Source organism: Dryobates pubescens, chromosome Z, assembly GCF_014839835.1.
Source record: "Dryobates pubescens isolate bDryPub1 chromosome Z, bDryPub1.pri, whole genome shotgun sequence".
NCBI classification, from domain to species: domain Eukaryota; kingdom Metazoa; phylum Chordata; class Aves; order Piciformes; family Picidae; genus Dryobates; species Dryobates pubescens.
Window position 1 is genome coordinate 43,935,987 of NC_071657.1, and position 72,089 is coordinate 44,008,075.

Here is a 72,089-nt window from a genome sequence, read left to right on the forward strand (position 1 = left end):
ATTTTATGTATACTTATCACTACAAAGCCAAACGCAGGCTCTTTGCAAACTGTTAAGTGTCCTCTGTGTTAATATTTTTCCATTTGTAGTTTTGTCAAAGAATTAGTGACTTAAGTCTCCATAAAGCAAATACAGTATACTTCTGATGACCTAAACACAGCATTAAGACAGTACTGTCTCTCTAAAAATCTGAACTCTGTGCTACATAATGCCGAGTGGTAAACCAATATAAGAGAAAAGACAAATGAAATGAGAAATACTAGGCATTAAATGTGGATTTGAATATTGTTTAATATTATTTGGGTTACATTTATTTAGTACAATGAACAAATTCAGTAGTCCAAGAAATATACCTAGAAGGAGTCTATTATTTCTGAAAGATACAGAAAGGTATTTATCCCCTAATTACTCATAAGTGCTTCTGTTAAGGCCACAAAGAAAAGAAAATGCAAAGGCAGCTTGCTATGTAGACTTAGAAGGGCACATAAATTCTAACTGTAGCTGCAGAATACATTGCAAAAGTAACATCTTTATATCACTACAGAGACATCACATTGAAAATTAAAAATAGTTCTTTCTGAAGAGGAGTTTCAAAGTTAGTTATGTACTAGACATCAAAGTTTCATTTTCTTAATCACATTAACAGTTTCTACTCTATTCTTTATTTTGTTACTCTAAGCATGTATGTCTTACACATTCAGAAAGCAAAAAGTTTAATGAATAATTCTGGATATAAAGCTTTTCAGAATGCATGTAGCCTTTACAGATTCATTTGAAGATGCTAAATTCTGAGCTTCAAGCAACATTAGGAGTTCTTCTGTGGGATTTTGATTGTGACAGTCTTAACTTCTGTGTATTCATGAAGGCCATATTCTCCCCTAGATAAAAGAGAATGAAGAGCAATATTTATGCTAATGCTTTTTATATGAGTTATGCCCTGGATGGGATTTTTGGTGTTGCAGTGCAATTGACCAGATGTTTAGCAAACATAGTGGACATATTCAGAAGACATCTGTGCAGCTAGGCAGCTGATGGAAGCCTTTAGACAAGTTACCTCTACTGTCTCCTCAGAAAAGTGGGAGAGAGAGCAATTTTATTCTCATGTAAAAGAATGGCATTTAATCAATTTAGTGCTTTTCTAAATTGTGTGTCTGTGCTGCAGATCAGACACGTTAGGCCTTCACAATCATGCTCAAAAAGTAATCAGCAAAGGCTTTCCTCTGATTTAAAGATTTTTCTCCACTGTCAAGGAGAATACATTTCATCTCAAGTAAATTTAGGACATAATCCACTATGAAGTCTGGCAGTCAGGGGAAAACAAATGTCACTAACACATTATTAGCATGACTGCATCCTTACTTCTTACATGATGGGATAAAGCTTGCTTTGCTATCTATTTGTTTGACATCTGGCACAATCAATCTATTTAGACATAATTAGCTGTTTTCTAGATCAAGGTTTTATCATTGCTATGTTACTAAATTCCTACGTGTGCAAAACAGAAATCTATGCCCAGGATACTTATGTTGTGGGAAGATTCTGAATTAGTCTCCAGTTTTAAAGAGCCATTCTGTTACTATGTGACATTCAGCAATTTAATTCATAACAGTACTCTTATTCCAAGAATTATACAGTGAGTTTTATTCTGGGATTCCCAGAAGTCAATGGTTTGTCACACTGATTTACTGATTATTTCTGTGCATTTGTTTCAGATGTATTTCTTCCTCTCCTAAACCTGATTGCTACATGTTTATGAAACCTTTTTCTGGGACAGACATATATCTGATGCTAATTTCTTTCCTGTCCTTTATTGGAAATATTTTTGTTTTATTACTGTTCTTTTGAATCAAACATTAAGAAAATCCTAATTCTCACAAAAACTAAACTCCTTCAAAATGTACCTTCATAGGGAATATTGATCTTTATGATAGCTTGTTACAGAAGTTATATTCAGAAAGTAAGTCCTCAAAATATTTCTGCAAAAGACTTTAACTCAGAATTGTTCTCTCCCAGGTTTTGACACCTCACAAAAGTAAAACAGTCCTTGATAGTAATGGTCTAAATTATTGGGTTGTGTGGTTTGGTTTTTGTGTGTGTATATGTGTGTGTGGTTTGTTTGTTTTGTTTAGTTTGTGTTTTTTTTCCTTCACTTTGGCATCCTTGGAAGATATCAGCATTGACATAACTCTCTTTCCTTTGAATTGTGTGGGAGCCTTGCCATCAGAAGCAGACTGACCCTAGCCTTTTTCTCTTAATAATAAAAAAATATGAAAAAAGAGAAAATGGTGCTCTGAAGTACAGATTTTTAATGCCATCTGATTTTTTTCATTGCTTTAAAACTAGCTTTTTGTTGTTGTTCCAAGATACATGGCATTTTAACAAAGGACTATTTGCAATTTACTTTAAAAAACAACAACAACAACAACAAACAACACAGAAGACATAATTCAGAATAATGTGTTGAATGTTTGTGATATGAAATGTTTTATGATGTAACACATTACACAGTTCTCTTGCTAATATGAAGATCATGAAGAACACAGGTAAGACAAAACATGACTCAAATTTGAGTTAAACTAAACCTTATAAGTTTGAAAGAATTTTATTAGCTTAACATTTCTGTGTACTCCTCTGGTTTGATTCTGGAAAAAGATCAAAAGTCCAAAGGCTGCAAAGGACTACTTGTGTCATAACTTTTGTCCAAGATGGAATGTACAGTAAAAACATTGTTGTCACAAGACTTCTGAACTGGAAACTCATGTTTAAAATAATGATTTTGAAAAGTCCTGTTTTCAAGAACTCATTTTAAAGGGGATTCTATAAACTGCACATTTGTATACCTTAGTGAAAATGACACTTTCTCTACATATGCAAAACCTGTAAACCATAATGATCGAGTTTGAATATCAGTAGACTGCAAACTACTAAACCCATTAAGTCTGAAAAAGTGTGCATTTGAGTAATTTTCTTATTTGTTTTATAGAGGAATTATTTGCTTGGCATTATCTCTGACAACATGAAGACTCTAGGTATCATACAGACTATTTTGACAAAATCTCAAACTAAGCATTCCAGTTATGAATGTTTAATTTGGGCTTCAGATTTTCATTTTACAGTTCCCGTGAATCAACATTTTAAAAATTATTTACTTACATTTCACGCCCATTTCCTGACATCTTAAATCCTCCAAAAGGACACTGTGGAGATACTGCACTGTAACAATTAACCCTGTAAGAAGAGGAAAAGTATTTTAACAATGTGAAACAATATTTTTCACTTCTGAAAAATCAGTCGGTTTGTGTCAACTGTAAAAACCTTGTGGTGGTATTCACAAACTATATCTAAGTAATGTATTTGCAAGCATGCTTGCAGCTCAATGTTCAGAAAAACAAAGCATTAACAGAAACCACACTTATGATCAGGGACAACTTCCAGAGTCTTCAAGCACACTGGGAACCATATCATATGGGAAAATTCCTTTCTAACTAGTGTGTTATCTGTCAAACTAGACTAGGCACATGTAGGTCTTCTGCAGGTACCTTTCAAATAGATAAATTCAGGACAGATTCTGTATATATTTAGGAAGCTTAGTTTCATTCTATGCAATATTGAAACATATTCTGCATTGTGATTGGGAACAAAAATAATCCAGGAAAAATTTTCACAGGTGAATTTGCAGCATGAAGAATTCTGCAGAGCATGCATCTTAAGATGCTCCTAAGGTGAGATATTTTTGTCCTGCAACATTGTGAAATCAGAAAATCCCAGTTTTGATCTTCTAATTTCTTCTGCTGCCAACATAATGGCTTTAACAAAAGAAGTTCTGCATATAGTTAAGAACTTCTAGACATACCAGCAATAATCTAAGAGCAAACCCAAAGGATTCTAACTTTTTTATTTTTAATGGTCTTCCCTTTACTGGATACCAACTCCTAAGTAAAAATTGTTAATTTATTTTTAGAAATCATACCAGTTTAGTTCACAGGACATGGGCAGGGATTTGTGCAAATTCAATTTTCTTTTTCAGACTAAGTTTACAGGAAAATAGTGTGAAGACTTGCGAGAAGTATTTATGTAATAGCACCATAAATATGGAATTGTGAGAGGAAAGACACAGGAAGTTGGCATCTACCTGTCTAAAGGTCACAAGGATTTGAAATATACCATCCGAATAAGTGTTAAAAAGACCTGTAACTTCTTAAGTTCTGTAGGAAAAGCTTCAGAAGCCATTACTTACCAGACTGTTCCAGCCTGAAGTGCAGCTGCAAATGTCAGTGCTTTATCAATGTCTTTGGTAAAAACTCCTGCTGCTAAGCCATAGGTTGTATTATTTGCCCTCTTGATAACTTCATCTATAGTTTTAAACTTCATGATTTGTTGAACAGGCCCAAATATCTGTTTCAGATAAATGTAAAGAAATTAAAAACAAAAATATTTCCATCAGATGGCCTTATTCTTTCATTCATTCAGTCAAGAGGACATTCCTCAGACCAAAGTTCTAAAAAGGATTCTAAATTCACAAAATAGTAAGATTTTTGTAGTATGGAGCAAACCAAAATAGTCTATATTAAAATTATTAATAAATAAATGATGAAACCTAATAAATTAAGATGAAAAACAGTCTACCACAAAGGTAGTTAGAATGGAGTCAGTGTGCTACATATCTGTACTGGTTATCAATGAACTGGTATTTTCTTGGTAAACTCCAGTTTTAGAACTGAAAAGACTATTCAACTTTTCCTAAACATTGTATTAGACTTCTATCTTCACATGTAGCTACACAAATAGGCATATATGTCATGTGGAATTCTGCTTTCTGTAATAGTTGTGCAAGATCACCATTGCTGCCACTCTGGCCAGAGCCCACCATACAGTGCCAAGACTGTGTAGGGCAGAGGGCATTAACAGATCTAATTACTCCCATTTCAATAGATCATAACCTTTCCACTTGATTTCTGTGGAAAGTGTTTAGTGTTTCTAACTAGAATAAGAGGGTTTCATTTATATAGACCAAAAAAAACCACTGAATGCTCCTCTACTGTTCAAGCCATGAGTTTCAGAACTTGTCTGTTCGTTAAATTGTCTTGGCTCTCCGGGCCTTCACTATTTAATGAAGTTGAAATAATGTGAGAATAGAAATTCTTGTGCTGCAGATACAAAGGAAACTAGTAGATCTGGGATGGAACATACCTCCTCACCCTCCCAGTTGCCTTTGCACGCTGGAAGTTGAGGATGAGGCAAATGAGAATGCAGAAAACACACCATACAAGGGGTTGCCTAAAGCAAATCAGTCTCCCCCATGTATTAGGACTTGTACCTTTGAATAAAAGAGGACGGTAACTGTTATTAGTGATTTCCTTCCCAGGGAAACAGAGGGCCCCATATGTCAGTTGGATTCCTCCTGCAGGGAAGTCTGCTCCCTTCCTGTGGCCTGGGTCAGAGATGTTACCAGAAGGCTGCCTAGTCTGGTACAGCCCTCTGATTACTATCCCTGATGGGAAATGAATAGATTGAAACCAGAAGTCCAAAAGCAATCAAAAGAGACTTCAAGGCACTGGGGAGAATGATTGAATGATTGGAGGCTGTGGTAGGTTGAGAGAGGGCCTAGCTCTCCCTCCCCCACAGAGTAAGAAACCACAGCTAAACTCAGTCGGAGAAGCAAAGCTGTATTTACAAGCATATATATGGAATGCAGGTTATAGATATAACACAATTTATACTGTATTTACAAAATATATACAGAAGTATACAGCAAAGAAAAATAACACAACAAAATTCCCTCCTCAGGGAGGGTTTCCCTCCCTTTAACCCCCTCTCTCCCCCCACTACCTCTCTTTTTTCCCAAAAAGGGGTTAGAGAGAGAAAGAAAGGCAGTTATTAAGGAAAGGAGATGTTATTAGGCTTCAAAAGCACATGCATGAATTAGTTTTGCATATCTCAAGGTCAGCTCTGGCTAGTTTGCTGAGAAGCAGACAGGCAGAGAAGCAGAACAGGCAGGAACGGCAGAACAGGCTGAAACTGCAGAACAGACTGAAACTCTGAAAAATTCCAACTGCCCTAAAACTTAAAGTTGCATTCTGCCTATCTACCAATGAAATTCGTTTAGAATATCAGAGTGTTTTCATTCTGGTACCAAAACATTCAGCCAAAGTGTTCCCAACACTGTCTCTCTCTTAAAGGCACAGCCTCAAACAGGTAATTTTTTTGTCAACACCCTGAATGGCAGGAAGAAATACTGACAGGAACAGGAAATTGTGCATGATTAATCACAGTATCACAGTATCACTAAGGTTGGAAGAGACCTCAAAGATCATTGAGTCCAACCTGTCACCACAGACCTCATGACTAGACCATGGCACCAAGTGCCACGTCCACTCCCCTCTTGAACATCTCCAGGGGTGGTGACTCCACCACCTCCCTGGGCAGCCCATTCCAATGACAAACGACTCTCTTGGTGAAGAACTTTCTCCTCACCTCGAGTCTAAACCTCCCCTGGTGCAGCTTGAGACTGTGTCCCCTTGTTCTGGTGCTGGTTGCCTGGGAGAAGAGACCAACCCCTTCCTGGCTACAACCACCTTTCAGGTAGTTGTAGAGGGCAATGACTTCACCCTTGAGCCTCATGTTGGGAAGCTGGAGAAGGGGGCCCAGGGGAGCCTCATGAGGTTTAACAAGAGCAAGTGAACCTGGACTGGAACAATCATCACTATCAATACATACTAGGGAATGAGGTGATGGAAAGCAGCCCCATGGAAAAGGACTTGGAGGTACTGATGGACAAGAAGCTGGACATGAGCAGTTAGTGTGTGCTTGCAGCCCAGAAGGCAAATCACAGCCTGGGCTGCATCAAAAGATGCATTGCCAGCAGATCCAGAGAGGTGATTCTGCCACTTTGCTCTGGTGAGACCTCACATGAAGTTCTGTGCCCAGCTCTGGGGCTCTCAATATAGAAAATAAACAGAGCTGATAGAGGAGGTCCAGAGGAGGGCCACAACACTGATCAAGGGGTGGGAACACCTCTGCTATGAGAACAGGCTGAGGGAGCTGGGGTTGTTCAGCCTGGAGAAGAGGAGGTTCCAGGGAGACCTATTAGCAGCTTTCTAGTACCTGAAAGGGCCCTACAAGGAGGGAAAGAGACTGTCTACAAAGGCCTGCAGTGATACAATGAGGGGCACTGAGCAGATGCAGATTTTGATTGGATGTTAGGAACAATTTCTTTAACATTACTGTAGTGGAACACTGAAACAGGTTGCCCAGGGAGGTGGTTGGGGCCCTATCCGTTGAGATATTCAGTGAGGCTTGACTGGGCTCTGGGCAACCTGATCTACTTGAGGATGCCTCTGCTTACTGCAGAGGCAGTTGGACTAGATGACCTTTGGCTGTCTGTTCCAACCCAGACTATTCTATGACTCTATGAACCTATGATTCTATGAGTCTATATAGAATAGAATAGAATAGAATAGAATAGAATAGAATAGAATAGAATAGAATAGAATAGAATAGAATAGAATAGAATAGAATAGACCTTCAAGATCATCACGTCCAACTTATCATCCAACACCACCTAATCAACTAACCATACAACCAAGCACCTTATTAAGTCTCTTCCTAAACACCTCCAATGATGGTGACTCCACCACCTCCCTGGGCAGCCCATTCCAATGGGCAATCCCTCTCTCTGTGTAGAACTTCTTCCTAACCTCCAGCCTAAACCTCCCCTGGTTGAACTTGAGACTGTGTCCTCTTGTTCTGGTGCTGGTTGCCTGGGAGAAGAGACCAACCTCCACCTGTCTACAACCTCCATTAAGGTAGTTTTAGAGATCAATAAAGTCACGCCTGAATCTCCTCTTCTCCAGGTTAAGCAACCCCAGCTCCCTCGGCCTCTCCTCATAGAGCTTGTGTTTCAAACTCCTCACCATCTTTGTTGCCCTTCTCTGGACACGTTCCAGCAAGTCAACATCCTTCCTAAACTGAGGGGCCCAGAACTGGACACAGTATTCCAGGTGTGGCCTAACCAGTGCTGAGTACAGGGGTAGAATGACCTCCCTGCTCCTGCTGCCTGTTAAGAGTGATTGCCCATTGGAACGGGCTGCCTGGGGAGGTGGTGGAGTCACCATCACTGGAGGTTTTTAGGAGAGGACTTGACAGGGTGCTTGGTGCCGTGGGTTAGTTGTTTGGGCGGTGTTGGATTGGTTGATGGGTTGGACGCGATGATCTTGAAGGTCTCTTCCAACCTGGTTTATTCTATGTATATTCTATGTGTATATTCCTGATACTGAGTACTGTTCCTGATACAGAGTACTGTTCCTGATACAGAGTAGAAACTGGTGAAATGGTCACAAGTGATGAGGAAAAGGCGGAGGTACTCAATAACTTCTTTACCTCAGTCTTCACTGCAAGGGCCTCCAGCCACACTCCTGATGTTACGGAAGACAATGCCAACCCCTCTCTATTATATTTCAAAAGTCATGGCAGTCTGGGGAAGTCTCCACAGACTGGAAAAGGGGAAACATAACCCCCATTTTCAAAAAGGGTAAGAAGGAGGAACCAGGGAACTACAGGCCAGTCAGTCTCACCTCTGTGCCCGGAAAGATCATGGAGCAGATCCTCCTGGAGGCACTACTGACTCAGAAGAATAGTGAAGAGGTGATTTGGAACAGTCAGCATGGCTTCACCAAGGGCAAATCCTGCCTGACCAACCTGGTGGCTTCTATGAACAGGTGACAACATTAATAGATGAGGGGCGAGCAACTCATGTCATTTACTTGGACCTGAGCAAAGCCTTTGACACTGTCCTGCACCACATCCTGGTCTCCAAACTGGTGACACATGGGTTTGATGGGTGGACCACTAGATGGATATAGAACTGGCTTGATGGCCACACCCAAAGTGTGGCTGTCAATGGGTCCATGTCCCAGTGGAGGCCAGTGACAAGCAGAGTCCCTCAAGGATCGGTCCTGGGACCAATCTTGTTCAACATCTTTGTTGGTGACATGGACAGTGGCATTGAGTGAACCCTCAGCAAGTACAGCAGAGAAGCTGGAGGGAAAAGATGCCATCCAGAGGGACCTTGACAGGCTGGAGAGGTGGGCACAAGCCAACCTCATGAGGTTCAACAAGACCCTCATGAGGTTCAACAAGACCAGGAGCAGGGTCCTGCAGCTGGGTCGAGGCAATCCCAGGCACAAATCCAGGCTGGGCAGTGACTGGCTGGAAAGCAGCCCTGAGGAGAGAGACTTGGGGTGCTGGTGGATGAGAAGCTCAACATGAGCTCTCAGTGTGCACTTGCAGCCTGGAAAGCCAATCAGATCCTGGGCTGCATCAAGAGAAGTGTGGCCAGCAGGTCAAGGAAGGTGATTCTCCCCCTCTACTCAGGTCTGGTGAGACCCCACCTGGAGTACTGCATCCAGTTCTGGAGCCCCTATTACAAGAGGGATATGGACATGCTGGAATGTGTCCAGAGAAGGGCCACAGGTATGATCAGAGGGCTTGAGCACCTTTCCTATGAGGACGGACTGAAGGAGTTGTGGCTGTTCAGTCTGGAGAAGAGAAGGCTCCAAGTTGACCTAATTGTGGCCTTCCCGTATCTGAAGGGGGCCTACAAGAAGGCAGGGGAGGGACTTCGTAGGATATCAGGTAGTGATAGGACTAGGGGGAATGGAATGAAGCTGGAGGTGGGGAGATTCAGGCTGGATGTGAGGAGGAAGTTCTTCCCCATGAGAGAGGTGAAGCCCTGGAATGGGTTGTACAGGGAGATGGTTGGAGGTGTTTAAGACCAGGCTGGAAGAGGCTCTGGCCAGCCTGATCTAGTGTGGGGTGTCCCTGCCCATGGCAAGGGGGTTGGAACTAGATGATCCTTGTGGTCCCTTCCAACCCTGACTGATACTATTCTACTATGTCCTCCCAATTCTTCCTATTCCTTGCTGATGATCATTGATGCTCTGTCACTGTCACCTTAGCTAAGTCAGCAAAAACTCTGTGTGAACACATCTGAAAACTGATCTAGGTTAAACAGTTTTGCAGAGGCAAAACTCTGTTTTGCTGTAATTGTGATTAAAAAAATATCTGTGAAAGAACAATCTTTTTTTTTTTTTTTTTTTTTTCTCCTTTAGAAGTAGTTGCTTGGTGCATGTTGTATCCAGATCCCAACCTGAGTGGCTCTTTAGGCAGTGCAAAGAGTGTGCCATCAACATTTGCTTCTCTGTTATAGGTTATTGTGACTGGTATGTGAGATGTGGGCAGTATGGGATGATATATTCAGTCTAAACCTCAGAATTTCTTATCTACTGCCATCTTAAAGTGGTGTCTTTGATGTCAGACTAACCTTATACTCCTCTCTCTCAACTCTACTGAGTTGTTGAAATGGGCAACAGAAACCAAGAAAACCATTTTAAACACCCTCAGGATGGAGTGATTTCATGTAGCCACTCAATCTTATAAACAGAAATTTTATACTGACATTTAAATAGACAATCTCCTTTGAGTCTACAGACTGCCAAGAAGTTATTTACCTCTTCTTTGGCGATGCGCATGTCATCTGTAACATTGGAAAAAACTGTGGGCTGGATGAAGTATCCTTTGTCTCCCCAAGGACCTCCTCCACATTCCAGTTTGGCTCCTTCTTTTTTTCCACTCTCAATTAGCTCCAGGATTTTTTGAAACTGCTCCTTATCAATCTAAGTGAAAAGATTACAGAGATGAAAATAACACACACTGCTAATAATTGTTCTTCTGACTCATTACCAAAACCTAAAAGTTTCCAAACTTTGTTCATATGTTAATGTTGAAGTGGAATAACTGCAGAGACCTGAAAATATTCTTGTCACTTACATCTCTAAACGTAGTAGGCTTTCTTTCAAATAACAATCACAAATTTTAAAGTAGAGGAATCATCTATAGAGGGATTGTTATCTTGTTTTCCTTTAGAAAATAAATAAAATAAAATAAAATTGCTTTACACTTCTTCCAGTATTCCTGCTAAATGCAAATTATCCTCAAATGAAGAGTTGCTGAGATCCATTCTGCAAAAATAGCAGAGGGCTTGATGTAGACAGCAAGTTTTTTGTATATTACCAAGTTTGATACATTAGCCATCCCCTTTCCCAATTACTAAAGGCAATTAAAAAGAAACAAGAAAATGTAACTGAAATTAAATGCTGCTAGCAGTTCATTCTGATTTATTAATAGAATAAAGATACATTTGCAGTTTCAGAAACATAGATGGTAGACTGCTTGTTGTATGATGCCAATCTCTGTCCCTCCACTCACCCAAGACTACCAACAAATGTAACACAGTGCATTTTGGCCCTGTAGTATAGCAAAATGTATGGTCTTTGTCTAGGAATGGAGATTATGGTGGCCATACAATATTGGCTTATACGTCTCTAATCCTTCCATTTTTCACTGACAAAGTGGATAAAAGAGTGTAAACAGGAACTGGAAATTGGTTACACATCATATCTCCCATCTCCAAACCAACCAATCATCACTTCTGCACAAGATAATATTCATGTCAAGAGAAACTGAGCAGTGCAGCTTGTTTGGTAGAGGACCCTAACACCTGGGGGTTTTGTTTGTTTGGGTGTGGGGTTTTTTTTTTTGTTTGTTTGTTTAAATTTAGCTCCATTTTTCATGATATCTTTCTTCACTTTTTTAGACTTCACCCTTTCAAGCACCCACTGATGAAAATACTGAGATTATTTCTGCAAGGCCACGTGCACAGAAGCTTTTTCTTTGTGATAATATGTATCAGTTAGCAGAGTAGATGTGTATCTTGTTCTCTTGTATGTGGAATGCAAAGGTGGCATTTCAGTTTAAACAACAAGTTTTACCATGATCATAGAACACAACAATATTTTCAAAGGTTCTGTGGAATCCCAAATTAGACTAACCATCAGCTAAACCTTCAATAAAAGCTTATATTTATAAGGACATACATTTAGAAGGATGTAAGGAAGTAATTTTTAGGTCTCTGTGCTCCCTTTGTCATTCTACTTTCAAACAGTTTTCTTTCTGTGTGATGAAGATGTGGCATTTCTGCTGCTCTGGTGGCCTAATATCTCTTGTGCATAAACATCTTGAAGAGAAGATAAGGTTTAGATGATGTAGTTCATGTTACTATGTCATTCACTTGTTGTTATTATAATCTCTATTTTTCGACTAATGTGTGCATTAGCATTTATATGATCTTTCGAATTTCAGTATTGTCTGTGGCTCTTCTTTGGTGTCTGATATGCAGTCTTTCAGGGTAGCTCTATGACAAGAGAGAAGAGTGAATATGCCTTGATACAGGCTGTCATTTTTTGTTTCAATTAGTCAAAGAACAAGACTTTGAAACCAAAGTGAGATATTTAGCATAATTACCACAAGATAGATGTTCATAAAACACATGGTTACAATTTTCCATTAAATGGAAGGAAGAAAAAGAGGTTAAGGAAGGCAAATGATGAGGCTAGAAGAGAAAGCAGTCTTCACACTCTTTCAAATGTTTTCAGTATTTCTTTTTTAATTTCTTTAACCTTCTTTCTTCTTTTTTTTTTAAAGTAAAATTTTATTTTCATCTCTTATTTAAACTGTTAGCATAAAGTTCAAACTCAGTAAAGCTGCAAAAATGTGAGTCAATTCCTGTTAGTTTTGTAGTCGCTTTGCACCAGACACCTGACATTTACGTTTCAATATTTTTGTCTTTTGCATTTAAATTTATTCATAAGAACATACTAGTATATTAGCATGACATATTTCAGCATGCCAAAATATTTTTAAATTCTCCAAATCTTGTGTGGTTTGGAATGCAGTTTTCTAATTTACTTGGTGTCTTTGATTACATAAAACAACTGTGATAACTGATGAAGAACATTATATTCTGAAATGTATGGGAGTTGCTTTGTTAGAGACAAAGCAAGAGCAGGAGACAGAGTTCCTTTACTCTGCAATGGCCAAATATGTGCATAGTGCTTGTGCCAAGAAAGCATACATCCTGTAGTACAAGCTGATAGATAAAAACTAAGTTTGACAATATTCTAATATGATCCACTGAATCCACAGCATTGTAACAGCAATGCTTTTTAAAGTCATCGTTTGACATTTACTCAATAGTGAAGCTGTTGGCATAACTCTTTTAGCATAAAGAAGAAAAAAGTAGAAAATGATCCATTATAATTGTGCAATATTCAAAAACTGAGAACAGAATAAGGAAACACAGATACCTGCAAAAAGAGGAAAAGACACTATTAAATCTTATTTCCTCCAGTTACTTACAGTAACAGTACTTGGAATATAATGTTATCAATTTCTGACACAAGTGGTCACACTTGCATTTTACAGCTGTCATATTGGAGCTTTCTCAAAGCACTTCCATCCTACATAGCTTGCTACTCCATAATAAAAGGAACCAGAAAAGTGACAGAAACCTCACTCTTTGGCCTATGATAGTGACTCAACCAACCAGCACTCCGCATTCTTCTCTCCTGATCTTCCAGATTAATCATTAGACAATTATACTTAGCCTTGAATCTGACGCAACAATAGGTTTAGAGGTATACTAAACTGTGTCATAATTATGCTGGATATGCATTACTTACTTGAGGGCCTTGCTGCACACCAGGCAGCAGAGGATTCCCAAGAGTATACTTCTTTGCTCGTTCAATGCTTCTGCGAACAAACTCATCATAAATAGACTCTTCCACAAAAATCCTAGATCCTGCTATACAACATTGTCCCTGGTGGTAGAACACACCAATATGTGCAAATTCCACAGCACTGTCCACTGCAAAGAAATACAGAGCTTATCAGGTCATGAACTTGAATAGTTATATCAAATTCTTGACAAACCTTTTCTCACTCTATCTCATTTTCCTTTTTAACTCTTATTTATTTATTTATTTGTATGGTACTTTCAAACATAGACATTCTACCATTTACTTATGTCCAAATCTGCTCTTATGAGGAGTAGTATAGTATGCCCAGACAAAAACACATTCAGCTGTTCTGTGTGAAATGTAGATTCAATGTTGTTTACCCGATCAACAGTACCAAGAGAAGTATTCAGATAGAAAGTTAATAAACGTATGTGAGGTCCATCTAGTTGGTTTTAGTTCTACCTTCATTGTCCTAAATTACAGTTAAGATAGATTATGAGAAGTTCAAATCCATTCTGAAGCCACCAATATTTTAGTGACAATCTAATGTAAAATTATGACTTGACCAGAAAACTTTAAAAAATACTACCTCATTAAACCGGTACAAGTAATTTACTGACAGAGGAAAGACTTGCATAAATAGTATGCTTATATAATAAAAATGCTACTAACAGTCAGCATCTGCGAATACAATGTTAGGACTTTTTCCTCCAAGTTCCAATGTAACTCTCTTCAGATTGCTCTTCCCTGCTGCTTCTTTAATCATTTTGCCAACCTAAAAAGGTAGAGAGTGTTAGAGAGAGTTTATTATACCTTCAAGAACACTTATTTAAGTTCCTCATGAATGAAAGCAATTCACAGTCCATTATCCCAGTAATAATATAAATGAAAAATGAATAAATAAAATAAATTGACTCAGGGTGCAAGTAACTTGCAGTCCATGAACCAAGAACACTTTCTAGAAGAGTTTCCTGGTGGACACATGCTAGCTTCCAAAGATGTCTGAAGATTTTTTGGGGGGGGTTACCATTACTTCACTTGCTTGTATCTAATCTAAAGGAGGCACTGACTTCCACTCTGCCTGTTACTTTCAATAGGCTGATATTTCTCTGATTTATGCACAGAAAAGCCTTTTGATACACAAAGTGTATGAGAGAAAGAAGTAGATGTCTGTGCTGCCTGAATGGCCAAATATTCCAGTTTCTCCCTTTGAAGAAAGAAGAGAAAGAGGAAACTGGAAGATAGACCTTCCACCCTGCTTCATTCCATTGGCAGGAGAATTAAAGGAACTAATTAATATGAAATGTCCTGGAAAAGCCGTGATGGGAAAATATGCTGGTAGCCCTTGTGGCGTTGGTCTATGACTGCTCATATGGAATAACCCTCAGATAGATTCTTCCCTCTGCCAGACATCTTGCCCTCATTTCTTGTTGCTAAATTACACTGTCAGGAAATGACTTCACCGAAGCCTGTGAACACAGTTTCTGGATCATCTGCCTTTGGAGGGACTGGGAACATGAGGAATTAAAATTCCTCATTGTTATTGTTGTTATTGTCCATTGGTGGAATATTTCTCAGATGGCAGGGGTTTGGGTTGTCTTCCCATTGCTTTAAAGTTTCTACAAGTAAACATGCCTCTTGCAGTCACTGTGTACTGATACTTGACATGAGACAGTGGTATTTGTCTTTGGAAAATACATCTAAGAAGTTAAGAAACTGCTTGGCAACATTTCCGTGTAGAATACATACAGACAGATACTATAATGTAATGTGTTGCTATGTAGTTAGTCAATGCCTACACTGAAAAATCTGGGATCACATCATGACTGTCCTTTCAACTATAAAACTGATACATATTCAAACACTCTTCCAAGATAAAGCAGATAATCATCAGTATCCTCTAAATACCAAAAGGCCATCATCTCACATAAGTGTGTGCAGAACTAGGAATAAAATTTCTAAAGTGCCTTTCTACTGTCCTGTTGTATTAAAATTAAAGAGAAAAAAGCAGTCTTTCACTATGTGTGTTTCTTAAAATAATTATTATTATAAAAAGAAGCAAACAAAAAGTCATGAAAATGTTTTCTTTTTAAAGAACAAAACTTAATATAGCCATGGTATACTAGAACATATTTTATCTGATGAAGTGCTTTTGTTTAAAGGTTTTTTCTGCAAAGGTTGTTTAAATATGTTTGAAGTTAATAATAACCAACAAATCATTAAGCAGACTTTGTTTAACAGGGCAGCAGCCAAAAGAAAGAAAAAAGTTGAAACGGTTACATAGAACAAGTTGGACATTAAATCATTACTGGGAATCAGAGGGGCACATTTCCTGCTGTATTTTATTGCATTCATTACAGTACCTCTGTAGAACCTGTAAAGGCTACTTTATCTACATCCATGTGGTGAGAAATTGCTGCTCCAGCAGTGGGTCCAAAGCCTGGCACAATGTTCACGACTCCAGGTGGAAATCCTGCCTGAATTGAAGAGAGAACTCTATCAACCCAGGGAAGGTTAGTGACTAGAAGAACATGTCTCAATCTCACTTCTCTTTTCAGTTTTCCAGCCACATTTTCTCAGTCATACACTCATTCTGAGTCCTAGAGCCACAACTATGTTCATTCTCATATGATTTACATCCTCTTTCCCTCATCTGTCTTTTAGGCTATTTTATTTTTTAAAAAGAAAAGAATGTTTTCTTTTAGTTATTTTTCAGTGTCATTGGCAAGGAATAAATTCATTTTTTCTATACCCCCCCACCCCCCAAGCAGATGTACAAGAAAATTATAGCTTAATTTTATATTTGCTTCATTAAATCACTCTATGTGCCCGCTGTTCATTATCCCTCACACTGAGTGGCATGTAATGAGTGATCTGACTTACACTGAAAGTATTTTAAGAAAAATTATGGAAATAGTACATCAGAAAAATGTCTGTATCTTACAAATTTCTTATTTAAAGAGGCTTTTCTTGTGGGCCACATCATAAGACCACAGCGTCATTATGGCTGGGAAAAGAAAAATTAAAATCATGGAGTCCAACTGTAACCTAACCTTTGGTTTCCCACTAAATCTGTATTAGTTATATTTCACTCACAGACAAAACAAATTACTTTCTTACAACAACCTGTCAGGCAAATCCCCATGAATCAGTGAAGTGCAGTTGCATTTCCTCTCAGCCTACAATGCATCTATGGAATCTCAATGACAATTGCAGAACAAGCATAGAATTAAAGGACTAATAAGATGCATGTTCTATGTTATCACTCAAATAAATCTCTTTTAGCATTAAATAGGAAATTGAAATTGCATGCATTTGGAAAGTGGTGAATTTCATCTAGTAGGCTATAACTTTTAACCTCCATGTCTTGTGTTATGGAAACCAGAGAATTAACATTTGTTTGAGTAACAGGTTATTTAAATGTTCATGCTCAGATACATTCTTTCAATGCTTTTTATGTTAGTTTAATATTCCAGATTAATATTACTCTGGAACTGATGAGGCTATAAGGTTCCTTTCATTTGTTTAGCATTGTGTTTCATATTTAATTTGGAGAGCAAAGGAAGCAAAGTTTTTCCTGTTGGTTTTTTTTTGTTTGTTTGTTTGTTTAGGGTTTTTTTGTGGGGGTGTTTGGGGTTTTTTTTGTTGTTCTTTTTTTGTGGTTTTTTTTTGGCTACTTTTTTGTTTGGTTGATTTTTTTTTTTTTAAGTGGGAATAATTCATACTATCTCACTTTGGGCTTCTCATGTCTGTAGTTAGAAGCTACTCTCTACATACAAGCAAAGAAGTCTAGTAAGCACTGTTAAGAAGGATAGTGAGGATTACCAAAAGTTAGAATATTTTTTCTTTTTAATGTGGATACTTGAGAAGTGGGAAGTTAAATTAGACCTTGATATAGTTTCACAAGTCTAAAGCATATACTGAAGTGATCACCGAGATCTTGATCACTATCAGGGGTTTGTGTTTCAAATCTCTTTGGGTAATATGGGTACAAATTAAAACCCAGCCGGATCTGAGTGAATAAATCTTGAAGACTTGGTAAGATAAATATTATTTTTTTTTTTAAAAGATCCATAATATTCACCAGATAATACACCAAAGACATTTACAATTTGTTTATTTAAGCTTCTATTCCAGTTGAACACTAATTGAAAGGTGAGAATCATCTTCCCTTCTACTAAATATGCATTATACCTGTTGTTACCAGTCTGTAACCATTACAAGTGTACATACAAAATAGACCACAGATCACATTCCCACTTATGACCTATCTTTTCAGGAAATCAGAATATTAGAATAAATATTTTGTTAGACTTGGAAAAGAACTGTGTTATTCTCCCTGTAAAGTCACTTTTTCAGTGAAATATACTTTCTGATACTTATTATCAAAAATTAATACAGTATGTCTGATATTTTTTGTTAAGCAATTCCTCTTCCACAGTATTATCTAATAGCATTTACTACATGCCCCAATAACAGCATGACCTGACTCCTTCCTTATAGCCATTTAGTTTCCGTGAAACGGTAAGGCATAACAAATCAGTATGCTCTGCTGAATCATTGTTTTGAAACAGAATAATAACATATGCGAAGTCATTCTCATTAACACTCTACAAGAGCCATTTTGATTGGAGAGCTATCAGGACCAGCACCGGGACCAGTGTACTTGAGATGAGATCTTTCCCTTTTGGTTTCTTTTCTGGGCTTTGCAGGCCAGAAGGATCCCTGGAAGATAGTGAGACCCAACAGGGTCGTCTTCTCGCAAGCCTGCTCAGGATCATGACATCAGCCATGGGAATTTTAAAACCCGGCAGGGCTGAGCATGTGACAACGTTCTGGCTGGAGAGCCTTCCACCCAACTGCACGTGCTGGGTTAGCTGACAGAGTACAGAAGCCTCTATGGTAGCTCAGATAAATTATAGTAGTTAGGTGGAATATATATTTTTAACAACTAACAATAAAACCACTGAACCATGGTAACAACTCGGCCAAAGGCTATTAGAAAATCAGTAGGTACCCAGACAGAGTTGATGCACAAGCACGCAGGGGTCCAGGCTCCTAGCTGCAGAGAGTGCTGGAGCCTGGCACTTGGAATGGAGGGGGAAGAAGACAACACCTGTGTCAGGTGTGACCAGGTGAATTTTCTCCTCAACGGAGTGGCTAAGCTTAAGGATGAAGTGGCTGAGCTAAAGGATGAAGTAGCAAGGCTCAGGACTATATGGAATGTGAAAGGAAGTTAGATATGTGGGAGCAGGCTTTGCAGACCTCCCCTGTTGAAGGAGTCGTCCCTGGAAACAGGGAGGGATGGATACAGGTCTCTGTTAGGGGAAGAAAGGGGAATCCACCCCTGCCCAATTCCCCTCCCCTGTTGCCCTTGCACAATAAACACAAGGCTCTGCAGGCCAAGGGCAAAGTGGATGAGAGGGTGGAAGAGTAACCATCTAAGGAGATACCTAAGGCAAAGCAGTCCCCACCAACTATAAAGACCAGCACCACAAAGAAAAAGAGAAGGATTATAGTTGTTGGAGACTCTCTCCTGAGTGGAACAGTGGGACCCATATGTCATCCCGATCCATCCTATAGGGAAGTCTGCTGCCCACCGGGGGCCCAGATAAGGGACATCACAAGGAGACTGCCAAAGCTAATCCAGCCCACGGACTAGTACCCATTGCTGGTAATCCAAGTTGGAAGACATGAGATGGATAAGATGGACACCAGGACAATTAAAAAGGAATTCAAGGCCCTCGGTCAATTGTTTGATGGGGCAAGAGCTCAAGTGGTGCTCTGCTCAGTTCCCTCAGTGGAAGGGGTGTACACTGAAACAGGAGAACCCACACCATCAACAATTGGCTCCATGGATGGTGGCAGCAATGGAATTTTGGTTTCTTTGATCAAGGGGCAACTTTTACCATACCTCATCTGCTGGACCTAGATGGGGTGAATCTATCTAGGAAGGGCAAGAGGGCTCTAGCATTAGAGTTGGCAGGGCTCATTGGGAGGGCTTTAAACTAGGTCTGAAGGGGGTGGGTAATGAAATGAGTCTCTCTGGAGAGGAGAGACTGGGACATAAATTAGGGTTAATTGAGAAATCAGCAGCCCAGCTGAGGTGCATGTACACCAATGCACACAGTATGGGTAACAAACAAGAGGAACTGGAAGTCTTGGTTCACCAGGAAGACTATGATATAATTGCCATTACCGAAACATGTTGGGGTGGTTCACATAATTGGAGTACTGCACTAGGGGGTTACAACCTCTTTGGGAGAGACAGGCGAGGGAGAAGAGGAGGAAGGGTGGCTCTGTATGTTAGGGAATCTCTTCATGCCTCAGAACTTGAGGTTGCAGATGAAAGGATTGAGTGTCTGTGGGTCAAAATCAGAGGGAGGCTTAACAAAATTGACATCCTGATTGGAGTCTGTTATAGGCCCCTCAACCAGGATGAGGAGGCAGATGAAATATTCTACAAGCAACTGGAGGCTGTCTCAAGATCATTAGGTCTTGTCCTTGTGGGCGACTTTAACCTACCAGACATCTGCTGGGAACTTAATTCAGTAGAGAGGAGGTAGTCCAGAAGGCCAGCAGTATGCCCAGGTTGCCAAGAAGGCCAATGGCATCCTGGACTGCATCAAGAATAGTGTGGTCAGCAGGGGCAGGGAAGTCATTGTGCCCCTATATTCAGCACTGCTTAGGCCACACCTTGTATCCAGTTTTGGGCCCCTCAATTTAAGAAGGACCTTGAGACTCTTGAGCATGTCCAGAGAAGGGCAAAGAGGCTGGAGAGAGGTCTCGAGCGTAAGTCCTACGAGGAAAGGCTAAGGGAGCTGCGGTTGCTTATCCTGGAGAAGAGGAGGCTCAGGGGAGACTTTATTGCTGTCTACAACTACCTGAAGGGCGGTATTAGCCAGGAGGGGGTTGGTCTCTTCTCTCAGGCAACAAGCAGCAGAACAAGAGGACACAATCTGAAGCTGCACCAGGGGAAGTTTAGGCTTGAGGCGAGGAGAAAGTTCTTCACAGAGAAAGGTATTAGCCATAGGAATGTGCTGCCCAGGTGGTGGAGTCACCATTCCTGGATGTGTTCAAGAGGAGATTGGTCGTGGAACTGGGTGCCCTGGTTTAGTAGTCTCAAGGTCTTGGGTAACAGGTTATACTTGATCTTTGAGCTATCTTCCAATCTTATTGATTCTATGATTCTATGATGATTACTGTGCTGGGGATTATTGACTTTTCAGACACTTTGTATATTTTATAAAAAAAAAAAATGTATAGGTAAACAATTTAGCTCTTCCTTAGGTGTTTCCTGGACTGAACAAAATAGTCTGCATAACTTTGTAATTGGAAAAGAAGCTATCACCGTGTTAAAGTGCACAAAATGAATTCTCACAGGTTCTGTGTTAAAAAGGTTCCCAGGACTGCCAGCAGTCACCAGTTCAGTTTTACAGCTCCCTGTTAATAATAAACTCAGGCAGATGAAAAGGTTGTTCAATTAAAAACAATAATTAGATGTACAAACAGGTCCTTTCTTGTGATAGCTATTTTAACAGTCGTTGCTAGTCACCTCTAACTATTGTGCCCTTGAATTTTTGTTTGCTTTTGACTTTGAAATGTACTGTGCTTTTGTAATACAAATATGTTTGCCAAGGAATGGAGTTTATTAAATTGCATTTGTGGTTCTTTTTGTGTGCATGGACTAGAATGAAAGATATGCACACTTTTGTCCTGGATTTGCTTCACTGGTTTACTGTAAGGTAGGTTCCACAGTACAAGGCTAGACATGCAGTAAGAAGTACTTACAGAGGACAGCCAGTCTTGTATTACCTGTGTGGCATTTCAGCTGCAGTATACTCTTTTGTTTCTGAGAATGGCAAAAAACACCTGTTGTTGATGACTTACCTCTTTAATTAAAGATGCCATGTAAAGGGCAGTCAGTGGAGTTTGTTCTGCTGGCTTAACAACTACTGTGTTTCCACAGCAAAGGGCAGGGGCAATCTTCCAGATGAACATAACCAATGGGAAGTTCCACTGAAAAACAGATAAGAAAGTGTATCCTATTTCTGATACATTGCCAAAATGTTAAAATTCTCAACTGGGCCATTTAACTCTTTCCAGATTTAAGTTATTTTTTAAAAAGCAACTGGCAAACTGTGTTATTAAAAAAACAGTGATTTTGCTACATGTTGAGTCAGGAGGATCCAAGATTATAGTTAAAAACTAAATTGTACTCCTTTAACAAAGACTTAGAGAATGTTGTTGGATTATTGATGATTGGGACTTTTGCTGTCTTAAAGGATCACACCCATTATAATTTTTTAAAAATTTTTTTTTAAGATAATGTAATAACATGTAACACTTCTCCCTGGAGAATTCTCTGGCAGGTCTCCATTTTGGTCAGGCTAGTGAGAGTGGAGACAAGCTGATGACAATTAACCTATAATGTCAGAAAGACTTGGAGTTGTATCCATGAACTGCCCTTTAACACTCTCCTTACCTAATTTCTGTCTCAGCCTACACCCAGAAGTAACAGGTCCACAAAGAACACAAATTACGGGTTTAGAGTTTTCTGGATATTGATCATTAAAGTGTAGCTGTGTGAGAGGAAAGAAAATGGAAACCAGGAGCTAGCAGAAGCATTTTGCAATGTTTGCATAGTTCTCATAGTTCCTGGCTTACAGGAAAATTTCCAGTTCAATGGGTTCACTTTCAATGCAGAGAAAAGAAAGATACACTTGGATATCCTTGAGCATTATGTAAGGGGAGGCAGTGTTTGCACTAATTGCTTATTCTTCCAAGATACAATTTTTATTTTTTTTTTTAATTCCACCCACACCCACACCCCCCCCCACCCCCCCCCCCCCCAAGCAGTGACATCTAGAGTTTCTGGTTCTTTAATGTATCTTGACTGAGTGTTTGTCTTGTAATATCTCATGACTGATTTAAACAGTAGATTCCCAAGCTCTCCTGGACCCAAATTTGCTCCAGTGAAGTTCTCTACACAAATGTGATGATCTAAAGAGAGAGAAAACTTGCAAGCTCAACTGAAAGACATAAAGAATATGTGTGGAACCCACACGTCCTAGCAAGCCTGACAGGCAAGCTGTCTATCAGGTCAGCCTGCTCACACTTAACATGTGCAAAGAGGTGAGTGGATTAGGAGTGTCTACTGCATATAGACATTTTCAAAGCAGTGAGTTGAAGCTGTGTAGACCTCAGAAATTAATTTAAAAGCTGAGTTTCTCAGCATTTTAGATGTTCAGGCTCAGGCAGATCTTTTGACTCTTCACTTAAAATAAGCAGCTTCAGAACTGGGCATTTAAACAGGCCAAACTGGAGTGTTTGGGAACATATAGCTCTATATCACTGTGCTTATTGGACATGTTCTTTGGGTTGATCCTTGTATCATCAGCACAGTGAAAGAGTCTTAGTCACAAATACAGGTCTGGCTGTCCCATGTTGTACAGAGCAGAACAGATATTCTAGGTCTTGTCTATTTATAATTCTTTCAGCTTCAACAAGACACAGTTCTGTCTTTCTAACTAGCCAATCAATCAATCTTCTTGAGATTTGTTTTCCTTCTAGATAACAGGGAGGAGAGAGACAACACTGGACTTACTTATCAAAACCTACCTGCTGCAGAATGTGATGAATAGGATAGTCTATATCTTTCTGGACCTGAAAGTATGTGCTTGGTAATTTTTCACAAATGAACTTGCATTTCAAAATAATTTATATTTGTTACAGGAAAACTTGTGTTTTACAGAAATGGGTCCAACTTACAGGAATAATCTGGCCACACACCCCAATAGGTTCATGTCTTGTAAATGTAAAAAAATTTCCATCTGGGGGAAGAAGAAATAAATTTGACATTCAGACACAGGATTTGTAAAAAATAGTTGAATCAGAAAGAAGATAAAGTTGGATATCAAACTTAGCTATATACAATTCTACTTATAAATGATATTTTCAAAATCTGAACTATGAAAATGATCTAACCATAACATACATCTGGGTTCAATATCTACTTTCTTCATAGCTTCAGGGTTTGATTCTGCCAGTCTGATTGACTTTTGCCTTCGCCCCCCCACCCCGGTGATAACCCTGCTTCTCAGTATGGTATGCATAGCACGTCAGTGAACATTCCTCCTCTCTCTTCTTTTGTTCACCTTTTTTTAGAAAGTCTTCCCTTAAAAGCTACTTACAATCCTAGGAATATATGAGACATTTTTAATATTAGATCTCAGCTTAAATCAAATCCATTAAGTATAAAATTCACTTTGATTCAAATAAACATGTATTCCATAAAGCCGGGTATAGACATCTATGTGATACATGAAAGTTGGAAGTATTTATCACTCTAGTTATTCTTAATTCCTTCTTTATTACCATTCTTTTCTTTGTTCTTCCGAGGGCAAGAAGCAAATAGATAGTTTTTGTTAGTGTGCCACTGCAAAAACTATGTATCACTTTGTAAAGGTAACCTACCAGACTTCTTAGATGTACATGCAGGATAAAAATTTGTTCGATAAACAGTATTTACTCATGCTGTGCAGCGCAAGAAATGTGGATAGCTGCACTAAATGTTTAAAATGAGCACTGTGATAAATCTTAACCTTTTTTAAGAACTGTAGAGAATGTTTTCTACTTGACACATCTTTTAAGTTGCACATGTTTTGGAAAATGGTAGTTTTTTACATATCATACTTTCTTCAGTGCTGTATTTCTATTCTCTAAAATACTCACCCATTGGAACAGTACGCCCCTGGATTTTATCAGCCCAACCTGCACAGTAGCGTAATGTTTTGATACAGGCACCTAAATCCATTAGGTAGGCAGTGGAAAACAGTTTCCCACCATTCATGGATTCCATTGTCTGCAGACAACAGCAATTACAAAGTTAATATCAAATGTTGATAATGGTTCTTATGCTTGTACTTTCTTATTTAGCTTCTGGTTGTTCAGTTCAGAGATTTCCATCTTAAGTACAAACATTAGATTAATTAACTTCTGAAGGTTACTTAACAGTTGAAAAATACAAGGTAGAAATTTATGAATGATAAACTGTCATGATAGTCTGTTCACAGTGCAGATAATATGACACATGTGTAATGGTGAGGTGGTCTGAAAAAAAGCCCAAATCAATAAAAATTTCTGCTATCTTAACCAGTTACACTCATTCGGTTGCACTATTTGCATCACTTATTTCCATAAACTCTTATCTTTTAATCCACACTTGTAGAATTTTTAATATAATCTACATCAATTACACTGTAGAATTTTTAATATAAATTAGATCTAGTTTATATTAAAAATTCTACAAGTGTGGATGAAATGATAAGTTTATGGAAATAAGTGTTTGTGGAGTTTGCAGAAATGAGTGACATAAATAGTGTGGCTTCTTTTTGACTATGCATACTGACACACAAGGTAGGCAGTAGTAGCCTAGAGATAACTGTCAGGGTAACTCAGGATCCTGTGCTGTTTAATTATAAATAAATGAGCTTATAAGTGCTTAATAAATGCATGATTAGCTACTTACATGAGCAAGAAAACTCAAAGCATGGAATAAAATACCTCAAAAATAGTTTCAGTGTTTAATGTGCAAAGATCTGAGCCATGAAGGACTCTTAACTGAGAAAAAAATCATTATAGAAAATTAACACTCAGAGAGCAGGCTCTCTTTTATTGGCTAACTATAAATTGAGTGACCTATGTGGTCTTACTTGCAGCAAGACATGACTCACCATATCATGGATCTCTATGTTAGCCAAATATAAACCTTTAAAATAACAACCAGCAAATATTTTTTTCAACATCAATAACTTTTCAGCTGATCAGTTTTACCTACATAGCTTTAATGATCCCACAGAGATACCAGCACTAAATAGAGTTATTTCCAGCCAAATCTAGAGAGTGTCGTTTGGATTAACGTCATTGCAATAACCTTGATTGCTGAGACATCTAACCAAAGACCATGTGCTACTTTTACGTACTGTCAACATCTTGACATTAGTAGGATTTTTTTTTTTCTTAAGTTTTCCAACTGACACTGGTGATTTTCAGCTTTGTGAAATCAGGATACTTAGTAGGAAGCCCACAACTGCAGTTTGAGGATCTGGTCAGATCTTAGAAATATTATTTATTTTCTAAATTTGTTGTTTTGTATGCGCAAGGTTCTTTACTGTTCCAGGCTCAATCTACAAACTAATCCTGCAAGTACAGTGTTTCACTAACAACTCCACTGAAAAGCTTGAGTTTTTAGCTAACTGGACACATTGCAGATATCATACTTGGAAGAGAACACAACAGAAGGAGAAGCCAGTAGTTCTTGATGGCTTTCAACAACAAGGAACTAATTAAATGAGGTTTGTCCTTGCCATTCCAGACAATGTATCCAGCACTATGCTCATGTATTTGGACATGGGAGAAAATTATTCCCTGTACTCAAACTTTTGAACTCTAGGTCTCTGTCATCACAACAGACTGCAACCTAAGAAACAAAATACTCAGTGGCTTTGAAGCTTTAGGAAAGTCATCTTATAATTATATGAATAAATGAAATGGAGTAATTTTGATTCTGGACAGATGCATGAACAGAGGAAAATGCCTTGCAACAAGCTTTGGGTGTCTATTTTGACATCTAAATTTACAAGTCTATTTGCCTTTCTATATTTCTGCAGTTAGGAAGTGAGTGGAGAAATTCTCTTCATTTTGATGAAGCTTGAACACACCTCATTCAAATACACCTTACCTAAAAGGGAAAACAAGTAAGGTGCACAAAATAATGTCATCAAAATAGAAACTTGGGACAAGCCCCAGAGCAAATCAATACTTTTGTATTATGGAAATTAAAAGGGGGAATGAAAACTAACTTAATATTTCAGATTTCCTGCAGAAAAAAAAATGAAATCTATACTTATTTTTTTTTTCACGTGTATTGCCTTAGGCTGTACAATAAAGAAGCAAATGCCAGCTTATACATGTAACTCTTAAAATTATATCTCTCTGGACTCCAATAAATTGTTAAGGACACAAGTTCTAGCCACACAAGTTTTCTCTTTGGAAGCCAAGTGATTATCAGTTCCTACCAAGGAGGAAAAATTCATTTAGAGAAAAGTTTAAATTTGACAGTGGCAGACTTTGGGATTCAAGGACATAACCTACTTCCTTTAAATTTTCATCTTTCTTTTAAAAACCTGTTTGAGATACATGCAAGTGTCAAGGACAATAGAAGAAGCAATAGATTCTTTGCAGGTTTTACTTGTTTTAAAAGTATAAAGTGTGTGAGCTTATCAGTGGTGTGGCTTGTAGATAATAGCTAAATACTTCAAACTGTGACTGTATCAGTCTGAGTGATCTTGAATTTGGATACTTCCTTTTTTTTGCAGACAACCAGAGTTCATTTTCAGAACAATGTAACCAACTATCCTACCTAAAGGTTGACTCCAATAGGTGCTTGAAAGAGCAAGGATATCATCATAATGGTCATCATGTGTGGGGTTTAAAATAAGGTGTGGCAGAAGAGATTTAACTATTTAAAATGGTTAAGCCTACTTTATCAACTTGCTTTAACTATTTTAAATGTTTTTTTTGGGGTTGCCTTATTTCACAATTGGTAGATAGTGGTGTTACAATTTATGTGTCTGCTGTTCAGAATGGAAAAATGACCAATACACAGTAGTGAGTAGGCCATAATTGCCTGCCTTCCATGTTCTTCATATGAATAAGTAGTTTGCTGCTGGTTTTGGTTCTAATTAAGTTTTTTTACTCATTGCCAATTGCAATCAGTTGCCAGTTAATGAAGGACCAGTGATAACAAAAATATATCCATGAAATTAAAAATTTCTCCAGTTCTGACTTTTGTTACCTGTTGGTGCTGATCCCAACTTTACGATTCAGTCCTTGGTTTAGGCAAATGTCACACGCATGGTCTATGTTAGCATATCCTTAAGTACCAACAGTTCAAATTGCATTGATCATAGGTGATTTAATATCATCTTAAAGGTAAATAATGCTCAAGTATTTGTGGGTGCAGGGTGTTAACAGGCCACAGTGCTAGGCTAGTCCATTTGCAAAACAGATGAAACAGTTGTTTTGAGACAGTCTGACTTCCCAAAGATATAGCATGTTGCACTTCCTTGTATCTTTCTTTAAAAAAACAGGGCATAGACTTTTTTCTCCCCAGTCTTTTTATTCATGTATCATACTCACAGCTAAAATCAGACGATCTCGTTCAACTAAGTCAGCTAGCTTATTCAAGAGCCTCCCTCTCTCGGAAGCATCCATCGTACGCCAGGGTGATCCAAGTTCAAAAGCATTTCTAGCTGCTTTAACAGCCTTGTCAACATCTGCCTGTGAGGAAAATAGAGAAACTTTCATAATCAGTAGTTGATTCTGTCATCAGTTGTGTGGGTTCTTAAAGGCACAAGGTGTTTCTCAGGATAAATAAGAGATGCCAACCCCAATACAATCAGAATTAATACAGTAATTTTAAATACATGGTTTATTTTCTTTATTTCACTTCTGTTATTATTTGAGCAATGTGAAGTTGTGAGAGAAACAGATGGATTTTCAAAGCTCCTAAAATAAAAACGTACTATGGAACTCTGTTTTCAAACTCTCTGCTTTCTAGTGCCTGTAGTTGGGAATACATCTACCAATTATACTCCTGAACAGTTTAATCACTTTTTGTACAAAGAAATATATAAATCTGTAAATGAAATATTTAAGTACCTAGCATTATCTAAAAGTATATTGTGGTGTGATGAAGACCAGGTTAGAAAAATCTATACTATGGAATTTTCCATAAAATGAACACCAATTATTATTGAGGAATACAAATCAATGTATTTGTTTTTGAAAGTTTTATGGAATACTTTTATTTTACATAGTTTTAGCAACTGACTAATTGACCAGGTTTAAAATGCTGAGACTAAATATTCTGGTCTAAGTATTGTCCATGCATTATACAATCTAATTTATCACTCTGTTAATACTTTTTATACAGCATTATTTATTATTTCTCACTTGGCTTTTGCTATAGCAGGAAAATCTACACTGAGTTATATACGTGGGTTTTTTTTTCTGTATAAAGTTATTCCAGAATGTTACAAAAAACACAATTAAAACTTGAGAAGAGGCATTTTGTGTCTGTATTTCTTCTATATTTCACAGTTCTTGAAAAAGGGTGACTAACTCAACAAATTTATTAAGTCAACATCAAACTTAATTGTTCTAAATGTGAACCAGTTCTTGAATCTTTAACTGATGTTGAGTAGGCTACAATTAATTTCTAGAAGTCAGGGCTCAGGCCAGTATGTGGCCTGGAAAACCCAGCACAGACCTGCCAGGCAGGAGACCCTCAGAACTTCCAGGAAGTTCTTTCCAAAGTTTCTTTCCAGGAACTTTAGAAAAAGATGGGAGGGATTTCCACAGGCAGCACTGTTGTTATTATAGGGTAATACTGACCAGTCACCTACATCTGGTAGCTAAATGTATCAGATGAAGAAGAATTGTTTTTCTGTCAAAAAAATCTGACAGAGTGTTGTCAAATGTTTCATCAATATTCTGTGGCCCAGAAAATTCAATTCAATAAATATTTAATTAATTCTATTTTCTCTTTCTCATATCTGTCTATCATAAGTATTCTACAATGTGACTTGGGGGATATGCCTTGGCCTTTGCTGGAAAGAGGGAAAGCATAAGCTGTACTTATGTGAATGGTGTAAATTAAAGCTAAATGCAGTGTCATGTGTTCTTTTTGCTGCATATGAAGAAATAATTAAAACCGAGGGAAAAATGTAAAACTAGTATAGGTCTTTGAATGAAAAGTAAGAAAAATATTTCTTCAACTATATAAAATTCTATTTTAGTACATTAATATTAAGCATTAATATAAATACTGTTAGCTTCTTTCAGAGTTAATGTGAACTTTTTGCAGAAGGACATTTACATACTGACCATTTGCAGGTCTGCTTTAAAATTTCTAGGGGAATTTAAGATTATCAAATGTAACTCAAAAGAGCCATCAAATGAAAGGAAAATCTGTTTCCCACCCACACGTCTGTGCTTTTTAATATCTTTTTTTTTTTTTTTTTTTTTTAAATAATACCACTTCAATGCAGCCTACAGCCTATTGTACACACAAATTAAATTCCTAGAAATCTCTTGGCTCATAATTTACAGACTAGGCTCTAGCGTATTTGGTTCACAATGATAGTGTAATTTATTAGATTTGTACATTTCACTTGACAATTTAGTTAATAGCAGTTGTCATTACACATTAGTTTGCAAAATTATTGGAGAGAAAGCAAACCTGTGTGTTGAACAGTATTATCTCTTTATTTAATGAGTTGTTAGAGTTTTTGTAAGGAATGAGAGTCTCCAATATTCAGAATGGTAAGGTGAACAGTTGCAGGTCATGGGTAATTTAGTTTAAGTGTGATCAAATATCAGGCCAACTTGATCTGCAATGTAATTTTTTTTTTTCTAAAGACTGAACAGAGATGAGTTGATTTTATATGAAAAGCACATGTGGTTCTAGTGGGATACCAGAATAGAAATTTACAATATGTTTATGGAATTATTTGGCTGAGGACAAAACAAGTCTGATAGAATGCTGGTGAGTCTGAGCACTACATACAGAAAAATGGCACATGAAAAGCTCATCATCAGATATACAAAATTATCAAAAGCTAAATCTGTGCAGTCTTTTTTAGTTTTATGTTCCAATATTTTTTTCACAAAACAAAATATTTGAAGGGGACAATAGTGGCAAGTCTTATTCATAGTTAAAAATGTTGATGGCAATGACTGTCTTCTCTAAGTTTGTGTGGGAAAACAGAGAATGTGTGAGGAAAAAAAAAGGCAATTAAGTTATTAGATGTTGCTGATCAAAGACAACAAAAATAAACCAACAACAAATACAATCCCACAAAATATTTCTTCAGACCTTGAGTCATATGAGCAAGATCCCAAGAATAATGCAGGTGCTTTTTTTGAAATGCCTGTTGACAAATAATATTAAAGTTTCATAAAAAAATTATAAATTATATTTACAGAGTAAAGAATACAGGATGAAGCATGCACATCTCTGAAGGTTTCCATCAGCGCAAATACAGACAGTTTCCTTCCTCTTAAGACATACAGCTGAATTTACAGCTAGATCTAAGACCAAGAAAGGAAACCCTACCTTGTCACCTTCTTCAACTTCACAGATTTTCTCTTCATTTGCAGGATTCAAAACTTCAAATTTTTTGCCACTGATGGAATCGTGCCACTCATTGTTTATAAATATCTGAAGAGGAAGAAATAATTCAACAATATTAGTAACATATTTGCAGTTATCTGTTACCTGTCTGATTGGTAGTCACTTGAATAAAAATTTAATAGCTGTTTCTACATTATTTTGATGAGATGAGTAGTCATATATGCACACAACTTCCTCAGGAGATACATTTTCTTTCTACACAGTATTTTCACTTTCTTTCATATCATAAAAAGTTACTGTTATAAAGTAGTCCTTCCTCTCTCCAACTGAAGTCTGTGATGTATAAGGGAGGTACAGCCCTAAATGAATTACCTAAAACATAAATATCCTGTGTTCACAGAGTTGGCAATGACCAAGTGACTTTCTATTACTTCCCCTGAGAGAAGTAAATGCAAACCCTGGGTTTGGTACATACAATACATATAGTATCTTAAAGAACAAAATTTGACTTAGTTTTGCTTTGGTATCACTTCATTCTTGCCTGCCAAAAAAGAAAATCCCAAAGCCAATAGCGTATTTTTCTAAAATTAATGTCAAGACCAGAAAACTCCCAATCACAGTCAACTGAGTGAAACAAAGACAGACAAGCAGAGTAAAAACCAAGTCAGCATACCTCTCTATTTTCACATTACAGGAAAAAAATAATTAGAGATTAAGGAAGGGCTTTTTTACTTTTCAGTAAAATTCTTTCACTTTGTGAATAGAGCTGTTTCTGAACATTGATTAGATTTGCTCTCAGGCTGCTCTTTGTAAATCGGTGCTTCACTGAATGTGATCCGAATACAAATTTTAAAGCAGAAACATAATGCTCTTAGTCTTTTACAGAAAAAAGCAGTATTTATTTCATTAAATAAATGAGGGAGTCATTAATCAAGAAGAAATGACTGAGGTGTTCACCAGAAGTAAACTGTTAGGAACTTTAGAAAAAGTCTAGATTCTATTTGTAGTTGGTGCTTTTCACAGAGACACTCTGCTAAAAACTATAGTGGGTTGAGAGACCAATTCTCCTACCACAGGCAAAAGAAAGACTCAGACAAAATTGTGGATTGCAAAAGTGGTGGAAAGTTTAAATGGAAAAACAATGAAAGTTTTACAGAAAAACCACAAGCCCTGTAACAAAAAGAGAGAGAGATCCCAGAACATACCCAAGAACATCCCATCGCCCACCTGGGGGTACACCCAAGCCCCCCAGGGCTCTTTCTTTCCCCCTAACCCAGCCTTGGGCCTGGGCAGGCCCAAGGGAGGCAGCTCATGCCATTTGACCTAGGCAGCAGCAAGGGAGGAAAGAGAAAGAGAGAACCCCCTGCTGATATTTTATAGGGGAGCAGGGCATTATGGGAATGAAATACCTGGCTTCCTGTGACCACCCACTGGGATGTTCCAGGTGTGGCCTGTGCAGTGGCATCAGAGGCCAGCACCCAGCCTAAACCACTGCAAGAACTAAGCTGCACACACTGGGAGAAAAGCCAGTTGTCTTTATTGTCTTGAATAAAAGACATTTCACTGAGTGACTTTTCACCATTTACCAGCACTCCTGGGTAATGGACAAGATCCCAGCTGACTGGAGATGGCAAATGTTACACTCATCTACAGGAAAGGCTTGAAGGAGGAATTTGAGACCTGCCAATCTAACCTTGGTGTCAGGGAATGTCTTGGAGTAGATCATCTTGAATGCTGCTATTCAACACATGCAGGGCAACCAGATGACAAAGCCCAGTCAACATAGATTCATGAACATCAGGCACTTCTGAACAAATCAGGTCTCCTTCTATGACAAGGTGACAGGCTTAATGGATGAGGGAAAGGCTGCAGACATTGTTTATATGGACTTTAGTACAGCATTTGACATTGTTTCCCAGAGCATCCTCCTGGCAAAATTGGCTGCTCATGGCTGGTAAGGCCCAAAGAGTGGTTGCAAATGCAATTAAATCCATCTGGCAGCTGGTCACAAGTGTTGCTCCCCAGGGTTTGGTATTAGGGCCCATGGTCTTTGACATCTTTCTCAATGATCTGGACGATGCACCCTCAGAAAGTTTGCACATGACACCAAGTTAAACAGATGTGTTGATCTGTCTGAGAGTAGAAAGGCTCTATAGAGGAACCTGCACAAACTGGATTGATGATCTGAGGCCACTTGTACGAGATTCAAGAAGGCCATGTGTTGGGTTCTGTGCCTGGGTCACAGCAACCTCATGCAATACTACAGTTTTGGGGCTGAATGACTGGAAAGCTTCCCAGCAGAGAAAGACCTGGGGATATTGATTGCCAGGCAGTTGAACATGAGCCAGCAGTGTGCTCAGGTGGCAAACAGCATCTTGACCTGTACCCCAAATAGTGTGAATAGCAGAACCAGGAATTGTCCCAGGATTGTCTCTCTGTACTTAACACAGATGAAACCACATTACACTGTGTTTGGTTTTGAGGCCCTCACAGACACTGAAGTGCTGGAACAGATCTAAAGAAGGGCAAGGAAGCTGGTGAATAGTCTGGAAATTAAAGTTTTGTGATGGGTGGCAGAGGGAACTGGGATTTTTTAGTCTGGAGGAAAGGAGGCTGAGGGAAGACTTTATCACTTCTTATAACTACCTAAAAGGAGGCTGCACAAGGTAGGTGTCAATCTCTTTGCCTTAGTAACATGTGATAGGATTAGAGGAAATTGTATCAAATTGTGCCAGGGGAGTTTTAGGTTGGGTATTAGAAGAACCTTCTTTACTGAAAGGGGTATGAAATTCTGATGCTCAGAGAGGTTGTTTAGTCCCCATCCCTGGAGGCGTTGAAGAGATCCATAGATGTGGCACTAAGGGACATGCTTGATGATCTTACAAGTCTTTCCCAATTCAAATGATTCTATGAATTATTTTATTAATGACATTGTAAACACCTACCTTTTTAGTTACTGTTTTAGTGAGTGTCCTAATCTTAAAAAGAAAGAAAACTAACCTTTCAGACTGAATTGGCACATACAATGACGTTTGCACTGGCTATACTAAAATATCCAAGACCTGAGAATGAAGGGATTTTCCAGGGTAGCTCATGGGCAGCAGGTGCATGTGACAGCAGCTATGCATACAATGCTATACGACTTAATAGGTCCTATATGAAAATATATGGGAGAAAGTGGCACTGCTGGTCAAAGTTTTCAAAGGTAATTCCTACAGCTCTGTTGTAGGTTAAAGGAAACCAAAAGTTAATTGGTATAACCACAAAGAAAAGTCCTCCAGAGGCTAGAGAGTCCCAGGAGGATGGGTAGTTCATCCCAGAATATTGCAATCTGTTATTCTATTAAATTTTCCTGTATTTCTCTACTTAAGGGAGTGTACAGCCAAAGCTCTCTTTCTTCTTTCCATCTTGCGGCACACCATTATCTTTTGTGGGGAAGAGGCTTTCTCCTGGCCTTGGCTGGCAGCAAACTTTCAGCTACACCACTGGGACTGCTGAAGCCACACAGAATCCAGACTATCATGAAAGGGCAAACAAAGCAGTTAAACAGTTAATATAGAAAAAAAACACCCAACAACAAATAACCCATCTTCAGCAACTTGCTGCACTGCCAAGAAAAGAGACAAAGTAAAAGGCAAATATTAAGATAACACTGTTAGGATGTTACAGTTTGCCAAATTAATATCTGTCTGTGAAAAGAATAATTGCAAAACATACCATTTTTGGAAGTTTCAAAAGTGATTGTTTAAATACTAAATTTATTGCACAAAGCAATATCACCCACATTAGTTTAGAATATCTTTCTTATTGATATTTCTAATACCATCAAGGCTGTATAAACCAAAACATCCAGATGTCTTTCATAGCTAGCTAGCCCTCTTGCATATGCAGGTATGGAAGACAGGCAAGAGAAGGAAGAAATGAAAGCTCTGCATGTAAATGGTGTTATATAAATTGCAGTTAGCCTCACTCAAAAAATGATGTGGAGTATATGCTGCAAACAAAATTAAATTAAATTAAATTAAATTAAATTTTAAAAAATGAACAAACAAAAAACTTTGGGGTCACCTTGTTTTGTCTGTCAGAACTCCACTGGTAGATTTTTTTGCTTGCTGCTTTGTCAGACATAAATGCATAAATACTCATCTGAGGGTACAGAATGTGTTGTACAAGGGGCCTATGAGATTTAGGCTTGCAAAATTGGTTTACAAAACTTTAGAAATGGCTTTCTACCTGTCATTCTGTCATCCCAGTGTTGGTGTTGTGGTTTGGGGTTTTGTTGTTGTTGTTTGTTTGGGGTTTTTTTTTTGGGCAAGGGTTCCCCCTCAATCCCTCCAACCCCTTTCCTTTTCCTTCAGTTCTTGAGTATTTTGCGATGACCATGACTTGATTTTATAAAGTGTCTGCTAGATAGGAATTGATGTGTTTGTGCCTGTGCTGCATGAGGAGAGAAAGTATTTGGCTCTGGACTGCTTTCTCTAAGGGACACACCACAGCTCTGCTGAAATACATAGTGTCATCACCATAAGAAACTACTGAAAACTGAAAATGTAAACTTGGAACAAATGAATCTATACAGAATACTTGATGTGAATTTTCTTCCCCCCCCCCCCCCCCCCCAAATATTTTTCCTTATTAGAAGTCAATACATGGTTAAGATTTGGTGTAAATGTTTTTACTTCCACAGAATTGCATGCTATTATTAATATCAGAATTATGTTTTACTGCTGCATTGAACTAATAATAAAAGAATACACACTTTCTATGCATTGCTTGTTTAAACTTTATGATTTGTCAGCTGACTTTGTATCTACAAAGTTAGCTGATCTTAAAGAAGACTACATTTCTACGGTGTCATTATAGCCCAGATATTCCAGTTGTATTTTGTGTTTCCCCCCCTGCAGTCTCCCCTGAGACTGCAACTTATGTGGTACCCAGCCATTTTTTTCCTTCACTCATAGTGTTTTACTATTTCACACTTTCTCATATTCCACAAAGCAGCTTAGTGAGAGAATGTGCTGCTGTGTTCTTCCCCTTACGTAATTTGACAACCTAATAATTAACTAACCTGAGTTTCTCTGATTAAAGGAACATTACAGGGCTTAGTTTAGGCAAAAGCACCACAAAAGAAATAATTTGTCAAACAATTATTGTTCAATTCTCTGTCAACTGAATAAAATATTTACTAGTACATTTTTTACTGACTTACCAAAGTTAATTAGGTTCATTGGAATATCTTTAAAGGAGATTCAGATACTAAATCAACTCCAGATTACTCTGTGGTATTTAAAATGCATTCAATTTAATTATTGAAATTCAAATTCTTTCATGTGAAAGCCTTAACCTGAAATGTTATCTGTACTAACTTATAGATCCATAGACATATAAAAATGTTTAGTTAAATGATCTCTGTAAAAGTCCCTGTAAATGATTGTTAAATAAAGATAAAAATTCTCAGAACACCTCCTGCACACCTTTATTCAGGTCATGATGATACCATGTTATGGTAGAAGGGAATATTTTGTCTCTGTTTCTGAGGGATCTGGTGATGTTCAATGTGCTTTGGATAGAAAGGTTAATTAATACATCAGCAGTAAATAATGCTGTCATCCTGATCCCTCTGATGTAATTAGCCAAAGTAATCCCACACCCCACATTCAGACTTGTACAGGACAGAAGAGAAGGATGTGTAAGAAGGCAAGTGTGAAAAAGCTTTATTAAATATGCGATGACTGCTGGGCATGAAGTTTCTATTATCCTGTCTCCTTATTCCTCAGCACACTGTTGTGGCTTTCAGACAGTCTTTTTATCTGTTTGAGGAGAGGAGGAAAGCATTGCAAGATTCAAGCTTCTCTGAGGGTATTTTGGATTTGGTCACTTGTAGGTACAGTCTTTTACAAGCAAGTGCATTGTAGTTCTGCAGTTACATATTATATGAAGTATTGAAGTAAATGATATTTTTTATCTAGGCAAAAGAAACATAGATTTGCTATGTGACACTCTTCTTATTTGTGTACAACAGACATTTAACCCAGGTTGTCTGTCTTTTAGTTGTTTTTCATATTAGTGGATTAGGCTTTTGCTACTTAAATATTTTAGAGGCATAGAAATGTTTACAGGAATTAATTTCTTGCATATTCGCTTACACTAGATTTCTGAACTTTTATTTTTTTTCTCCTATTTTGCTCCTATCAGATGTTTTCCTTTGGAGAATTTTTTTTTTTTTTTTTAATTGACAGGAAGAGTATTAGAGAGGTATCACATGGTAGAACCAATTGTAGCCTGTTAAATATTTACAAAGGCTGCTTCTGTGTGATTTATTCAAGAAAGACATGCATTAAAATCTGGTTAGATTTTTTTCCTTTAAAAAAAATTAGGATAAAATGGAATTTAAAAGGTCTACAACAGACAATTACTGAATGTTTTTGTTGGGTTTTGTTGTTGTCTTGTTGGGGTTTTTTGGTTCTTTTGGGGTGGTTTTTGTTTTGTTTTGTTTTTAATAAAATCAGTGGTTCCAGAAGATAAAACTTATTTGCATTATAACAATAATAAGATAAAAAAATAACAGTAACAAAGGAGTCTGTAAACAGAAGAGGTCCTTTCTGATCAGTTGTTCTACCTGAATGTTTCAGAGGGCAGAGTTTCAATATTTTGTGCCAACAGTTTGTTCAAAGTTCTTGCAGGTATCTGTGTACTATGACATGTAACAAGCAACGAGCTGGGAACACAAGTCTGGATTCAGACTTTCTTTGTCTGTATATTTCTAACTGTATATCGAAAGAATTTGCTATTACAAAAAAGTTTATGGTAAAACTGAGTAATTGGTAGACTCTACCTGTTTTATTGATACTTACTTGTTTAAGCTGAAAAAAAATTATCTAAGAAAAACATATGAGTAGAACTAGTTTTATTTCAATTTCATTTACACATATCCCTTTCCACAGAGACCTTTTTGGTATTGTTATTTAAATCTGATCGCAACACATTACAATGTGTTAACATTTTACTTTGTTCTTGCTTTACTGAACAGTAAATTTATACATTTATATTATCTGAAAACTTATCACTTCAGAAAGCTTGTTACAGGAGAAATACAACACCCACCCTAAGTGAAATATTAAATGATTCAATCACGCTTGCGCATCTCTTGATATAGCAGGGTTAAAACGATCACTGAATGTTTATTGCTAATATGTAAAATATCAGGAATAGTTCAAAATAATCATTTTAAGCACTGATTTACAGTTGTTCCATGGTTAATTTGAGATTAAAATGTACATATCCTACTGTCTGAGCTGAATGCATAAGAAAAATTAAGAAATATATATGCTACTCACCTTGGTGTACTTAATTTTCAGATCTTTGAGTGGTTCTGGCAGAGCTGGCAAAACTGGAGCAGGGTTGCTCTCTGAACCTTGCTTCTTCATATTTTCAGTTGAGGAGTTCCTGAAACACAGGTGGAATAAGGTAGAAGGGAAGTGCAGTGATTTTTGTCCTTACTGAGCTCTTAGCTTTATTTGTGCTTTTGTATTTGCAGCAGCTATAGCATATTTGCATACAGGAATATGATTGGATGAAAGCATTCCTTGCAAGGAGAAAATGACGTTGCTTGTTTTCGAGACCAAAAGCAACAGCCTTTCACCGAGTTGAAACACAGATAAAGTAAATGCCGCTGAAGAAATCTGCTCATCCAGACACTACAAATTTTGTACTGTGGAACACAGTTTAAGATGTCCTTGTCTTACCTGTAAAATTGCTTTCTCTCAGCAGGCAGGTCCCCAGATTTTAAGTTATTCATGTACTTGAAGGCAGATCTGAAGCTAAAGATAAACTTGTTAGCTATGGAAACAAGACTTCTCAATGAAGACTTGGTGAGAATAATTTCAAGAGATAGAAAGTATTCACTAAAATACAAGTAAACTCAAGTTCTGGAAAGTATTCACTAAAATACAAGCAAACTCAGGTTATGCTTTAGCATGTTTAGAGAATAGTTCCTGTAATTAATACTTGCTGTGTAGATCACAGGGATGAAGAATGACTATAGTGATACAAAATCCTTCACATGTTTTTCAGAAAATGTGAAGGTAGGATGAGCTTATTGTTTACTTCCACATAGAACAATTTTAAGGGCAAAATTTTTACTACAGTGCTCTTCAGAAACTCCTAATTTCAGCTTTCAAAACAAATTATTTCACAGACAGAACGTTTCTACCCAGGGAGAAACACACTGGTGTGTATATGTCCAGTTCTGATTGTTCAGTGAGACGCATACCTCTAATAATGGCAAATAATTTTACCTTTCTTCATTAAGTCCTATGTTTTTGATAAACATTATCACAGAATGAACTGGGTCTGAATTAGCACTTGTTTTTACACTTGAAGGTACTAGTATATGCAGAATTGATTTGTGCCATAGGAATAAAGAGAAAGGACCCTGTTGCTTCCATTGAGATTACAGTGATGCCTGAAAAATATCACTGAGCTCAGTTAATTCATGTTTCAAGCATCATCTAAAACATCTGGCAATGGAGACTTTCCTGGTTTTAACTGATGCATCATGAGGTTTATCTTAAAATGCATTAGTTACAGGCAACATTCTTTCTGAGTGTGCTGTAATTGAACATGCTATAATTGTCATGAATGTATTTTGTGTTTAGACATATAGTTGGAGCAAAAGTTTCTGGCCTTTAGAGTAATAAGTAATTTCTAGATACGAGAGAATTCTCTTTTCACAATAGTCATCTCTCAGTGAGATACAGAAAGCTATGTAAACTTTAACAGGATCAGGCATTCACACTGTCACATGAATGAAGAGCCCATTCTTACTGCTTTAACACCATGATATCACAGATTACCAGCTCAGTTACTTCCTTTTGGATGTATCTCATCTCTTCTGCTTCAGCAAGCAGGATTGTCTTAAATACACTCTCATATTTAGGTATCATCCCTGATATTTATTTTTTTTTTTTTAAATTATTAAGCTGGAAGTGAATTATAATAACTTCTTAGGAAAAATCGTAGCATTTATCCAGTTTTCATGTAAGGGCAGCCTGAAATCTGTTTAAACGAGCTTTAGAGACATTATGCTGGGTGACAAGTTTCAACTTTTCCAAACATTCTGGTAGTCAATGCTTTATTTTCAAAACCAGTAATTCATTTAACTTACAGTTTACCTTTTTTTTTCCCCTTTCTGTTACCCTCCTTCACTCTCAGATTGCATGAATCATCTTCACTACCAGTTTTCTTTTAAATACCTTCTTTTCTCTGAAAACCTTGTGTATTGTTAAAAAGGTCACATCTCTTAAAAAGATACTTTTTATCTAGAGCAGCTTATTTGTCCTATCATCAGGCCTTATCTGATGGGACTTGCTTCAAGCATTACCATTAATGTCAATAATTCCTTTAACTTCTCTATGTTCTCCTATCTATGAATGCCTGACTCTCCTCTCCTTTTCCAGGAAATTCTGTTGTTTTAGCTAATTGTTCATGACTGTCCCAATCATCTCCCATCCAATAATTGTTATTTGCCTTCAGGCTAATATTTCTTTAAAACTAATGTAGAAATTGTTTCCTTTTTCTCATATCACATATTCCTGTTTTTCACAGCTTCCTGCTATTTTAATTTAATTTTCTTTTTTTCCCTACCCTGCATCAACACTTTTAGATATTTTCCCTAAATAATAATTTAATATTAAGATAATCAAGCACTATAACTTCAGTGGACTATACTATTATTTCAAGTAGTGGATTATACAACACTTGGATATTGCAAGTGTTGCATATGGAAGTTTACAAAATTTTGTTGTTACTGTTTTCTTGGGAAATGTTAGATTCTAACTGTTTTGATTTGTTTTGTTTTGTTTTCTTTTTTTTTTTTTAGTAAATTATTTTATTGTTACTTGTTTTTATCTTTTCACGTAAGGAATAAATAAATCTTAACCACTCCATACCTTGAGGAGTTCCATGACAGATGATGTGACTGTGATGGTGCTTTCTATGCTTTAATGCATAATATTTCTCTCAGTTTAAGCCCCTATATGCAATCACAAGGAGCAAACAAAAGGTAGTGGTTCACCATGCAAGTAGTAATTAAGATATTAGATATCTTGCTGTATTTCATTGGTGGTGTTGTAAGACAAGATCAAGGGCTCCATGAACTTTAGGTGTGACCTTTGTCATTCTATGTCAGCAACTTAAATGCAAGTTCTGTGCTGGAAGAACCTGTAGATCATTTGTCCATGTGTTTCTTCACAAAGTTTATAGACAAATTAATAACTAACCAAACACAGCATTCCACAGTGCAAGTAAATTTTCTCCTAAGACGTTATCATACAGTGGAATATCCATCAAGTGTTGTTAGGGGTTGCATTTTTATTGAGTTCATTAAATTCTAGGTGGGCAAACTCTTTGGCCTGTGTTCTTGAAATTCACTATAGCCCCATGTTCATTATTAGAGATACAATTTATACTCAACAGCACAGACAGAAGTAGAGATTTTAGCTGGGCTAGCTGGCACTCCAGCTAATGAAATCAGTGCGTTAAAAGTATCAGCCAGAGGCAGCCTGTAACTGGATTATCTTCCCTAGAAATTATATTATCTCTATCTGATATGTCCTGTCCTTTCCTAGCTGTCCTGAAATGTCAGTCTGGGAAAGTCCTGCAGATCTTATATCACCTTGCCAAAGTCCTATCAGTGCCTTCAAAATCCTTAAGCAGCTGAAACAGCACTTGATGCAAAGGAATTTGCTTGACTGGAGGATTTATGATTATATGTGATATTTTTATGCTAAATGTATGCTGGGCTAATGCTGTCTGAATGACATACATTTGTTATAGGATTTTTTCTTCCAGCATTTAATAACAAACTATTTATATCTTTTATCCAGAAATTACTTTGACTTTCCCAAAGGCCAGAAGATATTTGGGGATTTTTCCCTGGAAGTGGGCACAAGTTTGTATTTTAACAAAGCAGTCTTTTTCTTTTTTGAATGACTGCCAAACTATTTCCCAGTTCCCACAGCCTAAGTGTCTTCATTCTTCAACAACAGGGGACAGGTGACTTACTCTTTATAAAATACTGAGGTTGTAATCACAGGAGGATGAAGTTCTGGTCCACCTGCAGGTTTTTACAGAAAGCAGACTTTGCCCTTCAAAATACATATATTTGATCATTAAAGAAATCCATTATCTTGTACTAGATGTACTTGAAGTGAAGTGAATCAGATAAGACTACATGTACCTGCCTTGGGACATCTCTAATATATGACACTGCAGGGATTTTATTGAAGGTAAACAGAGAGTAGATCTTCTCTAGTTTCATGTTTTGTCATTTATAAGTCTGTGAATATTCCAAATTGCATATTTTTGGTATTTCATAATCTATCAAATTTATACCTTAAATTCCATAACAATTATGGCTTCTGCAAGGTAAAATGAAAACTTAAGTAAACTCCAAATAGTCACAATTGCTATAGTTCAAAATCCTTAAGGTTAATCATCTTCCACTGGCACTGTTGTCAAAAGTTCCCTGGAACAGAAGATGAACAGAATAGGCTTATATATACTTTGCATTTTAGTAGCTGTATTTTATCATTTGTGCTCAATTTAGACGGAATTTTAATGTTCAATTTTATGTACACACTTTATAAAAACCTTGTCATAAAAAAAAGTCTATTGAAGGGATACCACTGTTTCTGAAAAACTTCATGAGCTGAACTGCTTCTTCTAAACTCAGATTACACACAGACCTGAGAAAGGAAATTATTCAGTGATTCATACAGATTCCCAGCTGGTGCTGCAGACACTGGTATTAAGTTAGGAGTGGAAGATATAAGTGTCAGAAGCACCAAAATACATTTAAAAAGTGGAAAATGATGAGATTCATGAAATCACTGGAGTTTTGCTGTTAAATGCTTTATTCACTTTTTAGACTTTCTTTTTGACATTCTGTTAACAATAATAGAACAGAAACTGTGGTCACTATTTAGTGTAATGTGGAAAGCTAGACACAGAAACTCAGTAAAGCTGGTGTGAATCTGTGTCATTTTTGTCCATCTAAATTGAAAGTCCAAAGGCATGTGGGGTGTACAATCTCTGACAGCTAATTGTGAAGCATCAGTGTTGAAATAGCAAGATTTTCAAAGCTACTGAGCAAATTCCTTTGGACTTAGCAGCACATTGAGTATTCTGCATTTCTGAAAATCCAATCATTCCTTTTACAAAAATACATGCATCTCTCTGCACAGCTATCTATCCTTTAGTCATTATAAAGCCTTGGAAGTGTAAACTTGTTGAGTTAGGTAACTGACATATGCATAACTATTTATTTGAGCTGAAAATTGAAACTTTCCCTTTTGTTGTATGGCAATATGAGCACACAAAGAAATATCCTGAAGATATACCTCCATAATGCCTTTATAATGAAGCCTGAATACAAATCACAATGCTAACTACTTTTTTGGCTGATTCATGAAAAGACCTTTGCTCCAGTAATGGGCAAATATAACTTCCATTCATTCAGTATAACAAGGGCAGAGGCAGAGCAAAAGGTAGAAAACCTCGTGTTGCTGATTTCGTAATCAAAAGATGTTGAATAACCTCTTCATATCAGTCATTGGGCTGGCTGACACTGCACACTGTCATGAGGCCTGCTCAGTCTATAGTGACACGTTTGTCACAAGATACTTTTTCATAGAAGGACAAATAAGCATTTTGTTTGGTTCCACACAGAAGTGTGCCAGCACAGCTGAATGTTGGTTCTTGTTTTTTCATTTGCATAGAGCCTCATCTTGAGGTGAAGTCAGATAATTTCTCCTCATTTCATACACCAGACTCTCTGCATAACTGTATGCTGAACACAGATCTTCACAACAAATTTCAGGATAATTTCAAATTTTCAGCATATATCATTACACAACAGACAACATAATATGACAATAGAACAAAAGTGAACAGAGCGCATAGGAAGGAAGCTTGGGGTTCAGAGTGGGAAGTTCACAACCCTTACTCACTGTTGCATGGGCAGCAGTGTTATAACTCATAATCCCCAAGCACAGGGGTACCAAGATTTACCTATGAAGACAGGACTTTGCAAATCAAGTTTGCTGAAGAAAGCCAGTAAAAAAAACATCTTTCAAAAACCTGCCATATTTGTTTTCTTTGATTTATATGGGGAGAGACAACATGATATGTCATGATTAGCCCAATGGAATGGAGCATACTCTGACAAATTTATGTCACATTCACACAGCTATCTATGTCTGAACTAAATGTATAGCAATTCTTCATAATCAGTGAGAAACAGGATATTTCAAAGAAGAAATGCTCTCACTGCAAAGAAGGAATCTAAAGTAGTTCAGTATCCAAGTAAACTGAACACTATCCCATAGATGAATAATTATTGTTGTGGGCTATAAAGGAGGTCTACTGCTTCTGATTCAAGTACCTGGCTGGAGATATGTACTGCCAGGTGAGATGGCTTTCACTTTATTTGTTTCCCCCATCACAGGGAGGTGGCTGCCTATGTATTGTTTATGAGGTAAAATATAGCTTCTGGAGTGTAAATACAGCTTAACAATATCCTGCTGTGGATAGTAGGCCCTCAGAAGAAGGTAAACACATCCTCTCTGGGAAGAAGTCTTTGCTGTTTGAAAGATTGATTTGGAATCCAGGAATATTTATTTGAAATCTAGCTCAGTTTATCAACAGCAAAATGCTTTATTAGAAGCATGTACATCAGTCTAACTACACTTTTGAAAGAGTCATCTTTCTGCTTCCTGGAAATCTACTCTTTGTGATCTGTATTTCTGATAACATGTTTAGTACTGTGCTTTAATTTGGGTGACAAATGTTTTGGGGCAATTTGCATATAAAATAATGATTAAAATGCAATCACTGAAACAACATCAGAGAAAAAAATAAAAGGAAATGTCAAAGAAACTCTATATATTGTGGGACAAGAGAGAGCAGTGTTCCAGGAATTACAACACCATTTTAAAAAACACAGTTAGTGATAGAACCTGTTTCAGCCACAGGAAGCAATTTCCTTTGTGGTCTAAATTAGAAGGTAACTATTAGCTGTTTCAGCAGTACAGCATTTCCTAAAAGTTGCAAGAATATTTTGTAATGTGATATATTTTGTTTCCAAAAATTGGCTTGTGATTTTTTCTTCCCCTCTTGTCTAAAATATAATAAAAAACATCAGAAAAAAAGTAGTAAAATGAATATTTTCTCTGAAGAAGGCAATGACATGAAAGAAAAAGAACGTATTATAGGGTGATGTCTATAACAAGTGGTAGAGACAAACAGGCCCAGCACAAACCTAGACAGATCATGGTGTGTCTCAACATGGTCCCACTCTTTCCCCTCCCTCCTGCAGAAGTCTGGGGAAATGCAGGAAAAGAGACAAAAGAATAGGCACCAAAACGTCTGATAAACAAAGAGACATGTTCTCCCTTTATGGTTATAGAGCATGTGCATTGGCTGTGCTTCTCCTAAACCAGGCCTATGCTTTTGTCTTTTATGGTCACAACATGGCAGAAACCCATTTCACTGGCTGTTTGCTGGCCTCAGTTGCCCTCTTGAACCAAACTGAATCTCAGGCAAGTGACAAATGCACACCAAATTGTATTTGCCTTGCCTGCTCTTGAATAACTTGGTCTTGAGTCCCCTTGCCCCGGCTTGTGCAAGACCTGGGAGAGAAGCCACGAGCCTTAGAAGCCAAGCCTTGCTTGCCTTGGAATCTGTGTCGTGTCTCAGTTTACACAGGAAGACCCAAGAACTCTTCATGGAAATGCGTCATAAAGCTTCAAGAGCCACCTGCCATCATGCTGAAGCCAGACCAGCCATCAAGACCGTGTGGTATCCCTCTAGCAACCAGCACCAGTCTCTTGCCATGCCAGGTGCACAAGAGTGCCTCACAGCCTCAATGGCTAACATACAGCAGCAGCACCCCCACTGCTTGAATGGAACTAATTTGTGAGTAATTAGTTATTGCCTCCTTTGTTTTGACGGTTCGTATCGAGTCTCCCCCTGCGGTCAAGCGCCATATTGCACCGGGGATTCTCTTTCCCAGTTATTTGTCTGGTTTGCTTAAAATTGTTTAAATTGTCAAATATTGCCTACACACTGTACATTCCCTCTGTAAATATATGTTTCAACCCTACACTGAACTTATTGATACATTGTTGGCAATTTGTATATTAATAACAAGTTATTAATCATTTCATTAATATAATATTTCCATATTAATTTATTCCTAAATGTATGAATCGATCACATGCCTGAATAACAAGCAAATATTAAAAAAAAGGATAAAATGTACCAAAAAAATCTACCTGTTACTCATAATATGTTGTCCTAGAATATAGAACATAATCAATTCTATCTTACTTATATTAATGGAGCTTTTCTTACTCTATTAATTCCTTTTTATTATTCAATTATGTCATCAAGTGCTTGCAAAATTAAGGTCATAGAAACAGTCCATTCATAAATTAACAACTGACAAAAGTATGTATTTTTCACTCAGGGTAAACTAGTTTTCATGACAGCAGGATATAATTTAATGAAAACATTAGTAATGATCTCTCACTTTTTTAAACTATTTGCTGTAAATTATCAGATATTTATAGCTTTTTTGCAGTACTGAGAATATTGGATGAATGTCTGGTTTGTAAAAATGAGAAATTATAAAGTAATTCTATCATAGCAAAACCATCCAAATTAATAAATTAATACAGTTGTATTGACTATAGTTTTAGTATGATAGTCTTGGAATGACTTATATTTAAAATGCCTTTTTGTGATAATTATTTTTATCTTAATTATATGCTTCAAATGTGTTAACTCTGTTTTGCATCAGGCAAAACACTGAATTTATACCTGTTAAATTTTAAAATTATTTAAAACTTGTTTTTCAATATACTGACCAATGAGAGCAAGTAATAAGTAAAGCAATATTTTGAACTGACATCAAATAATTGATTATGACAAAGGAGGTAGATTTTTATACTACAGGTCAAAGATACAAGCTCTTATCAGAAAACTTCATGAAAAGTTGACATAAATCAATTGAGTTCAGGCAAGTGCAAAACTAGTCAGGGTTAGATTAGAATCAGACCGAACACAAATTATTAACCTGCATTGTTAACAATTACTGCCAAGAAATTTTCAGCATTTCCTTCATGAACCTTTGTTTCAAAGCCAAGATTTAGACAGCCTCAATGATTTTGCGTAATTACTATGTGTGCTTTATAAGCTTGTGTGTAGTAATTATACTCTCCAGTTATGAAAGCCGCCTATGTGAAAACAACCTTTTTACTTTTAACATTTTAAAGAGCATCTAAAAGAAGGTACTGTACAGCTACAAAGAATTAAAAAAAAATCTTTTACATCTAATTTACTTGGTTGGTTTTTTAAAAATATATATTCAAAAAGTACTTTTCTAAATCTATTTTCTTTAATTTCCTGTATCACTTTTTATTATTCCTAATGTTAATAATCAGCATCATTATAGATACAGTGTTTTTTCTGTTGGTATGAGATGCATTGGTCCCTGAGATGTCTGCAGTGAAAATACAAAAAAAACCACAAACCTTCTTAATGAAGATCAAGTTTGTCTTTTCCATACCTGAAGGTAGTCAGCTGCTAGGACATGATTTGAAACATGTTGATAGTAGAAGAAATCAAAGGATAACTACTGAGGTTACAACTAAACTGATAGAAAATTAATATGAAATCAATACTAGTTCATTTTTGTCATCTTACTTTTTCCCTGCTCAAACTTCTTTTTACTCTGATTATTCTCACAAATTTCCTAGAGAGCTGGCTAGAAACCATCCATACCATACAGGCAAGCAATCTGGGGGCCCAAAATTCAGCTTTATAATATTTGAAATGGAACAAGAAATGCCAGGAAATAACCATATTTACTGTAGGAATATGAGTTACTCAAAATAAAATGTAAGTTGGCACTGTGATCCATCATACAGCATTTCCAAATTAACTGTGACACTCAAGTATTAGCCTTGTGTTCTAACATCAGTGAAGGATTTGGATGAATTTCCAACTGTTTAGTTTAATTTAAACAAACAAACAGAAGCACAAAGAGGGACCTCTCTGCAAATTTCAGGGAGGTTTCCATGGATGCTGTCAGAGGCTAGTAATTAATAAAAGCGGACTGCAGATCCATGCATATGTGCACTTTGGGGAACTAGGACTCAGAATCCAAATGCCAATACAGAATAAAACTTTTGCAGCACATTATGAAGAGTTTACTTTTTCCTGTTGCTAGAATCTACTCTCCTTTTAAAGCAATATCTAAGATTGCCATTATCTTCTGCCCAGTAGTTTACATCTTATTTTCAGTTTTAGATGCTGATCACATTATCTTGTCATTTGTAATTCCCATTTTTCTCTTTGTTATGGTTATAATCCCATGTTCATGAATGGACTGAAAATACGAACTTTACTACTCATTATTGCAGATATTGTTTTAGATTAGATGGATAGCATTAGCAAACAATGGAATTATTTAGAAGGAGTGGATTGTGGCCATTTTAGACTGATGTCTACGAAAATTTCCACTGATTCAGTAGAAAGTGGTAGAATGTAAATAAATTACTGTTGGATGTAAAGGGAAAATAATGATAAGGTCTAAATAATCCCATTGGTCTGATAACTGGCATAAAGTTAGTTGAATAAACTGACTTTTTCTCAGTTCTTCACTCTAGCAGATACTAGCTGGTGCTTTGGCTTGGCTGTTGCTGACCTTTGCTGTGTCCTTGTTGTGGGTAAGTACTAAAAAGCTACTCTCTGCTTTTCTCTGTCTCTTTTTCTGTGTACAGGGGAGCAGAGAATGGGAAGCTATTTGTAGCCCCCTGGTTTTGTTCAGGCGGGTTCTTGTGTTGTTTATAAATTGTAAACACGTGTAATTATTGTATATTTTGTACATATTCATTGCAATTCATATTTCTAGCTTTTAGTGTGCTTGTAAATACAGCTTCATTTGCTTCCAACTGAACTGGTCTGGCAATTTTATTTTGGGGGGTAGTTTTCCCAAATTAATTCGGGGTGCAATTTCAACCCACCACATCCTGAGATATATAGTGTAACATATTCCTCTGGAGAATGTTAAGCTTTATGCACAATAGTTTTGTTTATACTAAGCATTAAAAAAGCCCTACAAATTATACATTACTCAGATAATAAACCAAACTTGTATTCTGTTGTGGTGATAATGGTAGTAATAAACTGAAATTTATCTGAGCAGTCAGCTGATTCTGGAGAAAGCAGAGAGTCAAAGATGAATTAAAGGCAGGCAACAGTTGTTGAAGGTAGAGTTACTATTTATTCCTTACAGTTTTGCTCTGAAGAACAAGCTGCATATATTTAATGTTATAAATTTGACTTGAAAAATTAAAATACTGCTAAGCTTTCTTGTATAGTTAGCTTTCCAAACTCCACTACCACAGAAGTTTTTCAGGCTGTGGGAGACAGTGCTTAATCTTTCAAAACCATCATAAATTTGCAGTTGTTTTGTTTAGCCTAAGGTTTGCATGAAAGTATCCCTTTCCTATCATTACTAAGTAAGATTCACAATTTCAAGTTAAGCCCAATTAGAATTCTGATGTTATCTTGAATTTTCACCTTGAATTTTGCATTAATTCTGCATAACCAAGTATAACAACTGTTACCACACAGAAAATAAAAAAGGAAGTAGATTGAAGGGAGAAGCAGCAGAGCAAGGAGAGATAGTCCATCTACATAGAAGCTAAAATTTAGAACACTAGTGAAGATAAAGAATGATTTCATGAGATGAAGGCTTAGTTACTATGCATTAGAATCAGAGAGAATTGTATCTATTAAACTGTTTAAACAAGCTAAGAAAATGTAAGTGAAATTGTTAGAAAAGACCTCAACAGAAAATGTTATTTATTTTGCCCTCTAGTATTTTCCCATTACAGGTTAATGATGCCTCCTTTTACCATCTCAGCAAGAATGCAAGCAGACAATCCATGTTCTCTTTCGGTGTGTAAGTGTCCACGACTCTGTGTTGTGCCTTGTTAAGATAAACATTCCTACAGCCACTATAAAAGTTGTCAGGTGCTGGTAGCTGGTGCTCAAACTGCAGCAAATGTTTTAAACCCGTTTTCTTCCCTTTTACTCTAATCACACTGATCTGGGCCATATAGAAACCTCGATTTTCTATCTGAAATTTCTCTTTCTTTTTCATGGCCCTTTAATAAACCTACTTTCCCTCTGTCTGTGCCTCCACTACACTAAAAGTGTATGTTGTAAAACTGGCAGCCAGAATATGGTGTAAGTAGAATATGCTCCATTTTGTTCTTTTCTAACAAATTAACTCTATGCACTGATGCAACTGCAGTAGTCTACCATCTGTGAACCCTTATACTGTATGACTGTTCTTCTCTCAAGACTCGCTTCCCTTTTTCAATCTTTCCTTAATACCAGACCTTCCGGGTATCAGCAAAATACATGTAGCTATTATTCTTTGTCGGAAATCAAATGACAAAATAATAATAAAAAGGATAATAATAATAATAATAATAATAATAATAATAATAATAATAATAATAATAATATAAGCCTGTGCAATACCTGTCTAATAACTTCCCAGCATTGTAAATTCTTAGAAACAGAAGCCTGTCTGTTCATTTATTTGCAAAATGTCCTGCATTTCCAAGGATATTTAAATAAGAAGAAAGTACTGTTGTATTTCTTCAGAAAGCAGAGAAAAATCTATTTTTACTTAGGATAGTTCTTAGAAAAACTGCAGAATATCTCTTCTCTGAGGAGAAATCACTTGACATTCAGGTGCTGTAATTTGCAGTAAGTAGGAAGAAAAATTTAAGATGAGAACAGCTTCATCTATCAAGAAAAGTCATGCAAGTTCACATAAAGTCAAAGGAGGATATTGAGAAGTCTCATAGCATGTAAGTAAACTCATTTAGTACTCACAGTTCAGGAATGTTCACTATTTGGAGAACTGCATTTTCAGTTCATGCATTACAATTATAAATCGTTAATCATAGCAGTTTTTAGATGGAAGGAATGTAAGAAGCTCTGAAACACAAAGTACGTGAGCTGTTTTGGCAACATTAGTCACAATTTATTTTCCTTTTTCTTCTCTTTGGGACAGCATGCAAAGCAAAATTATAGGGACATTTTACTAGATTGGACTGTAGTGTCCTCTGATTTTAGTGGAGCTGCAGCTGTAAAAATAATGCATTTAAATACAAGTAAACCCCAAATCGACTGTTTGTTTTGTGGTGTTTTGTTTTTGTGGTGTTCTGTTTTGTTTTAATGAAGGTAAAGGAATAGCTCTCTGGCCATGCTACCCTTGTGAAAACTGCAAGAGTGAACTTGTTAGTAATGAAGTTTTGACAAGGAATTTGAAATAAATTAAATGTGTGTGATGTCAAATCCTGAATTTTGTCGTGGACTGAAGTGTATAGTTAGTTAGTTAATTTACATTAACAGCATATTCTGAAGGATGTGTATTTTTATACAAATGAACACAACGAATATTTCTTGAAATAAGTCACAGCAATTTGGTTTGGAAAAAAAAATATTGCAAATGTGAGAGAACATAGTAACTTAGCAATTATCTTCACATAAAAGCTCTCTGAATTCTTTTTCATTTCCCCCCAGACCTGACTACAAAATAAGAAAATTCCTGCTTTAATCTAAAAATATAGTAATTATTCGATTTCTAAACTTGTTTTACTTTTTTTTTCTACCCCCCCTGGAATAATTATTAATGATATTGCTAGAAACAGCTAGAAAACAAGAAAATGAAAGTCATTTACTTAAAGTAAGATTTAAGCAATATGCTAACAATCATGAAAAGATACCTACCTGACTATTACATAAAGACATTGGCTGGAATGTCAATACAGAAAATTCAGCAGGAATATTCAGAGTAGAAAGTGCTTTGCCTGATGGTGAGCATTTGCAGAAGCAATGATTTTATGTAATGCCATGCAGTGGATTGAAAAGGGAGTGTTTTGGAAAAGGGATGATCAGGGTTCAAAATAGGAAAGGTTATTTTTAGTGGATGACTCCATTACAGTAAGAATCTGTCTGCTCTTTCCTAATAATTTCAGATCTCTCTCTCTCAAATTAAAATATATCTGTATATCTGGATAAGAGAAGAATATATTATCTTTTTAGATCTTTTCTGAAGTATGAACATAAAAAGAAAAATTGTTGCTTGAAACATGACACCATGCAAAAAAAAAATCACAACCCAAACTAAACAACAACAAACAAAAAAAAAAAAAAAAGAAAAAACCCCCCTCGTATCCCAATAGCAAGTAAATTTAACAGTTAGAACAATCACTTTGTATTGAATCAGTTTTAAAACTAGACTATGTCAGCCACATAATTTCTTGAAATAAATTTTTTCTTTATAGAAACAAAACATCTTTCAGAAGACAGGACCATGCTGTATGTCAATGAGTAGATTATTTGCAGTGGCAAGGTCTGTACATGGTGCTGATTTTGAGTGCAGCTTCCTCACCTAAGTGTATGAGTGATTCCAATATCTGCAGTCCTTTTTCAATGTTTTCCATTGTATATTCCCAGCTCTGCTAATCTTGGTTGATACCAAAAACATTCTGCTCAAAGATAAATCTTAGGAAGACCTTCCTGTATGGAGTCAATATTTTATGAGAAAATATTAAAACTACACTATATGTATGGGGCCTCATTGTCCAGTATATTACACATTTTTAGCATCAGTCTAACAATGCAAATGCATTCAACGGTACAGATCAAATTAGTTTCTGAATTTTTTACCGAAGACAATAATAAATTGGGCAGAATATACTGTAGGAGTATACTCCAAAATTGTAACAATATTTCTGTGTACAGCAACCTGTCCTGACTACGTAAATGTTTTTTCTAATGTTCTTATTATAACATTGAAATTTATTAGCCATCAAATTTTCTGCTACAATCTGGCATCTGAGGAAATTAGCAATACTTTTAATAATCTGGGTGGTTTTGGAATAACACATTTTGCTGTAGATAATATTTTTGTATATTTGGTCTAAAAAAATTCTTTGAGATCATAAATTACACTGCTGCAGCTTGAACATTGTGAGCTTTATTGCTGCTATACTTTCAGTCAGCTTGAACATTGTGAACTTTAATGCTGTTATGCTTTTAGTATCTTTTCTGCTTTTCTGGACTTCATTTTCCAGGTAAAACTACTAGCTTTTATGGGTTTTATTTTGTTTTGTGGTTTTGTTTTGGTCATTTCTTTGTTGTTGTTGTGGTGCTGGTGGTATTTGGTTTTGTTTTAAGCAATCTAAATGTATAAACAACGCATTTAAAAAATATTTCTTAGTCTGGTTTTCACTTCTGAGGTGAGTTTTAACATTATATCAAATGCCAAAATACCGTTGTTTCAGGTGCCACCTTTATGTATATTCAGGTCACCTTTATGTATATTTAGATTTCTGAATCTATCCCCGTGTGTCTCAAGGAAAAGACACAATCAGTCACAAAAAACCCATAAACATAAGAAACTGTCATCACATCAAAATAACTTACAGTAGTTTACAGTACCAAAGTTACTAATCCACTTGAAGCAGTGCTTCTTAAAAGATATTTCTAAACTTATTTGGCTTATGCCTTTGCAATATTTCAGCTTAGATAGCCACATCTGTGACTAGCTACAGGCCTCTATCTCCTACAGGACACAGCAGTCTCTGCATTACCTGTGTATTTCAGCTGTTACTTTGTTCTTGGCTCTGTAGCTGTTTTTTATCTGATCTCACATTCTGCAGCTTTGACAAGGTCTCATATTCAATATGGCTGAAAATGAGCTTGCTGTGGAAACTCTGTCCAGACTAAATTTCATAGACAGTGCTGAATAGAAAACATTCAGGAATGTGAATTCTTCTTTGTGTTACATAACAATCTTCCATAACTGCGCCACTCAATTAGTTACAAATACTTGCCCTAGTTTACTATATACTAAAGTGGCTCTTTTCAGACTGCAGCACTGTCTTTCTCCTACTCTTGCCATGCCAGTGAATATGTTAATGGAAGACAGAGGGTTTGTGTGCATTACACTGAAAACTATGCTCTTAATGTACCATTTTCAGAGTCTTGCACATCAGTTTTATGTGGTGGAACCAAAATAAATGACAGAAACTATGTTTTTAATCTGCTGCATCTAGGGGATAAGCCTGTTTTCTCCTGTAAAATCACCAGCAAGTTTACTGTATTTGTCAAAAAATGGCAATTATTTTTTATGTCTTTCTAAAGGTATGCAATTTCTAGATGTCTGTTGGATAGATATCAGATTAATTTATCTCCACTATTTTCCCCTCCTATTTCACTTTCTAATTAAATAATGGGTTTATGTATGAATTAATATGTGTTTTATAACTTCCTGAAGATGCTTCATGATCCATGTAGAAATAGAAGCACCTCAGATGTCAAAACTGCACAAATTTATAAATACATTTTTAGTGTAAAAATTTATAACGTCCTGTTTTTTTAATTAGATCACACATTTATACCTTCCTCTTTTGAAATTTGCTTATCTGTAATGTTTAGAGACAGAAAAGAAAAATAAAAAAAGACTTTGAATTAAATGGTCCTGATTATCAATACTGAAACAGAAGTCTGACCACAAGTTCTTCTAGTTCTCTGGAAAAAGAAAAGTATTTTACATTTCTGGGGTAAAACAGACCCACACCCATCAGTGCATTTTTGCATTACTATATGAGAGTCATTATAAGACCAAAATTGAATACAGTTTGCACACTACTTTACCAGTATTTGGGGAAATTAAAAATATATTAATCAGAAACTGTAAACTCTCCCTAAACAGTGCAGTATCTCCCTATTTGGTCTCATGTTGGTTCTGTCCACCTAGAAATTAACTCACATACTCCCAAAAGAAATTGCCAAGGATTACTTTTTCGAGAATACTATCTCCAATGCTCTAACATTCTTGCATATTCTGATAATCAGGTTTATACTTTTATTGTATTTTCCTTTTATGCCCCAATAATTTCTTGTTTTTCTATAATAAAGAGATTCTTTTTTGAAGAAAGGAAATTAAATATTAAAATATCTAATAAGATTTCAATAACAGTACTTTCAATGTCTCTTTCTTCCTATTTTTCACACCGAATTTTCATTGTGTTTCCTTGATATCAGATTTCAAAGATACCATTGGAATGCTTTTAATCTCAATGTAGTTTTGCATTCGTATTACTAATTAGTGGATAAATTATTAACTCTAATTATGACACACATCTTCACATGTATTCAGGCATATGCATACAAAATCAGCAATTTAATGTAACCATTGCCTAAAGTTTTGCTGTTGAATCTCACACAACTCTCTTTGAAAGCTTGAATTTTATGGTTTTTTGTAGCTATATATGTACAGATAAACACAGAAGTACACATATGTATAGACATATATATGTTTTATGCAGGTAAGTATTTTTTATTAGTTGCACAGTTATACCTGTCTTTCCTAAGAGCACATTTAATCAAGAAATGTAGTCAATCAAAAATACAAGGCCTTACCTTTACAAGCAGGGCTTGATTTCTTAGATCGCGATATTTCACTTCCACAGCACACTCAGTCCTAAGACCTGTGATCAGCACTACGGAGTACCAGGCATGACCTCTATATATGCACAGTTCAGGAAGAGCAACAAGTGGAATATTTGTGGATCCTTACTTTATTACCACATTTATCAAATGTTATTGCTCATAGAAAGAGACCCCTCCAAGCAAACACTTAATCTGCATTGAACTGGGAGTGATCTTGACGATACACTTGAGGAATAAAAGGGAGCTTATTGTACAACACAGCAGATTAAAATACCCGCAGCCGCAGCACGTACCACTCATTCTGTTAACCATGTAATATACATTGTCATTTTGACGTGTAGACGATTTCTCTTCCTCCATCACCTCCATGTCAATCCAATTCACTCATTCTTGCCTATGATGAAATGGAAAAAAAAAAAAAAAAAAGGAAGAAAAAGAAACACAGAAAGATTGTTATCCTAGGTCTGCATTTGCAGAACATTTTAAAGCCAGTTAGATTAGCCATTGGGAAGATGTTAGTCTAGATAAGAGAATCCCCACTGGTTTTCTGTCTCCCTTAGACAATGAAATCACATAGTTGTGTCTGTGCCCCTCTGTTTTGGATTGTTCTGTTTTAACACATAACAGATTGACGGCTGCCTACTATTCCTAATGAACCCAAGTTAAACTAATGAGAGGCTGGAGAGAGTGCCCAAAAGAGAAGAGACATCATGAGTTTGGAGAGATTGAATTACAGACAAAGGGGATGGAGAAAGAAAAAGGAGGGAGAAGGAGATACAGATAGAGTTAGGGTGAAAAGTAGGAGAGAAGATGGACCTGAAACACATTTGCCCTTCATTCCCAGGAAAAAACAAAAATGCCTTGCAAAAACGCCTTGCAAAAACATCAGAGAAACATAAGCAATCCATCTTTGTACTAGTGTCAGATTTTTGTTTCTCATTAGAAAATACTTCAGCACCCACTGGAGAACAGCTCAGATTCCAAAATCTAGTTATTGGCCTGCTATATCCAGGATGTACCCATAATTTATAGATGTTGTTATTTTCCCCAAGAAAATGCCATGTAAACTACTCATGGAAGACAGGGGTCTTTCTAAACATCACAAAAGCCAGGGAAATGTCAGGGTTTGTGGCACTGTACCAAAGGCATGTAAATGCAGTTTTCTTTATGCTAGGAGTTAAAAATAGGCACACATGAAAAAAGTGGAAGTGAAATTGGATAATTCTGGTGTAAAAACAGTGTGCCATTTTCTCAGCTATGAACTGAGTAATTTCTAGATTTTATGTTCATGTACAAGAGGTCTTCACTCTTACTGTTATAAATTATTTTGTGTATAGATATCTTTATACCAAATTCATTACAACATATTTTACTGGGAAGATTGCCTGTGCAAAAGCACAAATCTGAATCTTTAGTGATCTTATGTACATTCAGTCTGTCCTGATTCCTCACTCACTCTGCTGTTACCAGTAGGTCAGCTATTGGGCTTGACAGCACAATTAATGATAAAACGTCAGTGACCAAATTCAATGTAGAACAAATATCAAATCAGAGTCAAGTTTCAGGTGTGCACATACCTACATAATGTCATGTTCAGAGTGGTATCTTTTTTTGCTCTAGACCCAGTAGAAAACTCTGCCCAGCAATCCCACATTCCCATTCCTGGGGGTTTCCTGTCTTCATGTGCAGGAGCCTTCTGGAAGCTGAGGAGAAAAGGGGAGTATGTTTGCTGTGATTGTAACCAAGGCTGTAGGGTTTGCCAGAAGTGACACTTCATCCCTTCAATACATGTCCCCACTCCAGATTCAGGCTAAGGAGGATGAAGAGGGATGGTAAAAGTAGTAGGAGAAGGGGAGGCAGAAAAGGAGACCTGGTGAGGACAGGAGGGTAGGCTGGAGGGAGCTACCGTGAGTCAGGTTGAAATAGGTGCAATGAAGAAAGGGAGGGGAAGGAGAGGAAGGAGTCGAACTTTCACACTGGGACAAACTTTCATACTTGGGCAAACTGGAAAATACCTTGACAGCAACTTTCGGAGAGGTTAGAGAGACCAAAAACAGAGCAAGGCTGGGTGAGGAGGCTTTTGCAAAGAAGCATATGGTGGAGAGAGGAAGGAAAGGCAGGCAACAAGAGATGCAAAGACTGAGAGGAAGCCTGGACCCAGCCACCCTCAGCCCCAAACCAGAAGCTCTTGTTGGTCTCTGTGTCCGCATGTACCTGCACACACATGCACACAGGCATTCATGTACATGCTTCCCTTTCTCTTGTGGCCTGGCCTGGAGTTAATAAATGTGCTGGCTGGCTTAACAAAAGCCAAGGGGATATGACAGGTAAGCAGGAAAGAAGTAGCCAACTCATTTTGGCCAGCTGTGGCTATTTGCATCTAACAAGGCTAGCTCGTCACCAGGCTCTGTGCGGATGAAATGAAGCGATGTGCTGAAGCAGGGCAAAGGAGGCGCCATCTCCTGCCAGGCTGAGGTGTGACCTGACAAATCCTAACCACCTTAGACATTTTCAGGAGAGTGAGGGATAGCAGGAGTGCCGGGTGCAGGACACTCCTGAACTTGGGCCCAGGCGAGAAGGAGCTGGGAAGGAAGGATCCAAAAGATGGGCTGTTGTACAATACATTGTTTCAAGCTGAGCAGAAAGTGAGTTCAGTTACAAACTTGGTCAGTAGCACATGGAACTTTGCAACAAGATCTATTTTTTTGACCCATTATATTTTCTGACACATCCATTTCACATATGGAAAATAACTTTAAAAATCCTCACATGTTCTTTTTAACAATAGATGTTTGTTGGGTTTTTCGGTTGTTTCTTTTTGGGGTTGTTTTGTTTTGTTTTGTTTTCACTGAGAAAAGAATCTACTGTATAAGAGAGAAAAATGATAGCTTTTAGTCTGTATTCAGTGGCACAGATAGATGGTAAACAGCCTTACTTCAGTGCCCTAAGTTTATGAGTACCTGTATCTTTGTAATGCCTAAGTCACTGGGCATCCAGAGACACTAACCTACAGTGCTGATAAACAGACATGGCTGTAATAGACCACAACATGTAGTTGACCGTGAGTTTCTAACAATTACTTGAACATTCTTTCTGTGGAGATGTGTGCATATCAAAGTTCATGTGGGCTAGAGAATTTACTTATATACAAATTTATGACACTTGAAATTTTTTAGGAGACTGCGCAAATTTCACACTAGAAATTAGCAGTTTACAGAGGATATATACTGGACATACAGTACTGCTTGGAGGCAAAAGCAGTCAAGTAGTGCAGACTGCCAAGAAAGCAATTGTTTTACTATATTTATACTTGATTATCTAGAACACAGGATGTGTGCTCATGCCAAAATTCTTCTCTTCACACTGGAAAGCACCCAAGCAAGAAATCTGTGGCTCCCAATAGGTTTTAAGAACACACAGAGATTTAAGAACAAAAAAAAAAACAAAACCCAACAAACAACAACAACAAAAGAAAAAGGTAACAGTTGGTCTCTGGTTTTGCTAGTTTTAACTGGAAGACCCTTCTCTATTGCTCCTGTCTGCACACATAAGTAAATGAGGAACATCAAATTTACAGACTTAGAAAATAACTTATCTCTCTGAAATAGGTCATCTACAGCATATAATCACATTTTTCCTTATCAAAGAGACTTTTATGCCTATGCATAAACCCAGATGAATCTTGTACATCACCTAAAAAAATGGGAAGAAGAAGAAAATGGAAAAATGGTGACAATTTAGCTGAAGACCCAGTGCAAATGGGCAAAACTCTTTAAAGAACTGATGTTGCATACACATTATGCAATATAGTTACCCAAAACTAATGTAGACAGTCCTGTCTCACTAATCTAGTCTAAAAACCAAGAAATTGCTCTGACCATGGGTATCCTCACACAAAGGATTGCAAAAATTAAGTTTTACAACTTGGGAGTTCCCTGTTGGTCTTCATATCAGACAGAATGAATTGCCATTATCATGGAGAGGAGGTTTTTGAGCTGGTCATCGAGGCATCTATGTAGCAGCCAACACACTAGAAACAGACTCAAGGTAACAAGCATGTGTCAGCCATTTACCGAAACTTGAAAGCAATCTCTCCTGAGCATCTTAACGAAGTTTTGTCACTTGGGTTGTCAAGAACAGATAATAGTGTTCAGACACTTGCAAACACACCAGAGCAGTCTGTTACCTTAGCAGCCACTTCTAGCAGTTCTTTACATCCTGCATAAATTACTCTGACGCTTTTCTGCACTATGGCTATCATACCCACTCATACACATATTGTTACCAAAATGATGTATCATTTAGCAATCCATCTCCAAGTTTTAGCCCTGTTCATTGCATTTAAGCCTTTCTGCATCTTTCTTTTTCTCCTGTGGTGCATGGAAAACTCTAAAATACTTAGAGGCACTCAATATATACTTATGCCTGAAGCTAATGTCACACCAGCTTTACATCGGTACTACGCAATGAGTTCAGTCAAGCTATTGTTAAACTACTCCAGCAGTGGACAAAGTCAGGCCTTTATAATGAGAGGCATTTTACATTTTAGGCTGCTTTTTTTTTTTTTTTTTTTTTTTTGTCTGTGTGTTTTGCTTTGTTTTGTTATCTGGATTGCAGGTTGCATGTGTTTTCACAGTTTGCAAATAACTTAACACCTTTTTGTCTCCACTAGTTCTGGTGTGGATTAGTAACATAAATGCGGTGAATTATTATCTTACAGAAGCTGACTGTCTCCCAGAAGATGATAATAATGCACAATGCAGAGGGGAAACAATATTATAACATATGGAGAAACTGTCATATTATTCATTACCTTTTGACTCGTTCCTTCATCAGGGGAGGATGAAGGTCTCTTTGGCACTTGTCCACCCATTTTGGGTTTCATTCTGCTGTAAAATGTATTAGCAGTTGCCAGGTCAAGCTAACAGGAGCATCATCTAAGTGCTCTCAGGCATGACTGAATCTACAAGTGTGACATTTATTATGGATTTATTTTAGGCATATCTATGTCTATAGAAGTGAAATGATGTATGTCATTTCAGAGGAGATGCAAGAACTGCTGAATGTAGCATGATACTATTTTTTTCAGGCCAAAAAAGCCTCCTGAAGTGTGCTATGTCTCTGTTGCGTAACAGCGATGAAATACATGTTTTAATTACATATATGTAGCACAAATTGTATAGTTTAGTTTAACTTGATACGTATTAGAAATGTAGCAAATACCTGCCATCCTAAAGGAAGCATTTAACATGCTCACTTATCTGAGAAATGATGCAAACATGAAAACTTTCCATGATAACTCTAAGTCACATTTTCATTAAGAGAGGAAAATACTTAAAATGTTCAATTTTCTTGTATACCTGAATCTGGGAAAAAGTTGTCCAGTAAAATTCTTGGCAAAACATGGCTATATTTGTGACTCCAATACTTGCAATCATGTTCCTGTAAAAAAATTCAACTAGGAAAGTGTCCATTATAAAGGTAATAGATGAGTATTTTCCAGTTGCTGGAAAATTATTACAGCAGACAATTTTATGGGAACTGCTTTAGTCATTATGCTGCTTTTTGCAATACATCATCAGAGCAGTCAGGAAAATGAAAGGATTTTGGGAAGTATCAGATACCAAAGGAGCAGAGGATGTAGCCCATAGAGTGCATCACTGTTTGCAGCAGTATGTAAACTAACAGGTCAGTTCTGGAGAGTGTGATTCACTGGGACACCTAGAACAATCAGAATTGCTTGGGGCAGGTAGGATCTGCATGTCCTTCTATCTGGAATTGTTTGTGATAATTACTGCCTTGAAGTATTATCTTGAAGTTTGTTGTTTCTGACTTTATTATTGTTAAGAAAAAAGGAGTTAACTGTGAGGGGATGCATTTACACCTTCTCATAAACTTGGTTGAATTGAAGCTGATTAAGCTGTGTAAAGAGCCTGACAGAGGAAGATTTATCTTTTATTCATTCATACAACAAACCTTAAGCTTTTTTTTTTTTATGGTTGCCTTTCTAATTCTTGCTGTCTTTGAAGAGAGAAGTATGTCTGAAGAAAATTTTCTCTTCTGCTGCTCTTTCTTCAGTGTATGACTACCTGTAATAAACCTGAAGAAGAGCTTATACTGGGCAAAGAGATAAAAACTAAGTGACTGTTAGATCATACTTTTTAGGATCGATTTTTTATTACCTTTATGAACGCTCATGTTTCACCAGGTGCTAGACTTTTCCAAAGAGAGTTGCTTTACCAGAAAACAGTTGCTTGAGTATGACTAATTAAATATATTTTCTGTGTTGAAAGGATTTCTATATTACAAGAATTGACAGTTTTTTTCCTGACCCTAGGTGACATGTGTCACTGACTGGCTCTGACTGATGTTTTAACATGCTGTTCTTCAAAAGTAAATCTCATTCTGAAAAGTACTATAGAGAATCCTTGATAATACTTTTTTTGTATATTCATAATTAATCCTTTGTATTTCTTGTCTTAGGTTTTGTTTCAAACAACTAGACTTCTGTTGTTAAATTGCTTTATTTTGCAGGCTACTTTTAATACAAATGCAGTTATTCCTGAAGTCCTGATAAAGGAATTGAGTGACTATAAGCATTATCACAATATCACAGTATCACAGTACATTAGAAGGAGCCTCCAGAGATTATTGGGTCCAAACTCCCTGCCAAAGCAGGATCACTTAGGGTAGCCTGCACAGGAATGCAGCCAGGTAGGTTTTGAAAGTCTCCAGAGAAGGAGACTCCACAACCTCTCTGGGCAGTCTGTTTCAGTGCTGTGTCACCCTCAGGAACTAACTTTCATGCCTGAAATTCTTTCAAATTTACTTCTGACTTGAAAGATTGCAGTAGTAAATAGTCTCATGATCACAGAATCACTAAACTGTCAAGGTTTGAAATGACCTCAAATATTATCCAGTTCCAACCCCCTTGTCATGGGCAGGGACACTTCACATTAATTTGGGTAACCCAGAGCTACATCCAGCATGGCCTTAAAAATTTCCAAGGAAGGGGCTTCCACCACCTCCCTGGACAACCTGTTCCAGTGTGCCACCACCCTTATGGTGAAGAACTTCTTCCTAACATCTAACCTGTATCTACCCATTTCTAGTGTTTCTCCATTCCCCCTAGTCCTATCACTACCTCATATCCTAGAAAATCCCTCACCACCTTTCGTGTAGGCCCCCTTAAGATACTGGAAAGCCACAACAGGGTCTTCTTGGAGCCTTCTCCTGACTGAATAACCCCAACTCTCTCAGTCTGTCTCCATGGGTGTGGTAGGTTGAGAGAGGGCTTAGCTCTCCCTCCTCCACAGAGTAAGAAACCACAACTAGCCCAGTCGAAAGAGCAAGCTATATATTTACAAGCATATATGGAAAGCAGGTTATATATAACACAATATATACAGGTATTTACAATATATACACAGAAATATACAGCAAAGAGAAATAACACAACAAAAATCCCTCCCTGAGGAAGGGATCCCCTCCTTGGAACCCACTCTCTCCCCCCCTACCTCCCTTTTTTCCCCAAAAAGGGGTTAGAGAGAAGAGAAAGGCAAGTTACTAAGGAAAAGAGTTGTTAGTAAGCTTCAAAAGCCCATGCAGGATTAGTTTTTGCTTATCTGAAGGCCAACTCCAGCAGTTCGCAGAGAGAGCAGGCAGGGAGAACAGGCTGAAACTCCCCCCCAACTCCCCAAACCGAACTGAACTGAGGAGAAAAAAATTCCAACTGCTCTACAATCTAAAGCTGCATTTTTTGTCTATCAACCAATGAAATTCATTTAGAATATCAGAATGTTTTCGTTCTAGTACCGAAAACATTTAGCCAGTGTCTCAGCACTGTTTGTCCTTAAAGGCACAGTATCAAACGGTCACAATGGGACAGGTGCTCCAGCCTTGATCATACTTGTGGCCCTTCTCTGGACGCATTCTGACATGTCCATAACTTTTCTATAATAGTGGCTCAAGAACTGGATGCAGTACTCCAGGTGGGGTCTCACCGGTGAGGAGTTAGAGAGGGAGAATCACCTCCCTTGACCTGCTGGCTATGCTTCTCTTGATGAAGCCCAGGCTCTGATGGGCTTTCTGGATTGCAAGTGCACACTGGTGGCTCATGCTGAGCTTCACATCCACCAGCACCCCCAAGTCCTTTTCTTCAGGGCTGTTCTCAAACCAGTCACTGCCTAGTGTTTATCAGTGCTTGGGATTGACCTGACCCAGATATATGACCTTGCACTTGGTCTTGCTGAACATCATGATGTTGGCTTGGGCCCACCTCTCTAGCCTGTCAAGGACCTTCTGGATGGCATTCCTTCCCTCCAGTGTGTCAGCTGTACCACACATCTTGGTGTGGTTGTCAAACTTGCTGAAGGTGCGCTCTGTGCCACTGTCCATGTCACCAACAAAGATGTTAAACAAGACTGGGCCCAGTACTGATCCCTGAGGGACTCAAATTGTCACTGTCCTCCACTAGGACACGGCTCCATTGACAGCCACCCTTTGGGTGTGGCAATCAAGCCAGTTCTTTATCCACCGAATGGCCCATCCATCAAACCCATACTGCACCAGCTTGGAGACCAGGATGTTGTGCAGGACAGTGTTTTGCCTCAGCAGTGCCTTCAGGAGAATCTGCTCCATGCTCTTACCAGGCAGAGAGGTGAGCTGACAGGCCTATAGTTCCTTGGATTATCCTTCTTTCCCTTTTTTAAAATGGGGGTTATGTTTCTCCTTTTCTGGTCATTGGGGACTTCTCTGGGCTGCCACAACTTCTGGAATATAATAAAGGATGGTTTAGCAATCTCATCTGCAGTTCCCTCAGTACCTGTGGCTGTATCCTATTTGGTCTCACTGACTTGAACACTTTCAGGCTCTTCAGATGTTCATGAACCTGATCTTCACTTACAAGGATCAGTTCTTTCTTCCATCCCCTGCCTTTATCTTCATTGCCATTCATAGTGAGACACTTGAAGAGACACTTGAACGTGTCCAGAGAAGGGCAACAAGGCTGGTGAGTGGCCTTGAGCACAAGCCCTATGAGGAGAGGCTGAGGGAGCTGGGATTGTTTAGCCTGGAGAAGAGGAGGCTCAGGGGTGACCTCATTGCCCTCTACAACTACCTGAAAGGTGGTTGTAGACAGGAAGGGGTTGGTCTCTTCTCCCAGGCAACCAGCACCAGAACAAGAGGACACAGTCTCAAGCAGCACCAGGGGAAGTTTAGGCTCGAGGTGAGGAGAAAGTTCTTCACTGAGAGAGTCATTCGTCATTGGAATGGGCTGCCCAGGGAGGTGGTGGAGTCACCATCCCTGGAGATGTTCAAGAAGGGATTGGACGTGGAACTTGGTGCCCTGGTCTAGCCATGAGGTTTGTGGTGACAGGCTGGACTCGATGATCCACGGGGTGTCTTCCAACCTTGGTGATACTGTGATGCTGTGATTCTGTGTGCTTTGAACATTTTAAATGTTACGCACATGATTAGGATTTGTTAGTACAGTATTTGTAAAGCAGTATCTCTTAGATAAAAGAAAACAAAATAATTTACGGCTCAATTTTAATTCGGTTTATATCTATGCTTAGCAAATATAGGCTAACCATGGAACCATATTCATTTGTAGCACACATAATCAAGATTAAGCCCTTCAGGTTTCTGGTAATTAAACAGATGTTGGATGCTTATGCATTACTGAAAGGGTTTTGGTCAGACTCACAAATATTAAGAATCATTTAAATATTTTTGTTATTATCTGAGAAAATCCTTATGGCTTTGTTTGCTCTTAATAGATTTTTGGTAGCGCTTTTCAAATGTTAAATGAAGCAATATCTCAATCCAATTAATACAATCACTCCATGTTTTACAAAAGCCTATGTTCAGTAATTGCAAATGTTTTTCTTACAGGGTTACCTCAGTCTTTCCTAAAATCCCTCTGTTTTCATGCTTTAGATATTGTTACTTTTATTAACATTCCAAATATTCTAATAGTAGGTTAAGAAAAAATCTCAGTAATTATTCCTTTTGCTATTTTCAAGAGGGAAAATAAAAAAACCAAACCAAACACAGACCAAAACCAATACAAGACAAACACAAAATAGAAAACAAAACCCCAACCAAGCAACCACCCGCCCCAAAAATCCCCATCCCAAACCAAACTACACAAAAAGTATGTGGAATTTGTATGACCAAGAGATGCATATAGTGTTTTTCTTCCTTTTACTGTCTACCATGCCATATTAATATCATAAACTGAGTTTTAGTCACCTTTATAACTAGAGAAAGTGAGAAAATGGCCAGTGGAAGACTTAAAGGTGTTAACTTTAGAGGTAAAATATGTTTCATAGAATCACAGAATCATTTTAGATCAGAAAAGAACTTTAACACCACAAAGTTCAACCATCAGTCTAACACTACCATGGCCATTAAACCATCTTCTGAAGTGCAATGCCTATAAACTTCCAGGGTCAGTGACTCCACCAACTCTCTGGGCAGCTTATTCCAATCCTTTACTGCTCCTTCAGTAATGATTTTCCTAATATCCAATCTAAAGCCGCCCTGGTGCAACCTAAGGGCATTTCCTCTCCTGTCATTTAATACCAGAGAGGGGACCAACACACACTTTACTACCACATTCTTTCAGGTTGTTGTAAAGAGCCACAAGGTCTCCCCTCAGCCTCCTCTAATTCAGACTGAACAATCTATTTCCCTTAGTTGCTCCTCAGAAAGCCTGTTCTCAAGACCAGCCTCATTCTGCGTCTTTAGACATGCTCTAGCAACTCAGTATCCTTCTTGTGAGGTGCTGAAACCCACTTTCCTGTTCTCACTGGCCACACTATTCCTGATACAGGCCAGGTTGCTGCTGGTCTTCCTGGCCACTTGGGCATACTGCTGACTCACGTTCAGGTGGCTGTGGATCAGAAGTCCTGGGTACTTTTATGCTGAGCAGCTGTCCACCTACTTTGACCCAAGCCTGTAGCATTGCATGGTGCTGTTATGGCACAAGAGCAGGACCTGACACTTGACATTGTTGGACCTCATATAACTGACCTTGGCCCATCAATCCAGCCTGTCCAGATCTCTGTGCAGAGCCTTCCTAACCTCAAGCAGATCAACACTTCCATGCAGTTTGGTGCAATCTGCAAATTAACTGAAGGAGCACTCAATCCCCTCATTCAGACCTTTGATAAAGATATTAAAAAGACTGGCCACAATATTGAGCCCTACTCAGTGCCCAACTATTGAAAATGTTTTCTATCCTTTCTGTAGAAGTGTCACTTTTAATAAATATGCCTTGAGATTTCATCTGAATTTTTGTTTTGTTCTGGGTTTTTTTTGTTTCTCATTCATAGTTGCTTACTCTGGTTGTGTTAATTTTATCTGTAGAAGAAAAGTCTAGAACTCTATTGAAAACTATACAGCCACCTCTGTGTGTCAATATGTAGCTTAAACACTGCCTGTATTTAGGAGTGATATCTAGAAATCATGCTCTTAGCCAGATCTTTACATAAATAATACATCAATGAAGTGATGTAGTGGTGGTGTGATGATTTTAACTGCAGCTTAAGCTTAAGTGTTAATATAAGAATGAACTTTGTTCTTTATCTACTAACAATAAAATAGTATTGATGCTTTATTTGAACAATGTCTGGGAATTCTTTAATCTTCTCATAAGCCAATTTCATGTTCACTGACTGTTAATGATTCACCTGTTTTGCTGGACTGCCTCCTGCATCTGCTCTTTGTTATATCGCTAAGAGCTATAAAGTTTTACAGTGATTTCAACTCACAGGGTGGTATGTTTCCAGACTTAAACTCAGTACAAGGCTTCTCCGTGCATTATTTTATATGTGTTAGAAGATTTGGCAACAATAGCATTCAAACATTCTTTTCAAATTAAAAATCAATTAAAAATTGTGACACCACCATTTTACTTTATTTTGTTAAGTATAGCAGTGGATTCAGTATCAAAATGGTAACATTGTGGTAAATCTTACATTGTGGTAAACCTTACAGGAGATGTGCTCAGGACAAAGTAAATAAACTGAGATAATGAGATACATAGAAGTCAATAGAAACCAGGACTCCTGCAACACAGGTTTTTGGAAGACATTGCAAGCATTTTTTAATAATCTATGCTTAACTGCTTAAGTTAAATATCTACTACTGCTTAACCCACTGCTATGCAACTTTGGGCTCTAGACAGTGAACATCACAAAAATTGAGTGACTTTGACCACTTTGAACAGATTATTTGAAAGGAAAAAAACTGTCTGCAACAATCTATCTTCTCCAAAGATATAGGACTCCTCCAGTATAAGAAGTACTTAATTTCAGTTATTTATATTGCACTGAGATAAAGAATAATTATGGTATGAGTAGACATATTTAAAGTAGTCAGAGGATAATAACATTTTGGAATGTACCCACTGAGGATGCATTAGAGCAGATTTCAGTGAAGGCTGAGTGAGACAATATGTTGTGACCCTTTTACTAACGTAAGTGCAAAACTATGTAGAAATCATGTCCTTACATTTTCAGCACACACTTCCAGAAGAAAACAGTAATATTTAAAGATGCAGAAAAAGAAATTAAGGACCCAGAGTTGCCTAAGGGGCTGTTTGAAAACACAGGGAGGCATATACTGTGCCTTTTGAAGCATAGTTTGGGATGTGGAACTCAACCTGAGGTGAAATTCCTGCTGCAGAATTTTCCTTATAGCACTCCACTGGTCTAATGAGGGTTGGTTGCTGATTTTGTTTGTTTGATTGCTTTTGTGTGTGTTTTTGGTTTTGTTTTGTGATATAAGAAAGAATGTCAATCAAATGCCTTTTTACCAAGGCAAAATAAAAACTAAAATCCTGCCTGGGCTCCTGACTATTTGCTTTCTGGAGTGCTCAGATGTCCATTAATTTAATCTCCAAAAATCCTGTGAAAGCTGAGGTAATATATGAAGCTATTTAAAAATCTGAAAACCCTGGTCTTTGGAACTTCAGTCCACCAAATCGGTCTGGAGAACTAGTATTTCTATTTAATTAATGTTTGTGTTTGAAGGACTCCCAGTCCCTCCTTTATTCTACCCCCCACCCACCCGTGCCCCTGTCCTTCCCCGCTCCATCTACAATGTTCCACAGCTTATTCTGGCTGAAGAGAGAATGCAGTAATTCACACTATATTTCTGAATGGTACAATTCAGAAAAATTCAAGCCTCCTTTTCTTAACCACCGTGCTGTGTCATGACACTCTAAATCATCTATTTCAGAGAAACCTTGGCTGCTGACATTGAGTAATATAGGTTGGGTTTTGACCACACTGCTTAAGACTAGCCTTTGAAGTGCAAAGGGGCTTGAGTCACATGCCCTTAAGTTGCTTCTTGCTATGTTTCCAGTTTTAGTCCAACTTCTTGAATTAAAGTGGAGCTGTTTTCCTCTTCTCCAAGAGTACCTGTGGCACTGATATCTGCCAAGAAGGAATGAAGCAAGGAAAGGAAAGGCAAGGAAAGGCAAGGCAAGGAAAGGAAAGGAAAGGCAAAGGAAAGGCAAGGCAAGGCAAGGCAAGGCAAGGCAAGGCAAGGAAAGGAAAGGCAAGGAAAGGCAAGACAAGGTAAGGCAAGGCAAGGAAAGGCAAGGAAAGGAAAGAAAAGGAAAGGAAAGAAAATGAAAGGAAAGAAAATGAAAGGAAAGAAAAGAAAAAAGAAAAGAAAAGGAAAGAAAAGAAAAAAGGAAAGAAAATAAAAGAAAAGGAAAGAAAAGAAAAGAAAAGGAAGGAAAAGAAAAGAAAAGAAAAAAGAAAAAAGAAAAGAAAAGAAAAGAAAAGAAAAGAAAAGAAAAGAAAAGAAAAGAAAAGAAAAGAAAAGAAAAGAAAAGAAAAGAAAAGAAAAGAAAAGAAGAGAAAAGAAGAGAAAAGAAGAGAAAAGAAGAGAAAAGAAAAGAAAAGAAAAGAAAAGAAAAGAAAAGAAAAGAAAAGAAAAGAAAAGAAAAGAAAAGAAAAGAAAAGAAAAGAAAAGAAAAGAAAAGAAAAGAAAAGAAAAGGAGAAAAGAAGAGCAAAGAACCCCCCCTTACGGTGGGTTGAAGTTTCCCATCACATTTACTTAGAATGACTAACTCATTTGGAAGCAAATGAAAGCTGTATTTACGGGCAGAAACTACATTCTGCAATGGAATGCAATGAGTATGTACAAAATATACAGTACTTAAAACATTATACAAATATTTACAGCTACCAAATAACACAGAAATCCCCCTGGCACCCCTCTGGTTCTCCCAGAGAGCAGTGAATCTGCTCTACTGCACACACACCCCCCACCCCTCAAAATAAAACCCCAACCAACCAACCCTCCTCCACCCTTGTAACAGAAGAAAAAAGAGGTTGAGGAAAGAATGTTAGCTTATCTTTCTCTAGGCCAGTTTGAAGCATTGTCCCCCCCAGCAGAACAGCCAAGACCACAGGAGAAAATAAAAGGAATGGGAATGGAAGTGAAATGTGACAGACTGTTATGGTACAGCTGCATCTATCCCAGACATTCTGTCCAGCTAAATTTTAAAGGCACAGCCTAAAACTGCCACACCCCTAAAAACCAAACCAAACCAAAACAAAAAAACCACCAACAACCAAAGAGAGAGAGAAAGAATAAAAAGGTCAATTACACCTCCTTGTGGTGTACAATAGAAGTGATCAGTTCCTGACCTGTATGGTTTTGTTTGGTCAGTTGCTGGGGGTTTCTTTGTTGGGTTGGTTTGGTTTATTCCTCAATTGAAGTTTATTCTATTTTAATGTACTCTAGAAATTATGCAAGTGAAACAAACCTTCAGAGATGTATTTCTTGTTCTTTATCTGTGTAAAGAATGCTGAGCTTACTGCAAAAATTACTATAGAGGTTGGTTGTGTTGTTGTTTTGGTTTGTTTTGTTTTTTCTGTTCTCATAGGAATTGGGCTACAAGATATATTTTCTTGGCCAGTATGAATGAATCATAATCAACACTCAGATATTGTCACTGTTACATAAAATTGTGATCTAAAGGCTGGCTACACCTCTATTTTACGTTTATTAACCCACTTCAAGGGTAACAAGTCAGGTTCTTTTTTCCTCCCCTTTCTTTTTCCTTCTTTCAAGTAGAAGACTTTCTAATAGAGATTGTTTCCACTATGTTGACAACCACAGAGGACAGTAAAGCATTAAAGGTTACATTTGGGCTTCATATGCATCCACAGGATCTTCAAGGATTCTGTGGATGCATATGAATTGTTTCCTGCTCTCTCCTAGACACTGTATCACCTTCAGTTATGTTTTTGCTATTGTTTCAGCTTTCAAGCTCTGAACCAAACAAAGATACAAGATATTTCCAGACAATTTACACCATTCCAGTGGAGTGAAAAAACTGAGCAATATTCATCAAACCAAGTTATGTGTTTCACTGGAACGTATGTCTTTGAAAAGACCTTAAGAGTCCAACCATAATCTAACATCTCCCTTTACACAACTGTTGGACCATGTCCCTAAGCAACTTATCAAGATGTCTCTTAAACACCTTCAGGGATGGTGACTCCACAACTTCCCTGGGTAGCCTGTTCCAGTGCCTGATGACCCTTTTGGTGAAGAAATCTTTCCCAATATCTTATCTAACCCTCCTGTGGTGCAACTTGAGGCTATTTCCTCTCATCCCATCCTTTGTTAACCTGGGAGAAAAGGCCAGCCTCCACCCCCTACACCCTCCTTTCAGTTTGTTGTACAGAGCAATGAGGGCTCCCCTCAGCTTCCTCTTCTCCAGCCTGAACAGCCCTAGCTCCCTCAGCTTCTCCTCACAGGACTTGTGTTCAAGAGTTCTCACCAGCATCATTGCTCTTTTCTGGACATTTTCCAACACTTCAATGTCTTCATTATAGTGAGAGGCCCAAAACTGAACAGTGTTGGACATGCAGCTTCATTTGTGACCAGAACAGGGGTAAGATTACTTCCTTGTCCTGACAACCACACTCTTTCTGATACAGAAGGGTGCTGTTGGCCTTCTTGTCCATCTGGGCAGACTACTGGCTCACATGCAGTCAGCTTTCTACCAGTACCTCAAGATCTTTCTCTGCCAAGCAACTCTCGAGCTAAGCTTCTCCAAGCCTATCAATGCAGGGTGGGTTTGTAACCAGTATGCAGGACCCAGCACTTGGTATTATTAAACCTCATACACCTGGTCTCAGCCCATCAATCCAGGCTCTCCAGATTCTTCTGCAGAGCCTTCCTACCCTTCAGCAGACCAGTACTACTGCCCAGCTTGGTGTTTTCTGCAAACTTACTGAGGATGCACTTGATCCTCTCATGAAGGTCATCAATAAATGTAGTCTAGAGAATTGGCTCCAATACTGAGTTCAGGGGAGCACCACTTGTGCCCACTCACCAACTAGATTTAGCTCCATTCACCATCACTCTTTGGCACCAGCCATCCAGTCAGTTTTCTGACCCAGGAAAGGGTGTGCCTATCCAGACCATGGGTAGTCAGTATGTCCAAGAGGATGCTGAAGAGAACTGTGTTGGATGCTGTAATGGTTTGACAAAAGGGCTAACCTGTCTGCTCCCCCAACACAAAAGAAAGGGGAAACTCAGGGTTTAGATAAAGAGACATGAGCTTAATATAACATATCATAATCATGATGCATAATTACCTTAT

General features: G+C 37.5%; 1 protein-coding gene across 1 annotated transcript; it reads right to left on the reverse strand.

Moving 5' to 3' along the window:
- Window positions 1-283: 283 nt before the first annotated feature.
- Window positions 284-38,328, reverse strand: ALDH1A1 (aldehyde dehydrogenase 1 family member A1). The gene is made up of 13 exons (XM_009905623.2): window positions 38,172-38,328; window positions 30,817-30,921; window positions 27,837-27,977; window positions 24,369-24,498; window positions 23,406-23,467; window positions 21,525-21,653; window positions 15,998-16,111; window positions 14,307-14,409; window positions 13,578-13,762; window positions 10,509-10,673; window positions 4,238-4,395; window positions 3,154-3,228; window positions 284-878 (listed from the first exon to the last, which is right to left on the reverse strand). Exons 1-13 carry the CDS (start codon window positions 38,259-38,261, stop codon window positions 806-808), a joined length of 1,530 nt encoding a protein of 509 aa, XP_009903925.1. The 5' UTR covers window positions 38,262-38,328; the 3' UTR covers window positions 284-805.
- Window positions 38,329-72,089: the final 33,761 nt, after the last annotated feature.

Coding starts and splice junctions, on each gene's coding strand:
- ALDH1A1 (XM_009905623.2), bottom strand. CDS start 38,261: ATGAAGAAGCAAGGTTCAGAGAGCAACCCTGCTCCAGTTTTGCCAGCT. Junction 16,112..21,524: donor TGGCATCTTTAATTAAAGAG/GTAAGTCATCAA, acceptor TCTTCAATTCAG/GCAGGATTTCCACCTGGAGT. Junction 13,763..14,306: donor TGTATTCGCAGATGCTGACT/GTTAGTAGCATT, acceptor ATTTCTTTGCAG/TGGACAGTGCTGTGGAATTT.